This window comes from Carya illinoinensis, chromosome 10 (genome assembly GCF_018687715.1).
Source record: "Carya illinoinensis cultivar Pawnee chromosome 10, C.illinoinensisPawnee_v1, whole genome shotgun sequence".
In the NCBI taxonomy this organism is placed as follows: Eukaryota; Viridiplantae; Streptophyta; class Magnoliopsida; order Fagales; family Juglandaceae; genus Carya; species Carya illinoinensis.
Window position 1 is genome coordinate 3,438,819 of NC_056761.1, and position 72,089 is coordinate 3,510,907.

At 34.8% G+C, this 72,089-nt stretch overlaps 3 protein-coding genes, 2 long non-coding RNA genes and 1 other non-coding gene across 6 annotated transcripts in view; all 6 read left to right on the top strand.

Moving 5' to 3' along the window:
* Positions 1 to 3,189: 3,189 nt before the first annotated feature.
* Positions 3,190 to 3,297, top strand: LOC122280192. The gene has a single exon (XR_006229779.1). It is a non-coding gene; the product is annotated as a small nucleolar RNA R71 (small nucleolar RNA).
* A 17,739-nt stretch (positions 3,298 to 21,036) lies between these two features.
* On the top strand, positions 21,037 to 21,777 carry LOC122279516. Its single transcript, XM_043090203.1, has one exon. The coding sequence runs from the start codon at positions 21,037 to 21,039 to the stop codon at positions 21,775 to 21,777; it is 741 nt and encodes a 246-aa protein (XP_042946137.1).
* Positions 21,778 to 34,595: 12,818 nt separating this feature from the next.
* On the top strand, positions 34,596 to 36,323 carry LOC122280080 (zeatin O-glucosyltransferase-like). The gene has a single exon (XM_043091033.1). The coding sequence runs from the start codon at positions 34,691 to 34,693 to the stop codon at positions 36,125 to 36,127; it is 1,437 nt and encodes a 478-aa protein (XP_042946967.1). The 5' UTR covers positions 34,596 to 34,690; the 3' UTR covers positions 36,128 to 36,323.
* A 15,671-nt stretch (positions 36,324 to 51,994) lies between these two features.
* LOC122278329 lies at positions 51,995 to 53,807 on the top strand. Its single transcript, XR_006229332.1, has 2 exons — positions 51,995 to 52,119; positions 53,612 to 53,807. It is a non-coding gene; the product is annotated as an uncharacterized LOC122278329 (long non-coding RNA).
* Positions 53,808 to 56,145: 2,338 nt separating this feature from the next.
* On the top strand, positions 56,146 to 56,659 carry LOC122278041. The gene is made up of 2 exons (XR_006229277.1): positions 56,146 to 56,220; positions 56,386 to 56,659. It is a non-coding gene; the product is annotated as an uncharacterized LOC122278041 (long non-coding RNA).
* Positions 56,660 to 71,240: 14,581 nt separating this feature from the next.
* Positions 71,241 to 72,089, top strand: part of LOC122278253 (zeatin O-glucosyltransferase-like) — a 1,702-nt gene continuing 853 nt past the window's right edge. Inside the window, exon 1 of the mRNA XM_043088408.1 lies at positions 71,241 to 72,089. This exon is cut by the window's right edge and continues 853 nt beyond it. Within this exon, the coding sequence (XP_042944342.1) occupies positions 71,327 to 72,089 (763 nt within the window). The 5' untranslated portion in view covers positions 71,241 to 71,326.

Here is a 72,089-nt window from a genome sequence, read left to right on the forward strand (position 1 = left end):
TCACTCAATTGAACACTTTGCAACTTGTACTCTTCTCTTTTTTCTGTCGTCTTCTTCTTCTTCTTAATTGAAAATGATAAAATTAAAAAAAGAAAATACAAATTCCACACCTAGTATACACTTGGAAGTAAAAAAGGTAAGAAAATCTGTGTATACGTTATACTCCAATGTGGAGAGGCATGGATGATATGAGCATATGAAAAGAAAAAGCTACACGTGTTTGTTGGCTCAAAGTTGGCTACTAGGGGTCTATGATGGAAAGGATAGCTTGAAAGGCTCAAACGTTAATCCTAAGTTGAATTTCGTCATATCCCAAGTATATCCACCATTGTACCGCAAACCATGTAATGATATTCTCAAAAGAAGTGCCCAATTCAACATATCAATGAACGTTTATCACAATTTACTGCATTTGTATGCTCTCAATCCTCTCCAAACTCACATGAAAACTTAAGCAAAAGAGTTCTCTAGCTACATGTGTCAAACCACCATCTTACCACAAAACTTGGATAAGTGCATTAAGGATTCTGTGAATGTTTCAGCAAAAAATGATCTGGTGGGTTTGGTGAATTCACGAAGATGGCTATGAATGAGAATGAGTACACATGTGAAAATGATGCACGTGTGATGCAAATTAAAAAAAATTGACACATGAAAATATGCCACAGAGTTCCAACAAGTATTTTAAAAACTGAATTTGCACCACCACCCCCCAACTTAAATGAAACATTGTCCTCAATGTTTAAGAATCAAAATTGAATGGGGAGTAACTGAAAATGGTAGAATACACGTGATGAGTGACGTGGGTAGCTCCCTAAACACCAAAGATGGTAATCTGAAATGATGACATGAAACTATCATGCAATCAAAAACAAAGAAAACAACAGCAAACAAAAAGGAAAAGAAAGAAAATAAGAAAAAATAAAAATAAAACAAAGCAAAACAAAATAAATAAAGAAACACATACATTGGTGGTGTGGTCAAGGTTGATAGACTGGATCCACAAGTGGAATGTCTTCCACTTTCGGAACTTGCCTATCAATTAATATTTTAAGGCGTTGACCATTTACTTTAAAGATCCGACCATCGTTAGGATCTTCTATTTCTACCGCCCCATTTACAAAAATATTTTTTACTAGAAATGGGTCAGTCCACCTAAACCGAAGTTTTCCTTTGTGCTTGTGAGATCCAAAATCATATAAGCATATTCGGTCATTAGGTTTAAACCTCTTCCTAAGAATATTTTTATCATGAAACGCTTTCATTTTAACCTTATAGACTTTAGACTTAGGCAAAGATTTCAATTTAACTCTTGGTGCTTTCATACTTACAGGAATCTGTTTTCCACATTTCTTAGGCAACTTCTCAAATTTCTGTTGCCAAACCTGTGTGCCATAATCCTGAGTTTCATAAAAAATAACACAAATATCAATAACATCAGATGAATCACTAACAGATGTATTAAACTCAGAATTCACAAGAGAATATTCAAGGGGATCAAAATCATGAGTTGTGTGAACTCCCTTGTCTATGAGTGCATCAATCATATATGTTTGGTGGCACTCGTCATCTGTTGGTTGCTTCTCAATATGGAAAATGTTGACCTCCATGGTCATGTTTCCAAAAGATAATTTCATCAACCCATTCCTACAATTTATAAGTGCATTAGCCGTAGCAAAGAAAGGTCTACCTAATATGAGAGGAACTTTAGAGTTAGACTCAACAACTAATTGAGTGTCCAAAATTAAGAAATCAACAGGATAATAAAACTTGTCAATTTGGATCAAAACATCCTCAACTATCCCTCTCGGTTTCTTAATTGAACGATCAGCCAACTGAAGCACGACAGAAGTAGGCTTAATTTCACCCAAACCAAGCTGCAAATAAATGGAATAAGGCATCAAATTAACACTAGCTCCTAGATCTAGCAAGGCTTGCCCAAACTCATGATTCCCAATATTACATGCAATGGTTGGACAACCAGGATCCTTGTACTTAGGAGGAATTCGCTGCTCAATTAGAGCACTAACTTGCTCTGTCAGAAATGTTGTCTTCTTAACATGGTGCTTCCTCTTAACTGTATACAAATCTTTAAGAAATTTTGCATAAGTGGAAACTTGTTTAATAACATGCAAAAGAGGAAAGTTAATCTTTACCTGCCTGAGGTTCTCCAAGATTTCATTACTAGGATCCAAAGTTCGCATACCAGATTTTAAAGCTTGAGGAAATGGTACCTTAACTGGACTCTTGATTACCTCGGCATCCTTGGAGAACTCGGTGCTATCATTGCTTTGTTCCTCTTCAACATCCTCTTGCTTATCAGTTGTTGGAATGTGTAAGGACTTACCACTTCTTGTCATAATGGCATTGACTTCTTTTAAATTTTTTTGTGCCATATGCTGAACTTGGGGTACGGATTGAGCTTGAGAAGGAAACTTGCCACGCTCATTCACACTCAAGGAGCTCATTATCTTGGATATATGACTCTTTATCTCTTTGTTTTCTTCAACAACCTGCATAATCAAAGATTCAAATTTTTGATTAGTTTTATTCTGTGCCTCAATAAAAGCATGCAAAGTGTCTTCTAAAGGACTCCTAGAAGATGAAGGTGCATGATATGGTGCAGGATATGATCTAGGGGGTTGTGCAGGCGGCTGGTTTTCAGACTTCCAGCTAAAATTGGGGTGATTACGCCACCCAGGATTGTAGGTATCAGAGAAAGGTGCAACAGGCTTCATGTACATACCTAAGGCATAACATTGTTCCTCATACATCCCTCTCATCTCAGCAAATGTGGAACACTCTTGGGTGAGGTGATCTACCCCACCACACACAAAACATGGTCTAAAAGACTCTGCATGATTAGCCACGTGTGTTGGCTTTAAGTCTTTATTTTTCAACACCTCTAGCTCCCTAGTGAGCATCTCAACCTTAACCTTTAGGTTATCTTCTTCCCTGAGATGGTAAATTCCACCACCATTTAGCTTTCCTACAGGTCGTGACCTATTTGTGCTCTCAGTAGCACTAGGTCCAGTCCAAGTGTGAGCTTTTTCAGCAAGCTCATTGAGGTATTCTATGGCCTCATCTGGATCTTTCTGTAAGAACTCACCATTACACATCATCTCCACAAATTGACGCTCTCTAGGTGTAAGTCCCTCATAAAAATAGCTCACTAAGCGCCAATTCTCATACCCATGGTGAGGACACATACTCAATAGCTCCTTAAATCTCTCCCAAGATTGATACAAAGTCTCACTGTCCTTTTGTACAAAGGTGGAGATTTGCCTTTTTAAAGCATTGGTCTTATGTTGGGGAAAATATTTATTAAAGAAGACCTGAGTCATCTCATTCCATGACCCAATAGATTGTGGTCTCATTGAATATAGCCAACTCTTAGCTCTATCCTTCAAAAAGAAAGGAAAGAACTTAAGTCTCACAATGTCATCAGTTGCATTTTGACTATGAAAAGTCGCAACTACTTCCTCAAACTCCTTAATGTACACATATGGATTTTCATTTTCGAAGCCATAAAAAGTAAGGAGTAATTGTATCATCCCTGTTTTAAAATCCAATTGGCGAGTATTAGCTGGAAACATGATGCATGATGGTGTGGCTGTGCGTGTAGGGTGGAGGTAATCCTGAAGGGTCCTAGTGGGTTGATCTTCATGTTCACTCATTTTCTCAGAATTAGAAGAATTTTCAAACAAATGATCAGAAAAATTAAACTCAGACTCAAACACAGGTCTACAAGCAAACCGACCAAAGGCGTCTCTATACCTGTGCATGCAAGGTAGAGAAAAACGCAACACTAAAAGAAACTACAAAAAGAAAAAGAAAATAAAAAAAAGATGCAGCAAGCTAAAAGAGGGAACGAAGTTACCGCCTTTACAAACTGTTGAAAAGAAAACCTATCTCACAATTCTTCTACCGTCTCCCCGGCAACGGCGCCAAAATTTGATTACGCCCAAAGAATAACGTTGTAGTTGTAGCACAGCTTTGGGGTGTCGATTCCACAGGGAGACAAATTAAAAGAATAGCAAGAGGAACAAAGAAACTAAAGAAAAAATATTAAATAAGTAATAGAGAACAAAGATTAATTTTAAGTGTAAATTCAAGTGAAGCAAAGTGATTAACAGAAAAAGTACTCAAATTTGACAAACAGTAGAGCGTCGGGAATCCCTTGCACAAATCTGGTATTTTAATTATTCTTAATTCATTGGATAACTCAATTAGGAACTCAATTCCCGCAATTCCCAATCGGAAGGTATAGATTTATAAACCAGACTTAAATCAAATGTAACCCTTTGAAAAAACATTCACCACTTTTAAAAAACGTGAATTACTACCCCTATTGATAAAATCCAATGACAACAATATACTCAGGAAGCGATATTGCAGCAAAAAAAACTAAATCAATATAGATAAATAATTGATCCAAACATAATCAAAGAACTAATTCATTCAATAGAAAAAGCATGACTGAATCCATAAACACAATAGATTCTATGATTATTCGGAGAAGAAAACATCAACGATGAATTGAGAATGATAAAACAAAAAAGTTTTAGCAATTGAAAATCAAATACATGAATTAACAATAAATTAGAAATACCATCTAATATGCAAATTCATCCCTAACCCTACTTGAGAATTTAGTTACCCATAAATATAATGGACAACAAAAATCTCCAGAGAAAACTGAAGCGAACGGTGGCCATGGAAGTGATTTTCTCCTCTCTTCAGATCTGCCTCTTGTGCCTCTTCCTCTTCTCCATTTCGTGCTAATGATATGCTTATATAGGGTAAGAAAGAAATCCTAATATCCTCTTGATTTCCGCATAAAAAAATCGCCTAAGTTTTAGGACTTATCTTGGCAGCCATGTACAGCTTTCAGGAGTTCGAATTTGGAAATCCTTATTAGAGACAAAGTTATAGCCCTTTAAGATAGATTTCTAATGCATTAAGAATTGTATCAATCTGATATATGAGTAAAAAGATACAGGCAAAAGATTAAAATATGTCCAGACTATCTCCTAGCGAATTTCGGACTTGGACTTCTTGTGGTTTCATTTTGTGATTTTTTTTCTTTTTCTTTTCTTCCAAATTGCTCTCAAACCCCATGAATGTCCTCCTTTGAATTTGACTGGGCTTGACTTGCTCTTTTATAAACTCTGAAATTAGACATAAAAAAACTACTTAGGAGTATCCCAACGTAAATAGAAATTCAATTTAAGAATACACATTAATTCCTATGATTTCTATTCACATTTTAGCATTTTAGTCCAATAATAGGGTATATAGAGTGCACCTTCACACACTCATCACCAGGCCTACAGTTCAAGAGAGAAATGAACTCTAAAACCAATTTACTCATTGGGTCTCTCACTTTACCTTGCAGTAATATTGCCAAAGACAGTAGGTTAAGTAGCTTTATATGTTGACTTTCGCATGATAGTTCTCCCTTGAAACAAAATAGAAACAAAGTATTTGCACCAAAATCAGGATCATAGGAATTGTTCCATGTATTCTGAGATTTCCAGCTCCAAATATCTTTCCAGCTTGGAACAAATTATAAAGATTGATTGATGGCCATCTCTCCACGGCCTAAATGCAACATACTCGATAGACACTTTAAGATAGGATTTTTACATCGTTCCTACTCTTCACCAAGGGAGGTGATTTATAGCCTAAGCCTTGACTATTGGCTGGGCATTACGCTTAGCCTTTAAGAGCATTGGATTGGCAATTATTCAAATTAAGTGGATGGACCTAGATATGTTACTCAATCGAACTGGTGACCAACATAGGATAGTACCTGCTCGATTCTCCATCACACAAGGCTGTTTCTAAATTAATCGCCAACTGGAGCTGGATTGAGTTGGATCCTCATCAACGAATTAGTATCGACACTAGTGATATCAGAAATTTCGGGGCAAATTTCTCTATTTTCTCATTAATTATTATAATGTATTTCTCTATTTTCTCATTAATTATTATTTTCTCCTAGGATCAGTTTCTAAAGGTTATAACTTGCTCATACTCTGGCAGTATCATATATGGAAAAGGACCCCACGAGAATAAAGTAACATTAACAACATAGGTAATTTCTTTACCACTTGATAATGTGATTTCTCGTCTCTCCTCAATGTTTTAGCATGTTGTTAGAATAGTATTTGTACAAGTAGCAATCTGTGACTATACAAGTTTAGTAATCCAAGTCCATGATCTCAAGCTCTATATATGTACACATTTGCTTCCTAATACATCATACTCACACACTTGACTATGACCTGAAAGGGATATTCCAATAATAGTCTAATTTTACAACTTTTGTAGAACCTTATCTGTTATTTTAAAGGTCCTACCAGTTGTGACCTTGACATGGGCTCTCTCTCTACTTCATACGCAATCAGGAGGCTCTAAGGAAAGTCCAACAACAACTACACCTTCAGGTTGTAAAGGAAAGGCAAGTGTAGGATTTAGAAAAGCAAGAAGAGTTCAAATTTTATCAAACACGTTATGACAGTGATCAACATAATTGTGAGAGAGAGAGAGAGAGACAGAGACAGAGAGAGAGAAGAAAGAAGAGGAGATTCAAGAAAGGCATCATACAATATGTGAAAATTGTATTCAATTATTCAGCCAACCAAATTTTACAAAAAATTCAAAATTACCTCAATTAATAGGGGCCAAGAAGGTTATTTGGTAGGACCTTGTCCTATGACCTGTGGTGGTCCACAATTAAAGGCGACAAAGGGAAGGTTTGTGTGCACCAGATATTTTGTTGATAGAGTTCATGGCAGTTTTTCCCCTCAGCTTGGGGTGAATGCTTTTATACAGCATTTGAGATTTTACAACTAAGAAAAGCCGCACCAAATCGTACAGAGAAACCATGCGTGGTTACTGTGTGCACAGAGGTTAGATCACTCACCCTCAAGGCTGATTGAAACAGCCTTTACGGAAAGATTCCACTCTAATATAAAGAGGAGAAGGTGTCCTAGACATGAGTTTTCTGTATTGATATTCGCACGGCTTCAACATTGACGCCAATTAAGGATGTGAAAACCTACCATATTTTGGGTGTGTCAAATATTCGCCTGGCCATACTTAATTCCGAACAATGAAGGTACATACTACATATGAATTTGGGCATGTTTTGTAAAAATCAAATAACATAAAAATTACACAGGAAAATTTATGGTTTCGGTAAGCTCACCTTCAAGCAGTCGATGGTCTCAGTTTTTCCTCACCTTCAACCTCCATCCCATGCGTATGGAGTGGAAACTACCAAGGGCTGTGGTGTGACCAACAAATGCTGAGGAAGGTATTCTCGCTTGGGGATTTCTTCATTAGAAGCTGAAGGAGGTCGTTGTCAGTGAAAATGCTAGTAGGGTTTGCAGTGCGGTTTTTTGGTGTGACTGGGAAAGTTTACAGTGAAGTTTTTTGGGGTGACTAGGAAAGTCCCACAACGGTTAACCATCCTAAGCTCAAGGACAGTACTCATTTATGTAACTAGTGTTCCTGCCTGAAGGAAATCAATTCGGCTACAATACACTGGGTTATAAAATTTTAGCTTTGAGTTGTATCCGATCTCACCGTTTGGTAATATGGTTTTAGCTGAAATAAAAATTGAAATAAAAAATTCATATCTTATCTCAGTGGCCAAACGGTACCCTAGTCAGTAACTTTTCAATCTATCCGGGATCACTACGTTACAGGTTGTACGTACATAGGTGGTATATAAACTTTAAACTTTTGTATAATTTTGAGGCCCGATATTGTGATTTGATCACGTCAGCCATGAGATAAGAGTTCTTGAGTTGATATAAATGAGAAAGGCTTTTGTATATACTTTCAATGGGTCATGAATTGGTTCCCACCTCCTCCTCTTCCTTATCGACGACGGCCAGTAGTACTTCCCATCTTCCAGATTATCAGATATGGCAATTGTACTGTTAGCAGATCAGAGTTGTACTCCTCGTAAAGTTGATACAATTTTATACTTTTCTTTGCTCGAGTACTGTTACTTTCATAGTTCGGATTTATTAGGGTTCTTCTAGATATTTAGAATATATATAGATAATTTTAAAATAATTTAAATTAAATATTTTATTGAATTTTAAAAAATACGAGAGAAAAATTTGAATAGAAATATTATAAAATTAAGAAATTAGTCTAATATAATTTTTTAATATTATTTTTATTTTAAAATTTTAAAAAAATTGTGTAATTTTTTGTATTAAATTTATAAAAATTATAAAAATTAGATAATAATTAGATCAAACGACAAAGTTAAGATTTAAAATTAAAAATTATTTTGTATTTAAGTAATATTTGAGAAAAAAAAAATAGATAATGTTATAAACTATCTTGAATTGTATGACCACATTTATCTAGTCGTCAAATGCATAGTGCATAGTGCTAGCATAGTACTAGCATAGTGAGTTGGCCGACATATGCATAGTGCATAGTGCTAGCATAGTGAGCTAGCATAGTCCCCTTTGTACGCCTATATATATCGTTGAATTCTTTAAGAAATTCATAAGTTTGATAACAGATCAATAAGAGAATCTCCTCTCATTCGCTCTCAACCTCACATTCGCTCTCTCTCAATCTCTTGAAACTCTCTCATTTTCATTGAGTTTATAATACGTTATCAGCACGAACTCGAGCCACTAGCACGCTGCCTGCCAGTCCGTCTTCTTCAGAAATCAAATACCCACCATCAACGACGAAAAAGATCGTTCACGGTCTGATCTTGTTCCGGTTGAAACCATGAAGATCGACTCTGGGAGTTTCTTCTCTAGAATCCTCCACTGCTACACAATCTTCTTGGGCGTCTTAATCAATGGCCGATCCTCAGAAAATCCATCCAGTTCACGATGTTGAAGCACCAGTAAATGTATCAACAGCTTTATTGGTGCCACGGGGAACGCCCAAATCCAGATCGAAGGCCGCTCGTCGCCCAGCCAGAAGTTACTACGTGTGGGCCTCAACAAAACCACGAGCCGATGTTGATGGTGCTGCTGCTAATACCGATGGGAGAACTCTGTCCCGAAGAGCTCACGGATCTCATTTGCAAAGTAAAAGTAAAAGCAATACATCATCACGTTCCATGCCATTGCAGTTCCAGATCTACAAAGAGGGAGCTATTATAGCACGGAATTGATATCTAGCTTTTCGCTTTTAAAAACTTTTATTTGCACGCTTAGTGGGTTCCTCTCTATAACTCAAACTTGGTATATAGATGTTGAAGATGGAGTTTTCGAACACAGGAAAAATAGAGAAAGACGATGATAAACCCAGAGAGATTCCCCTTACTCAGAGCCTTCATGTTTCTCTTCCTGTTTATGTTTTCCCTCAAAACAGAAGTTGAGGAGGAGTCGGACCTCATTTCCTTCCATAATTCTACCTATTTCAGCGCCAGAAAACTTGCAGGCAACTGCAACGTTTTCCGTGATGGAAACCTTTCTCCTGTGACTTGCCCAGGTTTAATGGGTTAATTTTCTTGGAGAAATAGAGGGGGCAAAATCGGAGACTCTCTTTCTCTTATCCACTCGCATAAATATTTTTCGTTGTTTTTGGCCACTAAGTTTTCTTTCAGAAAGCTATTCACGAGAAACGAAACTTGAAGAGCCTGGTAATAATCCATCCATCACTTGCGATTGTAATTATGAAAATGGCTCAACTTGCCACATCACTCAAATTGAGGCAGCTTGGAATAAACTGAAAGAAGAGGAGGTTTTGACCAAGGAAAATATAGTGGAGCCCATGCGAGATATTAGAAGATTTCTTTTGAAAGCAGAGGGTGTTGGAAAAAGACAACAGTGTGTGCAAAATTGGCTTATTATCTCAAGAAACAGGAGAAGAGTTGCATGCTAGTTGCTGGAGATGACCCCACTTCACCAACCATTTTGTCCTTGTCCAGGGAAGTGGCTTTGGTGCTAGTGCTTAGTGCTATAGCACATCCTACCCGAACGAGATAAGTCCACATTTTATGATAAAACTTTATTTCAATTACCTTACTATCACATTTTGTATTTTATTTTGTAGGTCCATGCATGCAAGTTGGCATTGTGGTTGAGAGAGTGGGTGGGTGTTACTGTAAAGGTATTTGGTGGAAATTAATTGGTAGTTGAGCATGTGAACCAACATCTCTCTCATTTTTTTTGGTTGCTGAGCACATGACAAAAATAGAGCTGTGATCAGATTCAAAGCTTGCAGCTGACCAACTATCTTTATAATAAAATAAAATAAATAAAAATAGATTGGTGGATGCTTATGGGGGATGAATATGATTCACGAGATTTTAGGTTTAAGAAGTAATTACGACTATTATTGTAATAATAGTTGACTGATCTCTTCTTTATAAGAGATAGAGGTAAATTTTTTTTAATGATTAGTTTGACATGTTTGACTAATAATTTTAATTTTTCAGATAGAAGTTATGTATTGTGATCTTTTTCAATCTTACTAATTTTTACAGTGCACGAAAGTTCAGATGATACTGAAGATAGTAATCTTCTATTTCAAGTAAGTTTTTTTTAATATATCATTTGAAATCTTTAAAGTAAGTATTGGTGAATGAAAATTTTCATAATTTACATATCAATTATATCTGTGATTAATTTTACTCACATAGTTCAGATACAAGTTTTATTTATTCTTTTATACTTGTTATAAATTATTGATATGATTTATCTTAGAATGGAAATTGAACATCCTTGAAGGATCATGTACTAAAAGCTCATTATGATTTATGCGCCTGAAGTTGCATAATTGAAATTGTAGAAAGAATATATATTTGAATGAACGTCTCGAATGTGCTCCTGAAGTAGCAATATCGAGTATGCTCCTGAAGTAGAAATATGAAATGCAAACGTTCACAATATATTCTAAATTTATATATGGTCTTTCAATGACTGAGCAAAATAATGAGCTTTTGATAAGAATCATTAATCACTTCTTACTAGATCTACATCATTCCCTGAAGTGAATGATAATGAATTTATATCATTCTATTACCTGAAGTGAAAAGAATGATGCGTTTCATTCAAAGAAACTAAGAGACTGGACGTGATAATGAATATCTTTTCGGCCCAGAAGCTTGTATTGGAAAAGCTGTAAGCTTTCTCTTTGAGATGATATTATACAAATTATTGAATCAAATATTATGATGCATCAAAAGGTGATATGATTCAAAATATTTGTATCTTTTCATGGTTATCTTGATAATCCAAAATCAATTACGATAAGTCGAATGATTTTCATATGGACGTCCATAAAAGAACCAGAAAATTCTTTTACTATAAAGTCTTACCACTAGAAGTGGAAAGAAAAAAATTTGCCAGAAGCAAATGAGATGAAATAATTCGACGTTATCTTGATTATCATATGTGAACCAGAAATTCAGATGATAATTAAATTTTGGATGCAATAAGATAAAAATATCTCATATTCTAGTTGCTAAAATCCGAGCGAGGGTTGAAGTCCCTGTAGGACAATTAAGAAATTCAGCAGTCTAAAGACATGTTTAAAGGCATGTGAGACGTATTGATACAAAAGATAGAGCATCTCAAAAGAGAAAAGCACAAATAATTTGGTGCTCTTGAAGAGGCCATACTCACAGAACAAGCAATAAAGTCCATCCAAATTTTCTGTATAAAATTCTCCTATATAAACTCTTAAAGAGTATAAATCTCCTGAAGAGTGCCTCCTAAAGAGATTTTTCATGAAAATGTCTTCCCTTGAAGAGGGATAGGTACCTGAAAATAACGAGATCTCGTTACATTTCATGAATAATGGAGAAATTATGGATAGAAATAAAATCGTTGTCGACAACGTATTTCCATATGAGATGGCAATTGACATTACCAGAAGTAATGATGAAAGTGAATCAAGAACCGTCGAAGAATACGATGTAAAATATTGTCCAAAATTGAAAGAAACAATTCCTGTAGAATTGATTCACTAGTAAAATATGATGCATCCGGACTTATAGTCCAAACACCTAAAGAGGTGATGCTTGTTGAATATCAATGGGTATTTATAGAAAGGAAATAAAAATATGATATATAAATCACGAGTTAGTTTCTCAATTCCTGCAGAATTGATATCACTCAGTAAAACGTGATAAATATGGACTTGAAGTTCAAACACCTAAAGAGGTGATTTTTGTTAAATATCAGTGGATATTTATATACATGATATAAAAAGCCTGAAGCTTTTAATATGAAAATGTGATATAGAAATTACAAATTAGTTTCTTGAAGAAACAATATTGATATGATTTTAAAGTGGTTGAAATCATATTGAGATTTTTATTAGCTTGAAAGTTACCGAAAGTTTGGATATGCATGATTAACTGCATATTTATATGGATCATTGAATCATGATATATATATAAATCCCTGAAGGATAGAAAATGTCTGAAGCTTCTAATATGAATACATATGGAAATATGTATTCTATCAAGTTTCAAAGATCCTTATATGATTTAAAGCAATCCAAACGTAAATGGAAATAAGCTATTATTGCAGTTTATATATATGATTGAGGCTCCAGAAGAGCTCATGAAACTGCACATATTTGAAATATAAATCTGAAACCCTTGCAGCTTTAAGAGGAAGATGGATGATGTTATTAGTCGTGAAATACCATCTTTTAATACAACTAGTATTTCAGATTCATATTATGGGTTTGATATGAAGTGTGCATTATTAAAGAAGAAATAAAAGGGAGCACACAGAACATCTACCAAAAGATAGAACCACAAATATGAATATTTGTGAAATATTATTTTATTATCTTGAAGCAAGAATTACAGAAATTTGAGGCACTTTGCCTCATTTTTCAAATGCTCTTGTTTTTCAAAAATCTGCATGGCATCCCTATCTAAAGGGTTGAGCAATCGAAAAGAAGATTTAAGTAAGGATTTTAAATTCCTATTCTCTTTCTTTATTGATTCTATCTTCATGTTGGACTCCAGAAGAAGTCGCTGAAGTATAGCAATATTCTCGTGGAGATTGTCAACTTCACAAGTTCTGGATTGCAGTCGCTGAGAAAATGCGACAATGGATGATGAGTATCAGGTACCGAGACTCACAAGCTCATAGATAGCTTCATTATCTGACCTACGAGTCAGATCATTATATTGCATGATAGCACCTATGGTAGAAGCAGGAACAGCTGATGAACGAGGTGCAGAATACCTCATATATTGACCTTGAGAAGATTGCTGAGCCATTGCAGAGAGAGATTGCAGGATAAGAATGCAGAAAGAGATTGCAGAGTAAAAATGTAGTATGATTACAGAAAAATTGAAGAAGATGAGATGCGAATGAAGATGAGCTGAATATCTCTTTTATAGAGAAAATTATGATACAGCATCTCTCGTGAAGCAAGAGAAAAGAGATGAAATATAGCTTCATAGCTCTGCGACGCCTGACAGCACGCCTGACACCTACAGAGGAGTTGAAAATCCGCGGTGCTTGTCTGATCTTAAAAGGCTGGCCACCGTTTTTATTAAAAAATGAGGTTAGCGGTTTAATGTTGATGAATTCTCCACTAACTGTGTTATTTACAAGAACTCCAGAAGAGTACAACTCCAGAAGAGTAGTGATGAGCAGAAATATCCAGTTGTGATTATTTTATTAACATGGATCAAGTCCACAGTTAGTTGGATGTACAGATGCGAGTTATCTTTCATATACACACAAGAAGATCATTGCAATTCATGAGAAGAAAGTTGAAATTGATATCAAGAAGGTACAGTCAAGTAAAAATCTGGCAGATTTATTCACTAAAGCATTACCAACTGCAACATTTAAGAAGATTATACAGAACATTGGAATGTGGAGGTTTGAAGACCTGTTATCATGCACTACCAATTGCAACATTTAAGAAGATTATGCAGAACATTGGAATGCGGAGGTTTAAAGACCTGTTATTATACACTTTTCAGGGGAAGTAATGTCTTGAAGACTTGTGCTGATTTTACTCTTTTTCCTTCGCTAAGGTTTTATCCCACTGGGTTTTCCTTTGCAAGGTTTTAATGAGGCAATCCTAAAGCACTCGGCGATACACATGAATATATACTGTACTCTTTTTCCTTTGCCATTGGTTTTTTTTTTCCCACAGGGTTTTTCCTTGCCAAGGTTTTAACGAGGCATATTCTTTAAATATGGTCATCCAAAGGGGAAGTGTTATAAACTATCTTGAATTGTATGACCACATTTATCTAGTTGTCAAATGCATAGTGCATAGTGCTAGCATAGTACTAGCATAGTGAGTTGGCCGACATATGCATAGTGCATAGTACTAACATAGTGAGCTAGCATAGTCCCCTTTGTACGCCTATATATATCGTTGAATTCTTTAAGAAATTCATAAGTTTGATAACAGATCAATAAGAGAATCTCCTCTCATTCGCTCTCAACCTCACATTCGCTCTCTCTCAATCTCTTGAAACTCTCTCATTTTCATTGAGTTTATAACAGATAATACTTTATTACACAAACAATACATTAGGATATATCTCTTTCCTAATTTTACCTTATTTGTGATTAATCGTTATGAATGTATAGTTAATATATATATATTTTTGAAAAAAATGTCAATAATGAGTAGTGTGTGATAAATAACTAATTTAAAATGTATTACATAATTTGTATATAATATATATTTATAGGTGTGATGACAAGATATATCCTCTTTCAAGATATGTGTGAAGACTGGGTATAACCTCTTCCAAGATATATAGGTGTATTTAAATTTTTGTCGGCAGGTTCAAAATAGAATCCATGTCGGCCAACGTCCATTTCCGTCCTCTCGTTTGTTATTTCAAAGACATTGAGGTAATGCGCCTATGTTCAATATTGCATTCCTTGCATCAGTATCTTAACCACACGTCTCCATCTAAATATGATTATGTGATTTATTATTTTTATTCTTTTATTTAAATATAAATATTTAAACATTAGTCTAAATGAAAAAAATGACAAATTATGTATTGATTAAATGGAAATATGTGATGTAAATTTTGACAACTTTTTCAAAAGCGAAATTTCAAGTTGGTCTCAATTTCCTGTTTACCTTCTCTTTACAAGTAAAAAGTCCCGTGGATCTTGAAATGAGAATTTGCCAAAGAGCAAGATCCTTATATTTATTAAGAAGTCTAATGTAAAATGGTGGGATCAATTTAAGTTTCGCAGAGTAATTTTATAAGCTTAGAAAGAATTCCATCACCAAAACATCTCTCTCCAATTTTGTCTTTTTACAATTTGCTCTTAGTTATTGATATTTTCTCATTGTACCCTCATTGTTCATTGATTCTTCTAGTTGTGGATTTTTTTTTTTCCTTTTGTCAAATTATTTTCTTTTTTATTTAAATACCTGCAGATCAAAGTGTTATTAAGATTCATGTAACTGTCGTTTTGCTTTTTTTTTTTTTTTTTTTCTCATATTTTCTTTTGACTTGGCAAGACTAAAAGTTTCTTGTCTTATAAGTTATAACAATTATCTCTATCTAGAATCCAAAACTTATGTAAACTAGAGGATCTGGGCAAATCTGATCACGCAATGACATAATATTCATGAATATATAGTATTTTGTAGATTTTACTATTTTATGAATAGTATGAGTGACTTGATTTTTCTTCTACATTTTTATTCATTACCTTAACTTCCTTTATATTTAAAAATCTTCAGCTATATAAGAATATGAATTTTGTGCTTATATATATATATATATATATATATGGAAAAAGTTTTGTCAACTTTGGAGATATGTACTTTTAATTATAAGTTCATTGCAATGATTGTGTTTAAAGTCGTGTATGGTGCATGAATCGAACTTAGCATGCATGGAAAATTTTGGTGAAAAACATAATGGTTGATGATAATATTAAATCATATGCATTTTGTAGGATGGATATACACTACAAGAAAAAGGGGTGATATTTGCGATTGAAATTTAGCCGCAAAAAGACATTTTTACTGTAGCTGGTTTTTCTTTTGGGCAAAAGAGGGAAAACGCCAAAAATATATACTATTTTTGCAAATCACTCCGCCTGGTTAAATAAGATTGCATGCAAAAGGTTAAGTAGAGGTGGGTCATAATCGGTATGGATAATTCTAAATAAATGATCGGATTGAAGAGATGGGAATCAAACGTACATGATATAAATGTGACAAACACAAAGGTTGTCGCAACATGCAAAGCAACCTTGGCTACCAAAAGGTGAAGCTAATGTTGGTTCTTCAGAGCAGTTAGTAGGAGGAATTATAGGCAAGTAAGGGAGATGAAAATGCAAGATGGATCCTTTCTTACCACTCCAGAACATGTGCATAATGGAGTTGTGTCCCACTTTCAAAATTTTTTGGAGAATAGGCCGAGAAGTGTATTGCCGAATTTGGATGGCTTGGTTCAAAAGCTAGTGTCTGATAGTGATAATGAAGAGTTATGCCAACTGTAACAGCCTGCTAGAAATTTAACGGTGAAATTTCTATTGGCTTTAGGAATCTCATGAAGACCCGATAAGTTTTCACTAATCTATTACTCGTATAGTTGATGTTATTACTCACTATGGTATCAGAAATATGTTTTTGATTATTGGAGATAGTTAGAAAGTTTTAATAGGACACATGGAAAAATTTTAGCCACCTTAATCTTCCAAGTATAGTACTCTCCACTTTTGGAAAATAGCCTAAGCCGATTTTGTGGATATTATTGGATAAAAATAAAAATAAAAAGAAATATCTTGAGGTAATTTTCGTGAATATTATTGGGTAAAAATATTTTGAGTTAATTTTTATAGATATTATTAGATAAAAATATCTTAAGTTGATTTTTGTAGATATTATTGGATAGAATATTATGAGATAATCTTTTATAGATATTTTGGGTAGGAGAAAACTACACTCAACTCTCAACTCCAGCCTTATCATCTTCCTTATCTCGTCCATAAGTATCTCCAGCCATCACTTACAAATTTATCTTCATTTACACGTTCCTTTAAAAGAATATCAAATACTTTCTCTCGGACAGCTTTTAGGAGTTCTTTTGCACGCCCATTTCGAAGCTTTTGTAAGTGTTTTATCAAAAAGTCTCCTTCATATAAGTTGTTCCTTTTTTAGTCTAGTTTACATAGATATCTTATTTGTCCCATTTGAAGATCATTTGGTTAGTCAAATATTATATAAACTATAGAAAGGTCATTCTAGGAGATAAACTGGAGAATATGTTATAGTTTGGAGTTTTTGACCAAGCTAATAGATAGATATTGGTTCAAAATTTTTATGGAGTATTGTTAACATGTATATATGACTATTGGTTGAGGATTTTTGAATGATTAAAGGTTTTGATGAAAGATTTTTTTAAATTTAGAAACTTAGAAACTGGAAGAAGAAAAACAGTTTCTGTTTTGAGAAAGTTTAACTCTTTGGTGGTCTAAACCTATTCTAATGACTTTGATAATTTTATTGGAGAATCCTAAGCATCTTATATACATTTTATATTATTATTTTGAAGATATTTGATGTTAGTTTCAAAGATATGAAATTTTTATGCAAAGAGATATTCAGATAAGCTAAAGTGTGGATATTCTTGGCTAAATTTATGTTTTGGTTAATTTCTAACCATATGATCATGAATTAGAAGCTTATATATGTTTTAGGACATCTTTTTAAACCATGTGATGGTTTGGTTTGAAGATCATATATTTATAAGTCATAGATCAAGAGATTTATCAAAACTAGTTGAGGAAAAAGTTTCTGTTTTTGGACTAAGTGTAAAACAAAAAAAAAAACTCCAAATGTTATTTTGTGATTTTGGTGACTTTAGTTTGATGATTTAAAGCATGGTTGATGTTAGGATGATATTATGAATATGTTAGAAGTAAGATTTGATTTTTGAAATTCTCAGAGATGTTTTGATTTAAGGTCAAAACTTGTGATTCAAGTGCTTGGATCTTTTTACAAAAACGTTTGGTGTTGATTATTAGCTTTTTCTAAATGGATGTTTTAAGTATGGTTTTGAACTTAGGATTGGAAGATGTTTGTTGCAAAATTTTGGTTTAAGCATGAGTTTTGAAGTTGGAAGGAATTGCAACAAAAATCAAGAGAAATGACCTATGGATGTTTCGGCCATAGTGTGTTTTCCATAGTTGTGTTTTGTTTTAAATTTTTCTGAGTTGATATTTAAGTTTAGGACAAAATTTATATGAGAAATGTAAATTTTAGAAACTTTTGGAGTTAGTATGCAAAATCCTTAAGTTATGGGTAAAACGGTCATTTTTTCAAATGTAGAGAGTAAAATGAAAATTTTACTCTTTAAGTTAGTATTTTCCATATTTTAAATTATTAGTGATTTAGTTCTAACTTTTAGAATCACTAATTACAGTTCCTCGTGATTGCACTTGAAGTTTTATAAGAAACGCGGAGATCGAGGTAAGTTAGCTTTTAACTTACTAGCAGTCTACTGTGTATGTGTGCTAAGTAAAGGAACTACAGTGTATGTATGTGTGTTATCATATATGTCATGCCATGCTAAGTTATCACGTAATTGTCTATTATACAGAATTTATTCTGTCATCAATTTTTATCTGTTACATAATATATTCTGTCATGTATTACTGTACCTTATAAGTACGTCATCCTAAGTATGCCATCTATTACATGTATGTCAAGTCATGTAATATTCATTATACATTGCAAGTATGTCATATTAAATATGTTGTCTATTATATGTTATGCCATGTTACGAAATGTTTCTATCTCAAGTTGGTCATGTATTTCAAGTTATGTTCAAGTCACGTTATGTTACGTCAGGGTTTCAGTCATTTCGTATTCTAGTCACGTTTCATCTTGATTACTTATGTATGAGGTCACAATAATTGTGACGCATACACTACGTGAGACACAGCAATTGTGACACGTAGAATACATGGGGCCACAACAACTGTGGAGTATGTATTTTTCATGTTAAATCAAGTTTGTGTAGAATACATGGGGCCACAACAACTGTGGAGTATGTATTTACACGTAGAATACATGGAGCCACAACAACTGTGGAGTATGTATTTACACGTAGAATACATGGGGCCACAACATCTGTGGAGTATATATTTACACGTAGAATACATGGGGCCACAACAACTATGGAGTATATATTTTTCATGTTAAGTCAAGTTTCAGATCAAGTTCATGTCAAGTCAAGTTCAGTTCATGTTTCAATTTAAGTTATGTCAATTATTTTATGTTGTACGCCAAGTTATGCTTTAATTACTTATGAATTTGATTATGCATTTATGCTTTTACTGTCATCCATGCATCATTAGCTTGTGTGGAAGTTTTTTGTTAACTTACTAATCAAATCTCAGTTTGGTAGTCCCAACTACTATTTCCCTCGAATGGTAGATCTTCTTACATGACCTGAAGGAGAATCAGGAGCTGATTAACTAGACACAGTTGACTAAGCGACAGTGCGACGTCAATGTTAATATAGTAGTTAACGTAAATTACTACTTGTACAATGGAGTTGCATCTCTAGTACTTTTTGGATCATAACCATTTTGGACTAGTGTTGTGATCTGTTCAATGGGTCTTTATGTATGAAGTATGTTTTAAGCATTTGGGATATTTTCAATTTGGTGCATAGTATTGCTAAAGAAAAAAATTATCCGCTGCGAATATTGCATAATGTTAGATGCATGTTAGGAACATTGCATCTTATATGTCATGAACGGGGGCAGGAAACCTTGTGTTGCATGTCTCGACGCTTCAAATGTTCGTCCGATCCCAAACAAAATTTGGGGACGTCACACCAACTGCCTTCAGAGCAGGAAGTGAAAGATGCTATTTTCTCCATTCCAATAGATAGTAGTCTGGGTCTAGATGGGTTTGGTTCGGGCTTTTATCGGTCATGTTGGCATATTATCTCCAAGGAGGTTGTTGAAGCGATGGTTGATTTTTTCAGTGGTGCTATCCTTCCTAGATTTTATTCAGCCTCTTTCCTTGTGCTAATTCCGAAAGTTCTGAGCCCTGATAGCTTTGATAAATTCCGACCTATTAGCTTATGCTCGATTTTTTATAAGGTTTGTTCTAAGATTTTGGTTAATCGTATGTCTCCAATTTTAGCCAAAATTATTTCGCCAGAGCAAGGAGCCTTTATTCAGGGTCCTAGTATTTTTGAAAATATTAGTTTGACTCAAGAAATGATGCATGCTTTAAGCAAGACTTCTTGGGGGGGTAATGTTGTGATGAAGATTGATATGGCTAAAACATATGACAGTATTAACTGGGATTTTCTGTTACATGTATTATGTTCCCTGGGTTTCTCAGATCCAGTTTTCAATATTATTCGACAATGTATTTCTTCACCGTGGTACTCAGTGGTAATGAATGGAGTTCCTAAAGGCTTCTTTAAGGGTGGTAGAGGGTTGAGACAGGGTGATCTACTATCTTCTTATTTATTTATTCTTGTGGAGGAAATCCTTTCTAGGATGTTAAAGCAACAGGTTGAGTCAGGGAAAATTGCTCCTTTTTATCACCCAAGGGGGGCTCCTATTATATCTCACATTCTTTATGCAGATGATATAGTAATTTTTGCTAATGGTGGAAAAACCTCGATTAAGAATATCACTAAGGTTCTTAAGGTTTATGGAGAATGGTCGGGCTAAGAGGTGAATGAAAGCAAATCTTCGATCCTTTTTTCAAAAAAAAAAAAAATCTTTATCTCGGTGTAGAATATTTTGAGAATTACCGGATTTATTGAAGGAGGATTTCCGTTTAATTATTTGGGTGTTCCCATTGTTTCGGGAAGACTTTTGGTGGCACACTTTGAAGGCTTGATTAAAAAAGTAAGAGATTGCATAGAGGGTTGGAAGGCCCAATTACTTTCAAATGGCTCTCGGCTATTGCTTTTAAAGCATGTTTTGCAAAGCATTCCTATCCATAGCCTTTCTATTTTACATACTCCGAAAGTGTCATTGGATAAATTGAAGAGACTAATGTGTACTTTCTTTTGGGGTGTTAGAGATGGCAAGCCTAAGAAAAAAATGGAGGGCTTGGGATGAGCTGTGTAGACCAGTTTTAGAGGGGGGTATTGGGCTCAGAAATTTGCTTGAGGCGCAGAGATCCCTTCATATGAAATTTGTCTGGAATTTGTTTCAAGGAAAATCGGTTTGGTCGAAATTTTTGGTTGCTAAATATGTCGGTAATAATCATATCTCCTGTGTGGATTCATCTAAAGGATCAAAATCATGGAAGATGCTTTTAGATAACATGGCTGCTGTAAAAAAATTTTCCAAATGGAGGGTGAAAGAATGTAACATTTCCTTTTGGCAAGACAGATGGTTAAATGATGGTCCTCTTAGTGAGCAACATGAAGTTTGGGATTTTTCGAATCTTTCTATCGCTGAGTGTAAACTTGGAAATGGGTGGAATGTGGAACTGTTTGACCGATTAGTTGGCATGGAAAAGTTAGAACAAATCTTAGAAGAATTGGGTAGAGTGAAGCAGGGGAAGGACACTCTTATTTGGTTACCGAATGCCCATGGGAATTTTTCCCCTCATTCTGCATGGGAATGTATCAGGTCTAGAGGCCCAAAAGTGCCTTCGCATAAATGGTTGTGGCATCCTGCACTACCAAAAAAAATGTCTCTAATAATGTGGAAGACACATAATAATTGTTTGCCGGTGGATGATAGGGTTCGTAGAGCAGGGATTTCGTTGGTTTCTAAATGTGATTGCTGTGACAATGGGGGATATGAGGATTAGAGTCATGTACTGGCACTTGGGACTTTTGCCGAGCAGGCATGGAGCAAATGTTGCTTTACTCTTGCTATACCTCAGTTGGATGGCCGGAATTGGAAAGACAAAGTAGAAATATGGTTTAGATGTGCTAAATTTTCAACGCAACCAGGTCAATTAATTGGTCTTCTTCCTAGCATAATCACATGGAAGCTATAGACTCGACGGTGCTTGGCTAGAATGGAAGGAAAACATGAGTCCTTAATTTCAGTGTGGAATTCGATTAAATATTGGCTGGGTTTGTTTGGGGAAAATTTGAAGGCTTCTTCCAGCTTATCTAAGCAAGATGAGGAGATATTGTTTATGTTTAATATACCTGTTAAGCATAAACATATATCTTATTTGCCTTTGAAATGGGTGAAACCGAAGGAAGGTTGGCCAAGCTAAACGTGGATGGCTGTTTGTTGGGGAACCCAGGTTCATCGGGTGCAGGAGGTGTTATTAGAGATTGTAAAGGGAAGTTAATTTTAGGTTTTGCAATAGCTACTAGAAATAAATCAAATAATGTTGCTGAATTTTTTAGCTTGGTTTAGGGCATGAGGATTGTGAGATTTTTAGGCATTCAAAATATAGACATTGAGATGGACTCTACGATTGTGATTGAGTGGATGAAGAAAAAAAGATGTGGACTTTGGTATTTAGAAGATTATTAGGAAGAGTTGATGCAGCTATGTGAAGGCTTGAATTACAGAGTCGGGCATGTCTATAGGCAGTGTAACTCGTTGGCTGATGGTTTTGCAAGGTTGGGAGCTTCTGCAATGAATCAGACTTGGAATGAAAGCTCTGAGTTACCTGCTGGAATTAGAGGAATTCTTCACTTGGATAATAGTGGCTTGCCAAGTTTGCGCAAAATGGCTTGCGTTGTGCGTAGCTTCAAGAGGATTTCAATTTGACATAATTCTTCTTATGGAAGCTTGGTGACAGAACTTTTCGTATAGATGGGACGGTGGCTTTTTTTGCCTTATATGTATTTAATTTATTGATTGGGTTTGGTTATTCTTTGTATTGATCTTGTTAAAACAGACACAGAAAGTAGAAAACAGAAAAATTGAGATGAACAAGTGATGTGGAGAAACTCTTTTCTCATATATGATTTATGTTACATGGAACTTGATATATATATACACTGCTACAAGAACAGAAAGAAAAAAAAAAGAAAACTTCTAAAATACATCTTTTTACTCTACTACTAAATTACAGATTGTCAATCTCAGCTTTTTGGACAACATGGTGTATGCAGTGCTTTATGCATCGAGGTCCTGGCTTTTTCTGTGTAGTCATGTATTCTTTCAATTGATGTTTTGTGTTTCTGTGCCAATACTTTCTCCTTTCTGCTGCTTTCTTTTTTTTTTGTATTTTGCAGCACACTTTTATTTACTTTTTCAGCTGCATGCTTTCCTTGAGGGTTGCAGGTTGTTGCAGGTCTGTTTTGGTTGCTGCATGTACTACTTTGTGAGTTGTAGTCTTGATGTTTAGTGTCCTCATGCCCTTCTTGCTTGTTCTTGATTTCTTTGCATTTTACTTCATGATACTCCCCCTAAGATGGGCATAGATATTTAGGATTCCCATCTTGGACAATAGGAACTGAAGAGTGGAAGATGTGAGAGCCTTAGTGAAAATGTCAGCTAATTGGAACCTTGAGGCTATGTGGACTGGAGTGATGATTCTAGCTAGGACCTTCTCTCGAACAAAGTGACAATCTATCTCTATGTGCTTAGTTCTCTCATGGAAGATAGGATTCCTTGTAATGTGGATGGCTGCTTGATTGTCACAGAACAAGAGGGCAGATTGCTCATGCTTGATGTTGAAATCTTTTAGCAAACCAATGAGCCATATGATTTCACAACTTGTGGAGGCCAAAGCCCTATATTCTGCCTCAGCTGAGGACCTAGAAACAGTTGCTTGTTTCTTTGATTTCCAACTTATCAACGAGTCTCCAATAAACACATAAAAACCTGTGATAGATCTCCTAGTTCCGGGACAAGCAGCCCAATCAGAGTCACTATATGCTTTTAAGTGCAAAGATGATTTTGAGGACAAGAAAATTCCCTGGCCAATGGAGCCTTTAAGATATCTGAGAACCCTATAGGCTGAGTGCATGTGAGTCTGTGAGGGCTTATCCATGAATCGGCTCAGAACATTCACAGCATAGGTGATGTCTGGCCTTGTGATTGTCAAATAAATGAGCCTTCCAATAAACCTTCTGTAGGCTGTAGGGTCTTGTAAAGTCTCACTCGAGTTGTGACTTAGCTTGTGATTCAATTCAATAGGTGTAGAGACTGATTTAGTGCCAAGTAACCCTGCATCTTCCAAGACTTCAAGAGTATATTTCCTTTGACAGATGTTGATTCCAGAGGATGATCTGGCAACTTCTAAGCCTAGGAAATATTTAAGAGGTCCAAGGTCTTTGATTCTGAATTTGCTGTGAATGTGAGCTTTGATTGAGTCAATTTCATCTTGGGAGTTGCTTCCAACTATGATGTCATCAACATATATTAGGAGAGCAATAAATCCTTTTTGACTAACCTTAGTAAACAAAGAATAATCAGACTTGGATTGATGACAACCAATAGCGGTGAGGGAGTTAGAAAATTTGGAAAACCATTGCCTTGAAGCTTGTTTAAGTCCATAAAGAGACTTGTTCAGTTTACATACAAGTTTCTCCCCCTCAATCTGCTCTCTTGGAGTGTGATAACCTGGTGGCATTTCCATATAAATTTCCTCATCAAGATCCCCATGTAAAAAGGCATTATGGACATCCATTTGAGATAAGGACCAGTTATTAATAGATGCCAATGCAAGGAAGACACGGACTGTAGTGAGTTTAGCCACTGGACTGAATGTTTCTTGGAAGTCAAACCCTTCTCTTTGTGTGTATCCCTTGGCAACAAGCATGGCTTTGTGTCTCTCGAGAGAACCATCTGACTTAAGCTTGACTTTATAAACATACCTGCAACCAATGGCAGTTTTATTGGGAGGAAGTGAAGTAACAGTCCAAGTGTTATTTTCCTCTAAGGCACTAAGTTCATCATGCACGGCATCTTGCCAATGTTTGAATTTCACAGCTTCACTATAAGAATTAGGCTCAGAAGAGAGTGAGAGGGAGACTGAAAAAGATTGATGAGATGGGGAGAGATTTTTGTATGTGAGATGATGACTAAGTGGGTGAAATGTGGAAGGTGAGTAGGTTGCTCCCAAAGGCACAGTTTCTGCTACCTGACAATGATATTGATGGAGATAGGCAGGTTGGTGCCTATCTCTGGTGGATCTTCAAAGAGGCAAGGTGGTATGCATTTCATTAGCATCAGGTGAAGCAGGAGGTGTATCAGAGGATGTAGCAGCCAAGGGTGATTCAAGATCAGGTGGCTTAGATGGTAGTTCAGGTGGAAGGGATATATTAGACTGCAGAATAGGAGAATGTGAAAAAGAATCATCTTGTGGTGGTGGAGGTAAAACCAAATTCTGAGGGAAAGAAGCATGAAGGTCTGAAGAAGTTTGAGAAGTGGGAGTGGAAGTGGAGGAATGGAAGGGAAAGATGGATTCATGGAACACCACATTTCTAGAAATGAAAGTGGTGTGATTTTCCATATCATAGAGCTTGTAGCCTTTGATGTGTGCAGGGTATCCCAAAAAAAATGCATGGCTTGGCTCAAGGTTCAAACTTGGTTCTTTGGTGTTTAGAAGTGCTAGCATAGCTCAAGCAGCCAAAGACCCAAAGGTGATCATAGGAAGGAGGTGATCCAAAGAGCTTTTCATAGGGAGTTTTATTTGAAAGTAGAAGAGTGGGGATCCTATTGATGATATAGGCTGCAGTCAAGATGACATCTCCCCAAAAGGAAGTAGGAAATCCAGCTTGAAAAAGGAGTGATCTGGCAACATTCAAGAGGTGTTGGTGTTTTCTCTCAACTACACCATTCTGTTGAGGGGTATACACGCATGATTTTTGGTGAATGATGCCATTTTCTTTATAAAAATCCCTCATGTCGAATTCAAGGCCATTATCAGTTCTGATTTTCTTGACCTTGCTATTGAACTGAGTTTGAATTAATTGGAAGAATGATTGTAGAATAGATCTTGTATCTGACTTTAGTTTCATTAAGAAAATCCATGTGATTCTTGAATAATCATCCACAATAGTTAAAAAATAATGAAAACCCTGAATTGATGCTTGGGAATATGGGCCCCATATATCACAATGGATTAAGTCAAAAGGGAAAGAACTAGTGGATACACTTGAAGGAAAAGGAAGGTGTTTCTGGTTAGCCAAAGGGCAGATCTTACAACAAGGCAAGTCTTTGGACTTTACATTAGGAACAAGAGAATGAATTAAATTCATTCTTTGTGAGGACAAGTGTCCTAATCTAAAATGCCAAAGATCAAAATCCTGTTGCACAGCTGCTTGGTTGATTCGAGCTTGATTAGGGAAAGCTAAAGAGGGATTGTTGTTGCTGTCATGGGAAGGAGGCAGCAGATGATAGAGACCATATGGACCTTGGCAATTCCAATCATCAGCCATGTAGAGAGGACCTGAATGAAGCAAAGGTTATTTGAGAAGAACAGACAAATATCTGGTTTTTAAGTGAGTTTGCTGACTGAGATGAGATTGAATGTGAATGAGGGCACACAGAGGACCCCGGTTAGTATCAAGAAGTATGATAGCTTGACAGTTCCAATGTGTGTGACTTGAGCCTTTGTGCCATTTGGAAGTTGGACAAAGGTTTGTGTGCAAGGGGAAAGTTCATCAAGGTATGAAGTAGAGCACACCATGTGATCAGTGGCTCCTGTGTCCATGATCCATGGTGTTTCATAATTGCCAATGTATTCAGGAGGTGAGTTGTGTTTTAGAGTTAAAAGAGAGGAGAGACAGTGGTGGTTACCTGCAAGGTTTGAAAAAGAGATGGTCGATGAGCTTGGTTCAGAGGTTGCAGTAGGAGTAGGCAATACAGGTTTGTCTTGTCCCAAGTTTAATTGTGGAAATTGAGTGTTGACAAGACGCATGAGATGTTGTGCCTGTTCCTGAGAGAGTTTCAACTGAGAAATACTTGGAGTAGATGCTTCATGAGGTGAACTAGCAGCCTGAGCAGTGACTTGATTTGCAGAATAAGGTGCAGGAGAGGTTCCCTTTGTTTTGGTAAATTTGAAGTTTGGTGGAAATCCCGCCAATCTGTAGCACTTATCTTTCATGTGCCCAACCTTGCCACAGTGGTGACAAATCAGTTCTGACCGATCCTTTTTCTTTGGGAAGTTCTGGTAGGCAAGTAAGGCAGAAGGTTCTGAGGTAGGCAAGACTGTGTTTCTTGCTTGCCTCTGCCTTTCTTCTTGCAAAATGAGTGAAAATGTTTTATCTAGTGAAGGCCAGGGACTTAGGAGAATGATTTGTCCCCTTACAGCATCATAGCTGTCATTCAATCCCTTTAAAAATTTAAACACATAATCTCCTTGTTGGACTTCACCAACATTTTTCAATGCATCACAGGTACATTTACCACAAGAACAGCATGAAAGAGGCCTATAGCTATGTAATTCTTCCCAAATGGCATTAAGCTGAGTGAAATAATCACTTACAGAGAGGTGTCCTTGCACAATGCCACTGAGCTTATGTTGGAGGTGATAGATTCGAGCTTCATCAAGTTGTGCAAAGCATTCCTTGAGCTTGTCCCAAACCTGCTTAGCTGAAGTCATGAAAAAGACATTATGTGACGCCCCCAAATTCCGTTTGGGATTGGACGGACATTTGAAGCGTCGAGACATGTAACACAAGTTTACCTGCCCCCGTTCATGACATATAAGATGCAATGTTCCTAACATGCATCTAATATTATGCAATATTCGCAGCGGATAAATTATTTCTTTAGCAATACTATGCACCAAATTGAAAATATCTCAAATGCTTAAAACATACTTGATATATAAAGACTCATTGAATAACTAAGATCATAACACTAGTCCAAAATGATTATGATTCAAAAAGTACTGGAGATGCAACTCCATCGTACAAGTAGTAATTTACGTTAACTACTATATTAACATTGACGTCGCATCGTCGCTCAATCAACTGTGTCTAGTTGGTCAGCTCCTGATTCTCCTTCAAATCCTGTAACAAGATCTATCATTCGGGGGGAATGGTAGTTGGGACTTCCACAGTAAGATTTGATTACAAATCTTAGCAAGTTAACAAAAAAACTTCCACACAGGCTAATGATGCATGGATGACAGTAAAAGCATAAATGCATAATCAAATTCATAAGTAATTAAAGCATAACTTGGCATACAACATAGCATAATTGACATAACTTAAATTGAAACATGAACTGAACTTGACTTGACATGAACTTGATCTGAAACTTGACTTATCATGAACTTGTTTTGAAACTTGACTTAACATGAAAAATACATACTCCACAGTTGTTGTGGCCCCATGTATTCTACGTGTAAATACATACTCCACAGTTGTTGTGGCCCCATGTATTCTACACAAACTTGACTTAACATGAAAAATACATATTCCACAGTTGTTGTGACCCCATGTATTCTACGTATAAATACATACTCCACAGTTGTTGTGGCCCCATGTATTATACGGAAACTTATTCTTTAACTGCTTAAATACATACTCCACAGTTGTTGTGGCCCCATGTATTTTACGTGTCACAATTGCTGTGTCTCACGTAGTGTATGCGTCACAATTGCTGTGACCCCATACATACGTAATCAAGATAAAACGTGACTGGAATACGAAAGGACTGAAGCCCTGACGTAACATAACGTGACTTGAACATAACTTGAAATACATGACCAACTTGAGATAGAAACATTTCGTAACATGGCATAACATATAGTAGACAACATATTTAACATGACATACTTGCAATGTACAATGAATATTACATGACTTAACATACATGTAATAGATGACATACTTAGCATGACGTACTTGTAATGTATAGTAATACATAACATAATATATTATGTAACAGATAAAAATTGATGACAGAATAAATTCTGTATAATAGACAATTACGTGATAACTTGGCATGGCATGACATATATGATAACACACATACATACACTGTAATTCCTTTACTTAGCACACATACACAATAGACTGCTAGTAAGTTAAAAGCTAACTTACCTCGATCTCCGCGTTTCTTATAAAACCTTAAGTTCGATCATGAGGAACTGTAATTAGTGATTCTAAAAGTTAGCACTAAATCACTAATAAATTGAAATATGGAAAATACTAACTTAAAGAGTAAAATTTCTATTTTATTCTCTGTATGTAGGAAAATGACCATTTTACTCATAACTTAAGGATTTTGCATACTAACTCCAAAAGTCCCCAAAATTTACATGCCTCATGTAAATTTTATCCTCAATTCATATATCAATTTAGAAAAATTTAAAACTAATCACAACTATTAAAACTCCATAGGGCCGAAATTCTCATATGCTATTTCTATTGATTTTTTGTTTCCAACTTGTTTTGATCAACCTTTTGATCTATGACTTATAAATATGTGATCTTCAAACCAAACCATCACATGGTTTAAAAAGATGTCCTAAAACATATATAAACTTCTAATTCAAGATCACATGGTTAAAAATTAACCAAAACATAAATTTAGCCAAGAACATCCACACTTTGGCTTATTTGAATATCTCTTTACATAAAATTTCATATCTTTGAAACTAACATCAAATATATTCAAAATAATAATATAACATGTATATAAGATGCTTAGGATCCTCCAATAAAATTATCAAAGTCATTGGAATATGTTTAGACCACCAAAGAGTTAAACTTTCTCAAAACAGAAACTGTTTTTCCTCTTCCAGTTTCTAAGTTTCTAAATCTAAGAAAATCTTTCATCAAAACATTTAATCATGTGAAAATTCTCAACTCATAGTCATATAAAGATGTTAACAATACTCCATAAAAATTTCGGACCAATATCTATCCATTAGCTTGGTTAAAAACTCCAAACTATAACATATTCTCCAGTTTATCTTCTAGAATGACCTTTCTATAGTTTACATAATATTTGACTGACCAAATGATTTTCAAATATGACAAATAAGATATCCATGTAAACTAGACTCAAAAAAGAACAACTTATATGAAGAAAATTTTATGATAAAACACTTACAAAAACTTCGAAATGGGCGTGCAAATAAACTCCTAAAAGCTGTCTAAGAGAAAGTGTTTGATATTCTTTTAAAGGAACGTGTAAATGAAGATAAGTTCGTGGGTGATGGCTGGAGATGCTTATGGACGAGATAAGGAAGTTGATAAGGCTGGAGTTGAGAGTTGAGTGTAGTTTTCTCCTACCCAAAATATCTATAAAAGATTATCTCAAAATATTCTATCCAATAATATCTACAAAAATCAGTTTAAGATATTTTCCAAATGTGGAGTAGACTTGGAAGAGTAAGGTGGCTAAAATCTTTCCATGTGTATTTTAAATCTCTATTCTTAAGATATTTTCCAAATATGTATTTTGCTTAGGTGTCATGATCTCACACCTTGATTTCCTTCACAATTCCATCTAATGGTTTCTCTTTGTACCAAGTATCTAATACTATTTATTATGTGTGGTTAAGATCTTGCCAAGTGTCCAAATAAAATTTCGCTAATCTAATTTGGACATTTCACACTGTGATTTTGAAAACACTGCGCATAGTTGTTTACCGAGGTTACTATTCACTCCAAAAATAAACGTAATAAACTTAATACTGAAAAATCCTAAATATTCAATTAAGCCTACTGGTGTAGACTATAATGTATTTTGACACTTCTAGACACTTCTAACTATCTCAAATAATTAAAATCGCATTTCTGGCACCATAGTGAGTGATAACACTAACTATGTTGACAGGCTAAAATCTATGCGATTAGTGGATTCGTGAAAGCTTATAGAGTCTTCACGAGGTTCCTAAAATCAATAGAAATTCCACAATTGAATTTCTAGCGGGCTGTTACACATTAGATGCAATGTCTTTTGAAACAGAATTCAGGATCCATGCAAGTAGTATGTTATTGCATCTTAACCATGAAACATAGGAAGAATCTGTCAATTAAGGAGTAGTAATGGAGCCATCCAGAAATCCTGATTTGTTCTTGATAGAAATGGAGAGCATAAATGATCTACTCCAAGAAATATAGTTTGAACCAGTTAATGGTGGTGAAACAATGACAATATTGGCATTGTCACTGTGATGTAGGAAAAATGGACTATTTGGGTCCTCGAGGGAAGGAGGAGAAGAAGAAGAGGAGGATGTCATGACTTATGATTTCATATTCTGTTTGTAAGCTTTAAGGAAACAAAGCAGAATTGAAGACCCGCTCTGATACCATGTTAAAATAGAAAATAGAAAATAAAAAACAGAAAAATTGAGATGAACAAGTGATGTGGAGAAACTCTTTTCTCATATATGATTTATGTTACATGGAACTTGATATATATATACACTGCTACAAGAACAGAAAGACAAAAAGAAAACTTCTAAAATACATCTTTTTACTCTGCTACTAAATTACAGATTGTTAATATCAGCTTTTTGGACAGCATGGTGTATGCAGTGCTTTATGCATCGAGGTCCTGGCTTTTTCTGTGCAGTCATGTATTCTTTCAATTGATGTTTTGTGTTTCTATGCCAATACTTTCTCCTTTCTACCGCTTTCTTCTTTTTGTATTTTGCAGCACATTTTTATTTACTTTTTTAGCTGCATGCTTTCCTTGAGTGTTGCAGGTTGTTGCAGGTCTGTTTTGGTTGCTGCATATACTATTTTGTGAGTTGTAGTCTTGATGTTTAGTGTCCTCATGTCCTTCTTGCTTGTTCTTGATTTCTTTGCATTTTACTTCATGATAGATCTTGGAATTAATTAAGTGGTGTTTTTTTTTCTTGGACACTTGGGCTTTAGTTGTTTTTTTCTTCGTTTATTTGTAAGTCCTAAGTGTCAGGTTGTAGTTTCGATTTTTTTTCCGTCATAAGTAAAGTTTTTTTTTTTTTAAATAAATTTAGGGAAGAATTACTCTTGAATATGTGACTCTGACTCTTACAAAAAAAAAAAAAAAAAGGTGACAAACACAAACAACTCTTCAATAGATAGATAGACCATGTGGAACTGGAAGTATTATAAACTAAAGGATGGTGGTCAAGTGCCAATTACTAGCTCCGAATTACGTACGTACGTACGTGGAAGTACTATATATTTCAGTCAGCTAGGAGCGGTTGGTTTAGAACTCGTACACCATTAATATTGGTGAGTAGGGATCAAACTAAATGACAATCTTGCAAAGTAGTGTCCATTGATCAACGAGATCCTTTAAATTATATATAATAATATGATAAAATTAGTTGTCAGATTGAACTTTATGTAAATGCATGCATGCATATATGCTTAATTTGCATGTGGATGGTGTGACGTCGCCATCTTTAGTACTGATATTATATTTGATTACATTGTTTGCCTGTTCAGCTGGCCGGCGGCCATAAATAGCTAAGCTGAGAGTTTAAGATCAGTTCTACTCGATCACACGAAAGTAACTTTATTCAAAAACATAAATGTTTGGTTTATACAAAAATCTTACCAAATCAAACATACAAAATGATACGTCGAGGTTAAATAAATTTTATTATAAAGTATTGATATATATCACATCAAACTATATAGAAAAATCATGCGCGCAATTATGGTTTATTATAAGAGACCTCACCGATCGAGGCTATGCATGCATGAGCTGTTGTTGTTGACAAATTGATCAGTAAGCTGCTGCCGACTGATTAATTTGGTGCCCACAATATATATATATAAATATATATATATATATAAAATAAAGTTTTAAGCTGCTAGCTTTGCGTGACGGCGGCATTAATCTCTTTAATTTGGAAGCTGCCTAGCTAACAGAGATGGGTGTGCAACTTAATTTGGAAGCTTGCGGCAGACTATGCATGGGCCTACACTTTATCGCCCGGCCACCATCTTTGATGGACGACAGTACTGCTGCATGCGTGCAGTACTACTGCCACTAGTAATTTAAAAAATATTTTAAATATAAAATAATTATATAAAAATAATTTTATAAATTAATATAATTTGATATAGTATATTAAATTATAAAATTATTTATATTAATCCAATGCATCATGATCAGCTTAAAAAACTAGTAAATATTGCATGCGAGATTCGGCATTTAATTTATATCTAAAAGTGTTAAAAGCTATTAATTATAGAGTATTAATTTTGGATTGGAATGTTGTACCCATGTGGCAATGGGAGTCGGTGAGCTATAAATAATGCAGAGCGGCAGCTTTTGACTTTTTGTGAAACCTAGAAAGTTTCAACCATACATTAATTAACCACGTGGGAAATAATATTTAGAATTATGAATTGTGCAATTACGGTATATATTATTTTTTAAAAAAAATAAATATATAATTTATATTTAAAAATTAATTTTTTAATAATAAATTCTATTTTTTTAAAAAATATGCATAATATTTATACAATTATAACTATATCTAACATTACTCAATAATATATATATATATATATGTAAAATATAAATATTATGAGACCGATTATCTATATATATATAATAATAATATGATCTTGAAAGTTTGGAACTTAAAAGAGGTTCTAAATCAAGTCTGACATATATATATATATATATGTTATGATAAATCATACTTTCATGACATGTTTTCAAAGAGCAAATACAAACATTTATGGAAGGGAAACAATATGATTAATTATTTGAAGAATTTTGAGAAGGAGAGGCCAGCCCTTCACATTCCGAAAAGGAAAACAAATAATGCACAAGCAAGCGTAGCTAAAGTCTCTCTCTCTCTCTCTCTCTCTTTTTTTTTTTTTTTTAAATCAACAGATCAGTAAATACATGCACTTGTATATACATATATATGCATTAGTAAAGGCTGAATAATTAACCACCAAGGTGGTAGGCCAGTTGGTGTTTCATGATTTTGAGATGATGACATAAATTGAATCACTTTATATATTAGTAAATCCTGATATTTTGATTATAGGATGAGGTTTAGACCAATCAAATACTTTAGAAGGATTGTGAAGACGAAATCTCTCTTGAGACTGTAGATATGATTCAAGCTAAAATATTTCACAATAAAAAAAGACTCCTATAATCACATCTAAAAAAAAATTATTACGCTGTTTTCTTCCACCTTCCCATTTGTAAAGAGAAAAAATAAAAAAAAAACTGTACAGTTAATGTTCGAAAGGAGTTGATAAGAGGGTATTAATTATTTCAGGATATTTTAAGTTTTAGAGAGTATATATATTTTGAAAAAATATAGTTATAAGTATAATTATATATTAATTTATATATTAATATGATGTGGTTGGTTAAAAAATAAATTTTATTAAAAATAATATTAATTTAAATTTTAAATATTAATAAATTAATATTAATATATTAAATAATACATAATATATTTATATATAACAAAACTCATATATTTTTGACACGAGTCGAGAGATTCCCTTGCCTGCAATCTGACTTGATGCACGTGACTGCGCTCAATTTTGGCCTTCCCCTTGTTAATTATGCTTGTCATCTTCATGATCCGTTCAACCTTAGTGAAAGTCGAGCCTTTTCAGCACAACAATGTAATTACATCATTTATGTTGCAAGTAGTGGATGAACTTTCAAGCCCCTGAAGTTAACGACAAATTGTAAATTAATTCTTTAATGTTATGTTCGGTTATCCCGAAAGACCAGAGCCTTTTTTTGGAGCTTATAAAATAGCACACAACCAGCAGAAAGTTACACACCAAAACTCACCAAAGGGTAGACCCCAACAACATATAATCCTTTTACAAACCTTCCATCGATCGCCTCCTATGGCGAATTCCCAGCACCATGATCATGATGGCCTAAATGGCCTGAACAAAGCCGAGGTGGCGGTGGTTCTGGTGCCCTTTCCGGCACAAGGCCATCTCAACCAGCTCCTCCACCTTTGCCGTCTTCTCTTGCCTTACAATATCCCCGTCCACTATGCCGGCACCGCCATCCACAATAGCCAAGCCATGCTTCGTATCCATGGTTGGGACCCAAATTCTTCAGTTTCAAACAGCAGTATTCATTTTCATGACCTCACAATCCCAACTTTTCTCTCCCCTCCTCCTAACCCCAGTGCCGCAATCAAGTTCCCTGCACATCTCCAACCATTATTCGATGCCTCCTTGCACCTTCGTGAGCCCTTCGCCGCACTTTTACGTGAACTTTCATCCAAAGCAAGAAGGGTTATTGTCATCAATGACTCCATGATGGCATATGTGGTGCAGGACGTGATTAACATCCCAAACGCCGAGTCCTACACTTTCCACAGTGTTTCGGCTTTTACTTGTTTCTTGTTCTTGTGGGATTCGATGGCAAATATTCTTGATTCTGAAGTAAACGCCAAGATCCCTATAGGCAATCCATCTCTTGACGGTTGCTTCACGACTGAGTTCTTGGACTTCATTACTTCCCAACATGAATTCCAGAAGTGGAATTCTGGCTCCCTCTACAACACATGCAGGGTCGTGGAGGGGGCCTACGTGGATCTACTAGAAAAGATTGACGGAGGCAAGAAGCATTGGGCTATCGGGCCATTCAACCCGGTTAGGATACCCGAGAAGACGAGTAGTTCGAATATTGGACGGGATAAGTGCTTGGAGTGGCTGGACAAACAGGCACCAAACTCGGTAATATATGTGTCGTTTGGGACAACAACTGCCATGGAAGATGAGCAAATAGAGGAGCTAGCAATTGGGTTGGAGCAAAGTGAGCAGAAGTTCATCTGGGTCTTGAGGGATGCTGATAAAGGAGATGTTTTTAACGGAGATGTGAGAAAAGCTGGGCTCCCCAAAGGGTTTGAAGAGAGACTTAAAAAGAGGGGAATGGTGGTGAGAGAGTGGGCTCCACAATTGGAAATTCTAAGCCACCCATCAACGGGTGGGTTTTTGAGTCACTGCGGATGGAATTCTTGCATCGAGAGCATCACCATGGGGGTGCCAATTGCAGCTTGGCCAATAGCCTCGGACCAGCCGAGGAACACGGTCCTGATTACAGAATTGCTCGAAGTTGGAATTGTCGTGAAAGACTGGTCGCGCCGGGAACAGCTAGTGAAGTCAACCACTGTAGAAAAAGCTGTGAAACTGTTGATGGCATCGAAGGAAGGGCATGCGATACGGAAGAGGGCGGCGGATTTGGGCGGTGCTGTCAGGCGGTCCATGGATAAAGGTGGAGTTTCCCGCATGGAGTTGGATTCTTTCATTGCTCATATCTCCAGGTAGGTAAAGTACTACTGGATCAGACTTTGGGAGATTAAACGAGAAGAAAGACAAAGGTAATAAAAAAAAAAAAAAAAAAAAGTGAAAGATCTGATCACGAAGCCTGCAGGTAGTTAGCAGCTTGAATGTTATTAATATTATGATCAGCTAGAAATCCGAACTTGCAAAACTTGCTCAATAAAACAAGTACTTCACCGCAGATCAAATATATATATGTGCATACATATTAAAGCTAGCTAATTAAAATTATGAACGTTCAATATATATTCTGCACAGAGGCCGCAGTACTACGCTTGGAGGCCAGATGATGAATGCATATTAATGGCGCCTAGCAACCCTCCAAAAGTACTGTAGATCAAGTGTATCTTCGGAATAAAAAATAAATCTTGATTTGCAATATTATTGCCGATATCTTAGAATATAATACATTAGTGATGAAAAATGATATTTACTGTTGTAATTATGCAAGTATCGTACAGTTTTTTTTTAAAAAATGAATTAATACAAGACTCACGTGAAAAAAATAAATTTTTTTAATCGTAAATTCTACTCTTTTTTAAAGCGATTATGTAACGTTTGTATACTCTACGACTGTATGTAACATTATTTATTAGTGATTTGTAATATTAATATGCCTATCAATACTGATTCTTTTATATTCAGAATTTAAATTAGTATTATTTTCAATAAAATTTATTTTTAATCAATCATATTAAATTAATATACATATTAATATGTAATTGTAATTATAACTAGATTTTTCATATATATATATATACACAACCTATACATACATACATACATACATATATATATATATATTAATAATAAGTTCGATATTCGAGGATAAGCCACGGGCGCCACTTGGTTCTTTCACTCTAATTGATAAGTGAGATAAGTTCTGGCGTTGCATGCGGATATGATCACTTGGATGTATTGGGACACGTGTATATATGATTGTCATGTCCAACATCATTCAGAAATCTGAAAACTAATATTAATGAAGATCCGAAGATCAAAACAAAACCACGAGAAAACCTACCTAATTAAGAATTATAATATTGCCTAACTCGAGTTAGTTCGATCCTTCGACCCGTCGTTAATTCTGAATCTCAAAATTTTTCGTATTTTTTTTATTTAAATATCTTTAAAAAAAATAGACACAACATGTGAATTAAATTAAATGCATGTGAAAATATACTAGGGTTGCAGTAAAATATTTTAAAAAACTGAAATTATTAGTTTTAAGAGTTTTTTTAGCATTTATATATAAATAATTCAAAAAGAAAAGTACGTAACACATGCATGGTTAGCTGGCTTGGAAATGCACAATGAAACTTCGATCTTATCATCATGTCATAATCTTAGATATTCAATTGTACTAAACAATTAGGATCGATCCAATTAATGACATTTTTTTTTAGCATATAGTATTTGTAATATTAAATTGTAGGTAGCTAGGTAGCATACGGCCGATTCTTCAAATATATATATATAGATTAATCAATTAATTTATAAGATAATATATATGATCTACAATGCAAGTTGCTTCTGATCAATTGTTGCAAGAATATTCCATATTGATTAGGAGTGATCGAATTGATTAAGCATGCAGTAGTTAAAAAAATGCACAAGTTATCATGTCCAGATCATCAAATTTCACAATTAAACGTCTGCAGACAGACGATTACGTACGGCACAGTGCATTAGGTACAGTGCTTTTTTAGACATTTTCGAGTACTCCAAGTTAATTTCCAGCTTCAAAATACAGGTCTTAATTTATAATTTGTTATCTTTTCGAGTACGTAGCTAGCTTTGATCATTAATTAATGCTGAATTTTACAAAATCCCATACGCAGATCATCGGGCCGCAAGGTACGTATAACGTACTTAGCTGGGTACGTATTATTTATAGCTAGCTGCCTCGATGGTCCAAGGGAAGGAAACTGATCCATCAGTACCAGTACTACTCCGGCCATACTAATCTACTTGACATGAAATAAATCAGCAAAGGAAGGAAGGATTAATATTGCATGAATGCATGCAGGATGCCTACCTCCACGTACGTTGTACATACGTTGCCTAGCTAGCTGCTCTGAACCTGATCATGAGGGGCCGGAGTATTTCATTTTCTGATCATGATCTCCGTGGATTAATATTACTTCATGTCTATCAGTACTACTCCTGATCTCATCCTATCTAGCTACAACTATTTAAATGCTTTTTGACCAGATGCATCCATATGTAGATCGATGATCATCAATTCACAGATCGTTCGTAGATTAATTTGATCATGAATGCTTTTTGACCAGATCATCAGAGAAACAACTAGATCATGACGATATCATTATTGCGATCAGTAATGTTTAACGTACATATATGCAGTACATACGTACGTACGTACCTTTCATAGACCAAGAAATACGACCCATGCTGCATGCATGCCGCTCAATGATATATTCATGTAATTATTACCAGGTGTGGATATATAATAGACTTAAAAAAAAAAAAAAAAAAAAAAAAAAAAACTCCCCAAGAGCCACTAACCTTCACCCACCTCCCCACACACACACATCCTTTTAACGAAAGAAGTTACGTACCCCGGCCGGCCTTGGCATGCAGGCAAACTCTTCCATCTCAACATATAAATAACAAATTGATGCAATAAGACATGATAGAATTAATTAACGAACGTCGACATCATCATCATGAGTACTTAACGGATACTGCCTTGCTGAAATGATGACCACAATTTCGAAACATAATTAATAGTGAGGAAATTTTTTACAAGTTTCATACATTAACTTGACGCATTTGATCTAGTTTTTTTTTTTTTTTTTTCAATTTTAAATACTTATTTTTTCATATTTTTATATTATTGTGATATGTGGAGCATTTTTATTGGGAGCCTGAGATGTAGTTTACAAGCCACATGCCTGGAGTTTTGTTATTGGGTCTAAACACACACACACATGAAATATATATATAAGAAAATTCTATACATCATACTACCATTTCACTTTCATCCTATTATGTAAAATGTGACACATAATTTATAATCATTAATTAGATAATCTTTTATTGGATGATTGTTTATAATCATTGGATGAGAAACATGCCACATCTTATATAGTGGGATGAGAATAGGATGAGAGTACGAAGTATAACATTACTCCTATATATATAATGATCAATAATTCTACTTATTATCCTCACGTACACACCACACACCACACTTATTTTAATTTTTATTTTTATTTTTCCTATAACAAGCATGTGGTGTATAGATGACAAGTAAAACAACTCAATCAGTTTAATAAGAATAAAATAAAAATAATAAAAATAATTTTTTAATATATAAAATATTATGTGGTGTGGAATGATGAGCAACATCCTTATATATATATATATATATATATATATATATATATATATATATGTATGTATATATGTAACAAAATGTCAACCCAACCAAAGTTGAGAGCTAGTATACAAATTAAAAATACTCACTAATTTTGAATTAAATTAGTAACTATGCATGGAAATTAATGACTATGCATGGAAACACTCATTAATTTCCATGCATAATCACTAATTTGATATAAAAAAAATACTCATTTGATCTCTCTTAAGTTTTATCTTCTACCAAATAATTAAATAATAATAATAAATAAATAAATAAAACTTCTTATTTATTATTCAGTTTTTCTACTATATTTTTTATTACGTAAAGATCGACATGAGAAAATTAGTATATATTATATTCTCTCATATTTTGTATAAGAGAAAACTTTCACATCCAAAACAAAATTCAGAAACTAAATATAGTTTTGAATCTATTAATGCAGTCGATTGACTACGTACAATCGATCTCTATTCATAAATTTTCTGACCAAAATATTGATCGAATTAATGCAAGGGAGTCAAATTCAATTTCTAACTATTTCAAGTTAAATATTCTTCAAAATCAAACCATTTTTTTAAAACCATAATTGAAGTTACATTACCAAAATCTGTGAAATTGCTAAAAACAGAGGATGTGAAAGAGTGTTTGCTTCTTCTCATTAACCGAATGAATATTGACTTGCTAATTAATCTGTACAAAGTATCCTATTTATAGAACTTAAAATACATTCAAGTAGAGTATTCTGATGCTAACTAACTAACTAACTTGACTAACAAACTGGATTAGGAATTAATGAAGTCCCTTGTTTGGCTTCTCGGGATTTTCTTTCCAGTTCCTTGATATGGTTTTCTATATTCCAACACTCCCCCTCAAGATGAAAATGAATATTTATCATTCCCATCTTGCGAATGAAGTAATGAAAATTTAGAGATCTGAGGGGCTTAGTGAGGATATCTGCTATCTGATGCTTCGAAGGAATATGGATGATGTTGATGAGACCCTCTTGTAATTTCTCTTGAACAAGATGGCAATTGAGTTGAATGTGTTTTGTTCTTTCATGGTGGACAGGATTAGAAGCAATTGCAGCTGCTGGCTTACTGTCTGTATAAAGCAAAGCAGCTTGAGTATGCTGGATGTTTAGATCATTTAGAAAGTATACTAGCCACTAGAGCTCATATGTAGTAGAGGCTAAAGCTCTATATTCCGACTCAGCAGAAGACCTACTCACTGTAGGTTGTCTCTTTGACTTCCATGAGATGAGTGAATCACCAATGAACATTGTAAAACCTGTGATACTTCTCCTTGAGTCGAGACATCCCCCCCAATCATTGTCTGAGTATGCTTTCAAATGCAATAGTGATGCTGCATCCAAAAAAATACCTTGTCCAGGTGTGGCTTTAATGTACCTAAGTACTCTTTCAGCTGCTTGAAGATGTAATATACTAGGACTAGCCATGAATTGACTTAAAGCTTGGACTAAGTATGCCAAATCAGGCCTAGTAATGGTTAGATATAGGAGTCGACCTACAAGTCTTCTGTAGGAAGCAGCATCAGTTAAGGGTGGAGAAGAATCATTTGTGCTTAATTTGAGGTTGGATTCCATGGGAAATGCCACTGGTTTGGAAGCAGAAAATCCACTATCTTGTAGTACATCGAGAGCATACTTCCTTTGACACAATACAATACCTTTCTTTGATCTTGCTACTTCAATGCCCAAAAAATATTTTAATTCACCCAAATCTTTAATTGTGAATGAATCATGCAAATACTTTTTGACAATGGCAATCTGCTCAAGATCATTGGATGCTAAGATCACATCATCAACATAGATTAATAAAACCATGAAGCTATCTGAAGTCTGCATAGTGAAGAGTGAAGAATCTGATTTGCCTTGGATGAACCCAAATTGAATTAATGAGGCTGACAGTTTTGAGAACCACTGTCTTGAAGCCTGTTTTAAGCCATACAAACTCTTTTTAAGTTTACAAACTCATGGGTCATTAGGAGAAGCAAAACCAAGTGGTAATTGCATATAAACTTCCTCATTTAATTCTCCTTGTAAGAAAGCATTATTTACATCAAGTTGATGTAAATACCAACACTTTATTGTTGCCACAGCCAACAGCACTCTAACTGTTGTCATTTTAGCTACAGGAGAATAGGTATAAAAAAAATCCAGTCCCTCTTGTTGAGTATATCCCTTAGCTACTAATCTAGCTTTGTATCTTTCAACACTGCCATCAGCTTTGAACTTAACCCGGTAAACCCATTTGCATTCTATTGCAATTTTGTTTGGAGGTAAGATGGCAAGACCCAAGTTTTATTAATCTCAAGAGTTTTTATTTCTTCTACCATAGCATGTTTCCATTCAGGTTGAGAGATGGCTTGTTTGAAGGTTTTAGGTTCAGATATAGTGGAAACAGCACATACAAAGGCTTTATGTTTATGAGATAATTTGGAATCATAAAGAAAAGAAAGGATTGAGTAAGGCTTACCAGAAGAGCAACTAGGAGATGATTGTGCAGCTGAATAAGTCAAGTTGCCACAATAGTAATCCTGCAAATAAGTGGGAGGATGTCTAATTCTGTCATACCTTCTCAGGTTTGTTAAGTCAGTATGTGAAGCATTGGAATCGATTGGGGCAGAATTTATAACATCAGAATTGTGAGAAGAATTATTTGATAATGTATTTGGTGCTGTATGATCATATACTTGAGGAAAATTTGGAAAGACATAAGGGATATGAGCATGATCAGGAATAGATGGAAAAGCTAATTCATAGAAAGTAACATTTCTGGATACAAATGTTTTTAAAGTGTTTAAGTCTAGAACTTTGTATCCTTTAATGTTAGGTGGATAACCTAAAAAAATACATTTAACAGCTCTAGGATGGAATTTACCTCGATGATTGGTAAGAGTGTTTGCAAAACATAAGCAACCAAATACTTTGAAGTAATTGTAATTTGGTAAAGTATGAAACAGCAGAAAATATGGTGTTTGATTATTTGGAATTAATGATGGAGTTCTATTGATTATATGTGTGGCAGTTAACACACATTCAGACCAGTATGTTAAGGGTAATTTTGACTGAAATAAAAGAGCTCTTGCAACATTGAGTAGATGTTGATGCTTCCTTTCAACTCTACCATTCTATTGAGGAGTTTTTACACAAGATGATTGATGTATGATGCCATATTTTTTATAGAAATCTGGCATATTGAATTCTTGACCATTGTCAGTCCGAATGGTTTGAATCTCGAAGGCACTTGTGAAATAAAGAAGACTTCCATGAATTTCTTTGGAAATGGAATTCATTAGCCAAGACAAAACCAAATTGTTTGCCCTAAGCCAAGCAATTCGAAGTGTTTGATCTTGAGAGGATGGTTGAGATAGGTTGCCATCAATAAAAGCAATCTTGTTCTTCACTGTAAGTGCAATAGAGACAGAGCAACTCCATGCTATGTAATTCTCTCCAGTGAAGATTTCAGAAACTAATAAAACACCTGGATTATCAGATGGATGCAAGAAGTAGAAGCTTGAAGAATCATCAGAGGGATTGATTCTTGAAGAATTTGAGATAGGAGGATCAAAATTAGATTCTGCCATAGAAGCAGATAGAGAGATCAAGATTGCAGCGAAAAGTACTTGATACACGATGATACCATGTGAAATTGCTAAAAACAGAGGATGTGAAAGAGTGTTTGCTTCTTCTCATTAACCGAATGAATATTGACTTGCTAATTAATCTGTACAAAGTATCCTATTTATAGAACTTAAAATACATTCAAGTAGAGTATTCTGATACTAACTAACTAACTAACTTGACTAACAAACTGGATTAGGAATTAATGAAGTCCCTTGTTTGGCTTCTCGGGATTTTCTTTCCAGTTCCTTGATATGGTTTTCTATATTCCAACAAAATCATTGGTCGAGTTCACAACTGAGCGCGCAATACTCAATTGATCTTCACGAATATTCATATGTATGAGTTTGAAAATTATTACGAAACTATGCATGTTGTTTATTAAAATCATTTTAAGTATTAATATATAAGAGACATGATATTTTTAGCCATGAAGATGTAACATAAAAATAAATTTACAAAATGACATGATTTGATGTGGTACGTTAGATTATAAAGTTAGTTTTATCGTAACGTAAATCTAAATACTAATCATATGGAGTAGCGTCAATTTATGATTTTTTTTTTTTTGGTATAATTCATTTGTATATGTAGCACTTCTCACTATATAATCACGTGTTAGCTAGACATATATATAGATATATATTTATTTATACAAGTTTGCAAATTGAGTTTATCTTCCAGCTAGTCCGTCCAACATTCCTCAAATAATGGCCCTCAAATAATTGAGTGCCACATAGGCTTGATAACTAATTTCCATGTGACCACACATCAATCAATCCAAAATTCATCCCCCCCCCCCCCCCCCCTCCCTCTCACAAAAACAAGAAACCCCATCCCCTCTTCACCCTCTCGAGTCTTCCTTTTGTTTGATTCTTATGAAAACTTTGGTTAACCACTCAAAGTTTTTTCTTCTTCTTTTTTTTTTTTCCTGTAGAAAAATCTTACCCTTATGTGTTGTGTTTTGCTTTGTAGTCTCCAACAACTATTCATTCACTATAAATATTTGACCATAACCATTTGTTTGAATTTTCTTTTGGTTGTCAACAATGGTGGACTTGGCTAAAGTATGGCTGGTTCGTTGCTCAAAGTGAGAAAATCTTGTCCTGGAACTTGTTGTTTACTTTGTTTATCAGTGTGGTGGTTGTGGTGCTATTTTTCAAGGTACTTTTCCACCGATTGATCATTGAATGATATTTTGCAACTGTTTATTATTTTATGAGAAAATGAGCACAGAGAGAGGGAGGGAGGGAGGGATAGAGAGTGACATTTGGAACTATGTGCGTTTCAACTATGTATTCTCCATAGATTATTAGGAATCTTGTTAGTTGGCTGTTTGTATCAAGGAAAAGGACTAAGAGCTGCTGCGATGGAGAACACAGTGTGCATACAAGGTGTTTGCTAAAATGTAGAAGAGAAAATCACAAGGATTTTGGATGCTTGTATGTGTAATCTTTTCATTTTCAGATTTATCGATGATGAATGTATGTAGATGTTGAATTACTTTCATGTTTGAAATGTAAAACACTAGTTTGAAAAAGAAATAAAAAATATACTATTGAAAACTGGTAATCACTCGATCTTCCGTGTAGTTTGAGTTTGAGTATTTTTTGTGATAAGATAAATTAGGAGTACATAATTGCTTGCAAAAGACTAGGCTCTAGACTAGTAGATGAATTCGACAATGCCATAATCATTCATTTAGCTGGGAAAAAAATGACGGAGACATGGGTGATCAGAACGATGGAGAGATGAGTTAACTTTGTCCAAACCAGAGGCGGCGGAGAGATGGGCGACAGGATCGACGCGGCAGCAGCATTGAGGAGAAGATGGGTTTTGTGCTATATATTATTTGGGCTGAATGGTTTTGAAACGTCTCTTTTCTATTGTGTGTGGTTGAGACTATTAAAATTATTATGTAATTTCTGGTGTGGCAGTAGATGAAAGGAGGGCTGCTATTCTTCAAATAACAGCCCCTTAGAGCAGTCTCATAGGAATATCTTATGTAAAAATGTTGTACCTTTTTGCTATTATGACAATAAAATTATCCATATTGGATTAGGCAAAGGATAGCTACAGTAGCTTTTAGTTACATTAATTTTAAAATCAAAACCAAATTTGATAGTTATTGTACACACATCAAATACTTATTTTATTATTATTTTTATAATATTCTCTCTGTTCTCTCCATCTACATCCACAAACTTGCTTTAGTTTCTTTAAATTAAATAGTAAAACATGATAAAATAAAATAAATTACTAATTACTAATTAAAATAAGATAAAATAAAAAAAAATTAAAAAATTAAATTTTTTTTAAATTATTAATTACTCGTTACTATATAATAAATAAATAAATAATTCAATGTGGAGATGTGATGTGAACAGCCACAGTCAAATTTATCTTATATTATGTTATTGTTATATAATGAAAAAATAGTTATTTCAATGTGTAAATTTATGTAAATGGAATAGTCAAAATTTAAATTTATTTTATATTCATCAAAAGTATTCTTTAAATATGCATTATCCAATAACAATGTTCTCATAAGCGTTTTCCTTGCAAATTATTTAATTATAAATTTTTCTATGGAACAGTCACTGTAGCAGTGCACACATTGCACACACTACGTGGCTGCCTTTTCTTCTTAGGAATATTATTGGGAGCAGCCCCTGTTTGGGATCAGCCCATGCACACCATACGTGGCAGTGGCTTAATGACGAAAATCTCCTTAGCTTTTCGATTCCCTCCCTTTGGATTTTCACATTTGACTTTTAGATACAGAATTAGGGCTCGAGCTCGTCGCCTCCTCTCTACTAATCGTATCCCCCCTCTCTCCCGATCGTCGTTCAGTGCACTCTCCCCCTCTCCCCCTCGTCCTCGTCCTCGTCGTGCTTATCATCTCCAAACCATGAGGAAAGAGAGAGGTCGAAGAGAGAAAAATCTTGAGGAGAGAGAGAGGTCGCATAGAGAGAGAGGGATTTGCTGAGAGAGAAAGTTTGATGAGAGAGATCTTCAGGAGAGAGAGAGGTCGAAAAGAGAGAGCTTGAGGAGAGAGAGAGGTCGAAGAGAGAGAAAAAGCTTGAGGAGAGAGAGACGTAGATGAGAGAGAGGAGTCTAACAATTAAAAGAAATAAAAAATACAAAGTGTGTGTAGTGTGCATCCGCATAGTTGCGGATGCGTAGCAACTCTCCGTCGGCCTGCCTCTGCCCATCACTACCCATCCTGTTTTTTCCCACATACCATTTTGAACTGAAGGGAGGAGTTCACGGGAACCACTCGTCGCCTAGCACCCACGTCGCCTAGCACCCGCGTCGCCCTCCCTCCACCAGCGCCACCACGCGACGCAACCTCAACTCATCGCTTGCCTCTGCCCATCGCCGCCCATTCTGTTAAGGAGGTAGTTGGAGGAATTGAGGATACCTTATTTGTGACAAACCGTTGTTGTGCTGTGAGTTGTTCTGGGTGGGGGTAGTAGGAGGGAGGGAGAGAGAGAGAGAGAGAACGAAGCGAAGCTGCTGAGCCGCACGTTTGCCCTCACTGCTGACTGACTCGTATGATTTCTCCTCGTTCCTTTTTTCTTGCTCTGTTTTTTGTGTTTTTTTCCGAAGAAAATCGATGAAAGTAACAATGAAAGAGAGAGAAAGAGTAGAAATATGTGTTTTGGCTTGGTCAATATGTCCGAAAGCTTGGTGTTTTTACTTTCCTTCCCTGTTATTATCACCACTAAAATCTTGATGTTTTCTTTTTGTACTGAAGTATTTGTTGGTGAAATTTTTGGGGGTAGGGGTCATTGCTGCGACATTCATCTATCCTTTAGATGTTATAAAGACTAGGTTTCAGGTTCGTAGTCTGTCTCAGCTCGGCAATGCAACTACTAAAGATGTGCACTTCACATCGAGACATATTTGTTTCTCGTCAATGACAGAACCATAGCCTTTGAGGCTTCACTTGATTGATTGTTTTGGAATTACTCCACGTTCCTCCCTATTGAAGATAACCCGAGCAACAAATAGAGCAACGTATCTATTGAAGACAAACAGGGCAAGGTGCCCAACGGCTAGTCCATGTATATATGGAAAGATTACAAGCAACGACTACTACCATAACCATCTACCGCAAGCTCTCAACACTCCCAACGGCTATCTCAATCTCATTTAGGAAATCTTTTATTTGCTTTCCATAATAGAGAAAAATCTCTTTTTCTATGTAATATTTTCTCATGTATTCGGTGATGTATATAAGAAAGAGGACTCTCAATACACTCTCACGTTGAGTGAGAATTTTCTCCAAACACCTTAAGTGCAATCTTCTTTATGGTATCAAGAGCCTAAGTGAGAGTAAGAGAGTCTTCTCCACCGATGGCCTCCATCTCCCTTTCAGTAAACAATTTTGTTATACTGAAATTAACACAGGGGAACTACCCCTTATGGAAGGAACAGATTGTGGCCTTGGCTGAAAGCCAAGACCTCCTCTCCCATCTCACGGACGCCAACCCAACCCCTCCATCAGATGAGACTGAGACCCACGACAAAGAGGTGAGTGAGACTTACCTCCAATGGCAGAAATCTGATCGACTCCTTCGTGGGTGGATACTAGGCACTCTTTCTGAAGAATCTCTCAGCTTGGTGGTCGGCATGGACACGGCATATCAGGTATGGCAATCTCTTCAAGCCGCTTACGCCCAAAATTCCCAAGAACGGGAATTTCAACTAACCCAGCAGCTATCCTACATGCGGAAGGACTCTTCCACTCCACTGGTTGATCATCTTCGAATCTTCAAGGGAATTTGTGACAACCTTGCTGCAATTGGCCGACCGGTGAGTGACAAGATGAGGGTGTTTTCTCTTCTCAATAGTCTCGGCCCCAAGTATGAAACCTTTACAACCACCATGTTGAAACCCCCTATGCCGACATACGGTGAACTGGTGCCGCTCCTCCAAGGGTTCGAAATGAGGACGCAGCTGCACGAACAATTTTCTCCTCAGCCCGTTGCCTTCTATGGCCACAAAGGGTCTCAACCCTTCTCTAAAACACGGGAACGTGGGTTCCAGAAATCATTTAATTCCAAGGGCCGTGGGTTCCCACCAGCTAACCATGCCCCACGGTCCAATGGCCCTAAAACTCATCCTGGAGGATCAAATAATAATAATTCTTACAGAGGGACTGGACGTGATTCAACCCGTTCCGAGGTGTGTCAAATTTGCGGCAAACATGGTCATATCGCTTTAAAGTGTTGGAAACGATTCAACCATAGTTTGCAACCAGACGATATCCCGCAAGCTCTAGCTGCAATGACCCTCAATGATCCATCCAATGATGCTGAATGGACTGCCGATACAGGTGCTTCCGCTCATATGACAAGTAACTCAGGTATGCTTAATAATCTTCGTCGCTACCTTGGACATGATGCCGTCATTATTGGTGATGGTAGTCTTCATGAAATTACTCATATTGGTGATACTTTTATTGGCAATGGTGATTCTTGTATTATGCTCAAAGATGTTCTGCTTGTCCCGAATTTAGCAAAAAATCTTTTGTCTATTAGTCAATTAACATCTGATTATCCTTATTCTTGTGAATTTTATGGTCTTGGTTTTTCTATTAAGGAACGAGCAACCAACCGCACATTGTTGACGGGACATCGGAAGGGTAATCTCTACATCTTGACCCCACCTACTGAAGCACACTTCTCCACCCGTTTTCGATCGGTTCCCGAAGAAGTGTGGCATCAACGGCTGGGACATCCCCAAGCCGCTACTGTTCAATTTTTACGTACTAAAGGTTTTATTAATATTTTAGGTAAAAATAAAGGTACCTCTTTATGTGAGAGTTGCCAAATGGGAAAAATGAGTAAACTTCCTTTTTTACCTTCTGCTAGTACTACTCATGGTATTTTTGATAAACTTTATTGTGACTTATGGGGTCCTGCACCCGTTTTATCTATTGGTAAATTTCAGTTTTATGCTTGTATTGTTGATGCTTTTTCTAAATATATGTGGTTTATCCCTTTAAGAAAAAAATCTGATTTTTTTAATGCATTCTTACTCTTTGAAAAATTTGTTGATCGTCAATTTAATAAGAAAATTAAAATTTTTCAAACTGATGGTGGTGGTGAATTCGCCGGTAATGATTTTAACTTGCATCTTCAAAGACAAGGTATTCTTCATCATTACTCTTGCCCACATACACCTGAACAAAATGGTTCCGTTGAACGTCGTCATCGTACAATCCGTGAATTAGGTATGACTATGCTTTTTCATAGTGGTGTACCCAAACGTTTTTGGGTTGAAGCCTTTTCTACAGCTGTTTTCTTAATTAATCAACTCCCCTCTGCATCCATCAAATTTCAATCTCCCTTTTACTTACTTTATGGGAGTTATCCCGACTATACTTCATTACGTGTTTTTGGCTCAAAATGTTACTCTTACACTTGGGATTCAAAACAAAATAAATTTGATCCCAAAACCATTCCACGCATTTTTTTGGGTTATAGTGATAAACACCATGGTTATAAATGTTACCATCCAACCTCTCGCAAGACTTTCATTTCTCGCCATGTTGTTTTTGATGAAACAAGCTTTCCTTTTAAACAACCCAGTAATCTTCATTTACCTTTTTCTGATACTCAAGTTTTATCAACTTTTGTTGATTGGCGCTCACCTATGACTAATGCTGATGATATTCCTAGTGCAACTTCTATGCAGGTTCCTCCTATCCCCATCCCCTTAACACCTCATACGATTAGCTCCCTCCCTCCCCCCATGACCACCCCCACTAATGATGTGTCCCCCACCTTAGATGAATCACCTATCTCTTCCTCACCCACTCAACCACCTACACCTCTCTCCCCTCGGGCAACTACAACTCATCCCATGGTCACTCGTGCAAAAGACGGGATCCGGAAACCTAATCCTAAATATGCTAATATCCATACTCTTCTCAACCTACCCAAAGAACCAAAAACAATCCGCTCCGCTCTAAATCATGCCGGGTGGTCTAAGGCGATGCGTGATGAATTACACGCTCTTCATGCCAACAACACATGGACTCTTGTTCCTCGAACCCCTGATATGCAAGTAGTTGGATGCAAATGGGTCTTCAAGACCAAACTTACAGCAGAAGGCACTCTTGACCGTCTAAAAGCACGTCTTGTTGCTAAAGGTTTTCATCAAATCGATGGTGTCGACTACAATGAGACGTTCTCACCTGTTATCAAAGCTGGCACCATAAGAATTGTCATCAGCTTAGCCATTGTAAATCAATGGGATCTTCGCCAACTTGACGTCAAAAATGCATTCCTGCATGGTGATCTCAAGGAGTCAGTCTTTATGGAACAACCTCCATGTTTTATCGATCCCACTCTTTCTTCCTATGTTTGCAAATTAAATAAAGCTCTTTATGGTTTAAAACAAGCTTCTCGTGCATGGTTTGATAAATTTAGTACATTCCTTATTTCTTATGGATTTACGTGTAGTACAGCGAATCCCTCTCTTTTTATATGTAACTGCTCTCGTGGTATTCTTGTTTTACTATTATACGTTGATGATATTCTCTTAACTGGCTCTAATCATGACCTTTTACATGACTTTACATGCACTGTTGGTAGGCAATTTGCTATGAAAGATCTTGGTCCATTGCATTATTTTTTAGGCATACAGATTACCCGTACTTCTGCTGGGCTCACTCTTTCTCAAACAAAATATGCTCTTGAAATTCTCGAACGAGCACAAATGCAAGATAGCAAGCCCATGAGCACACCTATGATGGCCCACACTAAAGGCCTTACTAGTGATATCCCGTTTCCCGACCCTTCACATTACCGTAGTATTGTTGGTGCCCTTCAATATCTCACTCTTACACGACCTGACCTAGCCTATAGTGTTAATTTTGTCTCACAATTTATGCATGCACCAACCATTTCACACTATAAGATGGTAAAACGCATTCTTCGCTATTTACATGGCACTTTTGACCTTGGTCTTCATTTCAGTTCCCACTCTACACTTGATCTTTATGCTTTTTCAGATGCAGATTGGGCTGGTTGTTCTCACACCCGACGCTCTACAACTGGATATTGCATTTTCCTCGGCGGACACTGTATCTCCTGGTCTGCTAAGAAACAACATACTGTGTCTCGTTCTAGCACTGAAGCTGAGTATCGTGCCATGGCCTATACCACCGCCGAGCTTACATGGATTTCCTTTATTTTGCGGGATCTTGGTGTCCATCTCCCTTCTCCACCACTTTTATTTTGTGACAATCTCAGTGCTCTTTACATGACCGTCAATCCCGTTTTTCATGCTCGTAATAAACATATTGAGATTGACTATCATTATGTACGTGAACGTGTTGCTCTTAGACTACTTCAGACTCGACACATTCCTGCCGCTTTACAACTAGCTGATGTTTTCACCAAGCCTCTTGGACGACCTGCTCTTCACTTGTTGCGATCCAAACTTGGCCTTCTCTCTCGGCAAAGTTTGCGGGGGCATATTGAAGATAACCCGAGCAACAAACAGAGCAACGTATCTATTGAAGACAAACAGGGCAAGGTGCCCAACGGCTAGTCCATGTATATATGGAAAGATTACAAGCAACGACTACTACCATAACCATCTACCGCAAGCTCTCAACACTCCCAACGGCTATCTCAATCTCATTTAGGAAATCTTTTATTTGCTTTCCATAATAGAGAAAAATCTCTTTTTCTATGTAATATTTTCTCATGTATTCGGTGATGTATATAAGAAAGAGGACTCTCAATACACTCTCACGTTGAGTGAGAATTTTCTCCAAACACCTTAAGTGCAATCTTCTTTACTCCCTCCACTGCAAATTAGCTGATCTCTTTCACAACCCACCTCCTAAGCGTCAGATCCTGAAGATCGGCTGCATTCCTCCACGGCCCCGCCACTCACGTGAACTTCTCGACGTCATCTTTGGTAGATGCTTTCATTTCCCCGACTGAGTTTGTTCTTGTATGGTTTTAAGCTAGCTATATTCATAGATCTGGTTGAGATTAGACGTAATTTGCTTTTTCATTTCCCCAGATTACTTATGCATTATCTCTTGATATAATTTTTATGATGGTTTTTCTCTTCTGATAATTGCTGTTAACATGTTTTTTAGTTTTTCTTTGTTGTCGTTAGTCATTTTATCGTTGTCTTGGTTTGTGGAGGTTGTACATTGTGGGTGTTGAGCGAAATGTAAAAGGGGGCGTGAGGTGAGAGGGGAAGGTATTTTTTCTGGAATCCTGATTGTCATTTGAAATTTTTTGAAGGATTGGGTACCTGGAATACCCTCTATATTCAGCTGGTTGATTGAGCTTCTTGTTTGGAAATCTATTTTCAGACTCAAATATCATCCTGTGACTAATTATGAGTAGTTGAGTCGAATCAATATATAATTCAACCTTCTTCCGATCCTAGTCTCCCTCTACTCATCACGCGGGTCAACACGTTTCACTTTGACCACTAAAAAAATTCATTATAATCTCATATATATATTTGGTAATTAGACTAATCATGAGACATTATCAAATCGAGAAATTCCTTTATTTAGTCCATAAAAAATTAGGAGATCATGCCAAAAAATTTATGGAAAAATTAATCTCTTACTAATTATGTGATAGCAATCCATCAAAATTAATTCATTTTCTTGCCATTCTGAGAAGTCCTTGATATTTACTTCTTGAAGTCCTTCAATTGCCTCACGCGCAACAGATATATAAAGATTGCATAGGTGAAGGAAATATCATAGCAAAGAAACAATTTAGATCCCACTAGATTGTCACCACTCTCTGTGAATATATATTTTCGTACAATACCTTCCTTCACATGCAGGGTACATATATACTAAAGCTATTTGAGAAGAACAAAGTGTTATTATTTCTTTCAGTTCAAAAGAGATTACTGTTGGCTTGAATGTGCTTGGGTTGACATTTTTTATAATGCTATTGGGGAACCCACCCAGATTTTCCAAATCATAATTTTCTTGGTGGATGTGTTGAGAGAGAGAGAGAGAGAGAGAGAGGGAGATACTTTTTATACAAAGATCTAAAAGCAAGAGATTATTAAACTGGAGGTTAGTACATATTACATACCTCTCAATAAAGAAAAGTTTTGAGTTGTTGAGATATTACATACCCTTGCGTTTCTTGTAAGAGGTCTCATGGCGTTTGATTTGCTTATTTCATCCTTTAAATTGATCTACTTTTCTTTTCTTTCTTTTTTTCCTTTTTTTTATAATATATATCTATTGTTTGCTGCCCCAAAACACTACCGAAGTGTTGGACTTTAGTGGAACCCAGTTTGGCTTTATAGAGATTAAGACTCAAGAAAGTGTAATGGTTTTTGTTTAATTTCGTCACTTTCTCTAAACTAATTGATTTTGTTACATGTGGATGAGTTTTTGACTATTATATTATGTTCCCAGATGCAACTTGGGATGGATGGAACCCAACTGAATAGCTTGTCTGGGACACAACCGTGGCTATAAGTCAATATGCTTGGAGAAAATTTGGTTGAGGAATATTGTACTGATGTACTGAAGTTAGATCGAGGAATATTGTACTGATGTTAAATACTTTTTTATGTTATTAAATTATAATTTACGTATCGACTTTTTTGCATGAGATCGTATATAGCTAGAGACATAATTAATTAGTGAAGAAATTTGGTGATCTATCTGTTTCTGCCATTTTCAAACCTGGTCTTAAACTTTGGTAAACATTCCACCCAGCAGTTTGGTAATGGCTTTGTGGTTCAAACTCCGGATTGACTAAAATTGCCAAGATTGGAAGCGAAGTTGTTGATTTGCATAATTGCATATTTACTATTTAGTTTATGTACCTTTAGCACTCTATGTGGTTGCTAAGCATGCACTAATCTCCGTGTATATTGAGAGAGAGAGAAGACCATGATTTTCTATTATGTAGATGAATATTGTAAGATTATTCCACGTGAAAATGATGAGGGAATTTGGCAACTTTTTGGTGATATTTGTCTCCATATGGTTGTTTCCTTCATGGCCATCAAGACGGAAAATCTATACATGTAGTTCTGGTGCTTAATCTTCATGGCCAGATTTTTGTGGTACTAATTAATTTACATAGGGATGAAAAGGCTCAATTTGCTTTGCATCCTTGCTTTATTGTCTAAGACATGTTTTAGTATACAATGGCAGGTCTGAATATTCAGTGCCCTTTAAGTTTGAACCAATGGCATTGTTAAGCTTTCTCTGGAAGTTCTCACCTTTCAGAACTCAAGACTTTGTATTGTTGTTAATTTTAATGCTGCATCTAATATGGTGCCTGTTGTGTTATTAAGAACTTCACGTATAAAATCAGTTGCATGAAGATCCACAACAGCCATGTAGATTAAGATCCAGAACTCCACCACCAAGTTTGTAGATCAAATATAAATTATATTTTGAATGGCTTCAAATTTCAAGAGATAAAACCATGTGCACAAGCTGTTTGGTAAACTCAACTTTTCATTACACAAGTTAATTTAAAGAACCTACAGATACCCCTTTTGTACATAATAACCAAAACATAGAGGAAGTATAATTACATTGATCCATTTAAAAACGACCACTTAGACAATTCCCAAAGTTCATTATTCATGATCTCGAACCAACTGTAATGTCTTAAACCAAATAACCACCCTTTAGATTGAGCCACAATCGTTGTTGCCACAAAACTTAGTTACAGCGTTACGATGGCCATGCATCATAAGCCATTAGCCAATAAACGATATCAAAGTCTCTTCCTCCAAAAAGTCTTCACTACATTCAGATCAACAGCTGATTAAACCAAACATGCACATATCAACATAGCGGAATACCACCACCAGAATGCTCAACCTCCTGAAAATCAGACAAAAAAATGTCAAACAGAACTCCCTAGAGGGTATACAATAAAGTTTGTAAAGCATTCTAGTCAATACACAAAAGACCATGTTCCTTCAACCGAACAGCTAGGATACGGTACCAAAAATAATAATTACCGTTAAGAAATGCTTCAAAGCGAAATATCTACCTAGTTCCAAGTAAACTTATGGCATAACTTGAAATATGATGCCTTTTGGTTCAGACGGGCACACAACAAGTAAACTGAAGCAGTTTGAGGGAAAGGGACATAAAATATGCGGCTCTTCCTGTTCCTTCCCTAGATAGCTTTAGATATTTTTAAATTGCACTTTTTATTTACTTATTTAAAGAAAAAAATTATAACATAACATAATGAAAAAGGAGGGGGCATGATTTCAACTCAAGAACATGAACCATAGATGCGATCTCAATCCTATATGGGATAGGAACTCAACAAAAATTGAGAGTCTTTGAGCCACCCAAATGGCAACAAACAGCTAGATTATTTAAGCTGCTGATCAAGCCAAACCATATCATCAAGACCAAGATGTACTCAAAATTGCAGCCAGCCACGACTTTCGGATCTGTCATAGGATAAAGTATGCCTTGAGAAGTATAAACTTGTCAACGCCAGTCTAAAACACACAGATCTGCACTTGTCCAGTGAGAACATTGTAACTGCAAGTTTGTAACCAAGCATGGTAAAAAAAGAGGTAATGTTGATCCTTTCCCACTTCGAGAATTTGACACAAAGGCAACAGGTCTCTCTCACTTTATAATATCTTGCAAAGACAACAGTATTATCTATATGACCAAGTAAATCTACCTACTCAGGCAATATGTAGGCGTAATTGGTTAAAACATGAAAGTTCCAAGTTTGGGCATGTCGGCAAATGATAAAGTTTCTTGCTTTCGTCCACAATCAACTTTGGACATGTCGGGGGTTGGACGAGGATGCTGTTTATGAGGTGTAATATTATGTATATTTTTCACACATGGCTGTCGTCATCAGCATGACGCTCAATGTATCTATTGTGTTTGTTGATATTATTTTGTTTACTATTTGCTTATATCAACTGTTCTCTTTCCTGAATCTCAGGATGAGCCCTATATTGCAGCAGCAGTCATTTACATTATCACCCAGCTTTCAGATGATAAGAAACCTCTTAAAGGTTTATACATTGCACTTTGTTTGCTAAGGTTTATACAATGTGCTGATATTGTAGGGTTGAACAAGATGATCCAACTTAGTTGATACATGCACAAGAATATATATAAGATGTGCTCCTGTTGACATTTCATTATTCTAGGTGCTAATTTAAACCATTTGAATGCAGATATCTCAGTTGCTACTGGAGTTGCAGAAGGGACAATAAGGAATTCCTACAAGGATCTTTATCCCCGTGTATCAAAGATAATTCCAGGCTGGTATGCCAAGGAGGAGGATCTCAAGAACCTTTGCAGCCCTTGAAATGTAGAGCAAACAACAACGGGAAAGTTAGCATTGCCAAGTTGGTTTTGCCGTTTTGAGGGGTGTTCGATCTCTCTGATGTATTTAACTCTTTTACACAATTCGATTCCCCTAATAGCATTGCGATATATTTATTTATACACAACTTTTAGTGCTACAGCAATATGTTGAGGACTGTATTAATGCAAGATGGAATTTCGAGGCCGGAGGCCCGGATGTGATTCCCCTATTAGTTTTTGGACTTGAGCTAATAGATAAATGCGTACTAAGTTCTTGGAAAATGGGCTTTTAAATGTCCCCCCTCAACAAGACGTCACTACTTCCCATCAACCCAAAAAAGGGTCCTTGGGCTATCAAAACCTACGATTCTCAAAATGGGGCATGGCTGAGCTTTCCTCTATCACAACCCAAAAGATTAAGGCCTACTGTTCCCAAATATGACACGAGTTATATTCATGTACTCCACTAAATTCTCACTCATGTTGCAATTTTCCAAGCCCTACCAAGATTATGCTATGATTTTCCCATTTAATTACCTCTGTTTTGAAAGTCACCTTTCATTTAAGAGCTAATCAGTAAAATAATGCCTAATCACATATTCTTTTCGTTATCTTAACGAGATCAAGTACTAGATTGCAAATTATGTTTCCAATTAATTGGAGATTCAAGTGATAACTTTGACGTACGAAAAGAGTAGTTTGATGGTACAAAGTTATATTTGTTTAAAAAAAAAAAAAAATCCCCTTGTGGTGGTGATTTTATCCAAAATCGTGGCCGGATCCAAAATGGACCTTACTTTTTCTTTTATTTTATTTTTTTATGCATTTGGGAAAGGAAGATTTCGAACTCCAAACCTCCATGTTGGGGTTGTGGGTTATATCAATTAGGCTAGTGGCGTTTGGCAATTGGACCTTATATAACCAAAATTTGTTTGGCCTTCCCTGAATCCTTAGTAATTGCAAAGATTGCAGAGTTTCCTCGAGGCCAGATCAGTCTATATAAAAATAAGACGAGTGTAAATTGATTAAAGCAACTAACAAGAGTACTCTTTCTTGTCATGAACAGAGTATTTACTTTCAGGTTAAAGCGGCAAACCCCATATTGCAGTATTTATATATCCCAATACTTGTGCTCAATATGCATATATATGATGTGTATAATATTGTTAAATAATCTTGGTGCTAAATTCATATTATCAACCACTGCATTATAGTTCCTCTCCCTCTGCTATCATTGCAGCATCATGATCACGCCCAGTGAATCCTTTGCATGTCTTGTTTTGGGCTCCAGACACCATACCCCAAAAAGGAAGAAACGTACAGAAATCCTGGCCGAAAAGTATCCTTGATTTTGCACAGCTGACAAAACCCAACGCCCCCCCCCCCCCAAAAAAAAAGGAGAAAGAAAAAGGAAGAAGGGGAATGGCATTAAAGAGTGACGTACGTGGGTGCTTATTTTACCAAATGACACTACATGCACACGGCTAGCTGGCCAAATGCAGGCGAGCTAGCTAGCTACCTTAATTCCTGTGGCTCCTGTTATTGGAGATATATACTTGTCCTTTTTGTTCATGACATGGGACGTGGGTCAGTTATCCATGTGAGCAATTTACTGGCATGTACATGCATGATGAATCGATCGCTTCATCATGCACTATTTTCCCAGCTTAAAAGAACCAAGCAAAACAAAAGTGAAGGCAGCTGGCCGGCAGGTTGTACGTACTCTTGAGTATGTATGATGATCAGTCGAACCTTCTGGTTGTGGCTTTGCAGAAATGGAAAAATTAGGCTTAGAGGATATTCGTTTGATTAACTTTAGTTTAGAATTTTGAGACCGATATTGTGATTTAATCACGTCAGTCAAGAGAGAGTTCTTCTTGAGTTGATATAAACGACAAAGGCTTGTATCTACTTTCAGTGGTTCATGAACTGGCTCCCACTTTTTTTTCCCATTCCTGATCGACGGCCAGTACTTCCCATCTTCCAGTTTATCAGATATGGGCAATTGTACTGTTAGCAGAGTAGTACTTCTAATAAAGTTGATACAATTTTATACTTTTCTCTGCTCGAGTATTACTTTCATAGTTGAGATTTATCAGGGCTTGTTTGGACATTTAGATCCGGCTTGGTTACTAAGCTTGTGAGATCAATTGAATTTAATCTAATTTTAAAATGAGTCTAATATTTAAATATAAAATTCTCAAATTTCTAAACTCATATCAACTAAAAATCTTTTTATATATAGGATCCATAACATTTTTCAACTCAACACATCTTTATATATAGGACCCACAATCTTTTTTATTTTTTAATAAATATCTCTAAACTGATATCTTAACATTTAAATATATCTAAACTCATTTTAGATGGTTCTACATAATTCATTCCACCAACTCAATTCACTATTATTTATAAATAACTCAGCTCAGTTCAACATCCAAATGCAGTCTTAGAATATATATGGATAGTAGTGAAATTATTTAAATTAAAATATTTTATTAAATTTAGAATGTATATGTATGCCATCGATGACCACCAAGCAATTACACCGAGTACAATGGTGAAGCCATAAATAAAATGAGACCACCGTGGGCCTCTCTCCCATGCTCATCCTCTTCAAGTTGCCCAGTTCCACCTTGTGTGGTTGTTGCCTTGCACCATGGCGGCACAAGCCCCTTCCTCTTTCTCGACGTAAATGCTCTCTCTTTCTACGTGATCCTCTCTCTCTCTCTGAACTCCACCACGCGCCACGGAGGAGGCTGCTGTGATTTCATCTTGGCCAACCCAGCCCCCTGCTTTGTCATGTGTCCCCTGCCCTCTCAGTGAGGATGGAACTCCTGCATGTTGCACGACCATTTTCTTCCACAAGTGAAGTTGATGTTTATTCTTCTGTTAGTATATTCACATGGAATGCTCATTTACATTATTACCCTTGGTGTTTAGGTTTTGGCAGCAGCCATTTTGGTCTTCTTTTCACGTGCAACATGTTTAAGTTTGGCTTAATTTTTAACTAGGGCTTACTAGATGTGGGTTTGATTTGGAAATCAATGAAATTATAATAAAATACTTAAAGAGTTTAACTAATATTACTAAGTATTAGTTTAAAAACTAAAAGTTTTGTAGCAAATAATAAAAGTAAAGTTTATTCTTAACACTTTAATTATGAATAAGTCTATTTTATAAAATGAATTTGGTATTTGCTTAGTTAAAGAGTCATGCATGGTTGGAAATTGATGCAAGTTACGTGCTTATTTATGGGTAACGATTGATATTTGCTTGGCATTGTGGCGAGAAAATTCAAAGAAATTAAAAAGTCTAAGTAAGCAAAATTCCTATGCTACATTTTGTATAAAAGAAAATGAACCGAGATTGATTTTATGAAAAATGTGCATGATATGTTTTGAAAAGAAATATGAAAATAATCTTTATTATGTGTTTTGCAATACTCATGAAATCTATATAAAAGAGAAAGTGTTTTTAGATATGACTGGTGTAGACATGATCAATATTTTGACATGCTTCTGAAATGTGCAAAATAGCTAATATGAAATTTATGGATTTCGCACATGTTATATGAAGATGCTATGAATTCGTTTTGATTATGTGAAAATGATATGAAAAGGTTAAGTACTCTATTTGATATGATATGGTATCTGAAAAACTTTTAGCATGACTTTCTGATTCTGTATCTAATTATGATTTTGGTTTTGATAAGATGACTTTGATTATGTTATATGGTTGGTACCATCATCTTTGATATGAATACACCCACTTTGAAAACAAAGTGGTTTTATCTGCATGTTCTTTTTTGTGTGCACATTTGGGATTCGGAGAATGAACAAAGGAAAGATTCACATTTTGATATTGCCTGGTTTAGCCACCGAGGAAAGCACAACTCTACCTCGAGAGTTAAACATGGTAAATAATAATATGATATAAAATAATATGGCAACATAAAGATGTTCACTAGTCATGTTATGCTAAATGGATTTTGAATATGAACAGTTGATTTTTTTTAATATGAATAGTTTAAAATATTGTTGTGATTTTCTAATAATACGTTTTGAGATCTGCATATTAAAAGTGAAATATTTTATTTCTACATTCTGAACTCTCTAAAAAGACTCATATTTGCATATTAACATATATGTTCTCTACTTATTGAATTTTTGATAGTCCACTCCTTATTTATATAATATTTTTCAGATAATTTGAATATTTTAACTGAGGATCAAGATTAGAGAGTGTAGGTGAAATGATTTAAGTACGATGGATTAAACATAAAAAATTGATATGATTATTAGAAAATTTTATTCAATAATTTTGCCGTATTTGGATGACTTGGCATTTTGAAAGGTTGAGGTTTATTTGACATTTTGTGATATTTTAGATTAATTATTTAGAATAATTGATTTAAAACATTGAGTACTACATAAAATTGAGAATTTGGTGCTTATATGATCTCTAACGTAAGATATGATTTTAAGTGATAGTGAGTAACTTTTCAATCCATCCGGGATCAGGACGTTACAGGTTGTACGTACGTAGGTGGTATATAAACTTTAAACTTTAGTATAGTTTTGAGGCCCGATATTGTGATTTGATCACGTCAGCCATGAGATAGAGTTCTTGAGTTGATATAAAAGACGAAGGCTTGTATCTACTTTCAGTGGGTCTTGAACTGGTGTTCACTTATTTTTTTTAAGTTTTGTTATATATAAATAAATTTATGTATTAATCTTATATTAATATTAATTTTTTTATATTTAAAATTTAAATTAATATTATTTTTAATCAAATCAATTTTTTAACTAATTATATTCAATTAATACACATATTAATATATAATTATATTTATAACTAAATTTTTCTTTTTTTCTTTTTTCTTTCTTTCCTTCCCGACCGACGGCCAGTACTTCCCATCTTCCAGTTTATCAGATATGGCAATTGTACTGTTGGCAGAGAGTAGTACTTCTAATAAAGTTTATACAATTTTATACTTTTCTTTGCTCGAGTACTATTACTTTCATGGTTCAGATTTATTAGGCTTCTTTTGGACATTTGGAATATATATACACATAGTAATAAAATTATTTGAATTAAAATATTTGATTAGATTTTAAAAAATAGAGAGAAAATTTTAAATAAAAATATTATAAAATTAAGAAATTAGTCTAATATAATTTTTTAATATAATTTTTATTTTAAAATTTAAAAAAAGTTGTATAGTTTTTTGTATTATATTTGTAAAAATTATAATAATTAGATAATGATTAGATGATAAAATTAAGATTTAAAATTAAAAATTATTTTGTATTTGAGTAATATTTAAAAAAAAATATTAGATAATACTTTATTATACAAACAATACATTAGCATATATCTCTTTCCTAATTTTACTTTATTTGTGATTAATCGTTATGACTCATGCATAGTTGATATATTTTTTTAAAAAAAATATGTCAATGATGAGTAGTATGTGATAAATAACTAATTTTAAATGGAGAAATACTTTTTACAGTCGGCAGATGCAGTCGGCGTACAGTCGGCTGTAAAAAAAAAATTAATACAGGACCTACATGAAAAAAAAAATTATTTTTATAACTTTTTATAATTCATGTAGGTCCCCTTGAATATAAAAAAAAATTTTTATAATTTTTTTTATTTATTCTGTACAGCCGACTACACGTCAACTGCATCTGACGATTGTATGTAACAAAGTCCTTTTAAATGTATTACGTAATTTGTGTATAATATATATTTATAGGTGTGATGACAAGATAGGTGTATTTAAATTTTTGTCGGCAGGTTCAAAATAAAATCCATGTCGGCCGACGTCCATTTCTGTCCTCTCGTGTGTTATTTCAAAGACATATTTTTGTCGGCAGTTTCAAAATAGAATCCATGTCGGCCAACGCCCATTTCTGTCCTCTCGTGTGTTATTTCAAAGACATTGGGGTAATGCGCCAAAGTGCAATATTGCATTCTTTGCATCGTGTTTGGGTCTTCAGAATATTTTAATATTTTTTAATATATTTTATTATTATTATTTATATATATTTTATTATTATTTATTATTTATTATTATTTATATTTAATATTTTATTATTACTTTTCACTATCATGTTTAATATATTTCAATATTTTTCAATATTCAAATTCAACTAATTTTTAGTATCTTAACCACACATCTCCATCTAAACATTATGTGATTTATTATTTTTATTCTTCTATTTAAATACACACATATTTAAACATTAATCTAAAAAAAAAAATGACAAATTATATATTAATTAAATGGAGATGTATGATGTAATATTTTTTTATACATAGCATTTCTTAAAGAATTACTTGAAGTCATCGGACGGTTTTCAACTGTCTTCCAAGTTAATAAACATGATTCTCAATTTCATGTTTTCCTTCTTTTTACAAGTAAAAAGTATCGTTGATCTTGAAACGAGAATTTGCCAAAGATTAATATCCTTATATTTATTAAGAAATCTAATGTAAAATGGTGGGATCAATTCAAGTTTCGCAGAGTAATTTTATAAGCTCAGAAAGAATTCTATCACCAAAACATCTCTCTCCAATTTTGTCTTTTTACTATTTGCTCTTAGTTATTGGTATTTTCTCATTGTACCCTCGTTGTTCATTGATTCTTGTAGTTGTGGTGGTTTTTTTTTTTTTTTGTCAGATTATTTTCTTTTTTATTTAACAACATGCAGATCAGAGTGTTATGAAGATTCATGTAGCTGTCATTTTGCTTTTTTCTCATATTTTCTTTTGACTTGGCAAGACTAAAAGTTTCTTGTATTATAACAGTTATCTCTATCTAGAATCCAAAACTCATGTAAACTAGAGGCAAATCTGAACACGCAATGACATAATATTCATAAATAGTATTTTGTCGGATTTTACTATTTTATGAATAGTATGAGTGACTTGATTTTTCTGCTATATTTTTATTCATGACCTTTTCTTCCTTTATATTTAAAAATCGTTACCTATATAAGAATATGAATTTTGTGCTTATATATATGGAAAAAGTTTGGTTAACTTGTGAGATATGTACTTTTAATTATAAGTTCATTGCAATGATTGTGTTTAAAGTCGTGTATGGTGCATGAATCGAACTTAGCATGGAAAGTTTTGGTGAAAAACGTAACTGTTGAAGATAATATTAAATCAGATGCATTTTGTAGGATGGATACACTACAAGAAAAAGGGTAATATTTGCAGCTAAAGTTATTTTCTGCTTTTGAAATTTAGACATTTTTACTGTAGCCGGTTTTTCTTCTCGGCAAAAGAGGGAAAACGCCAAAAATATATACTATTTTTACTAATCACTCCGCCTGGTTAGATAAGGTTGAATGCAAAAGGTTAAGTAGAGGTGGGTCATAATCGTTATCGATAATTCTAAATAAATGATCGGATCGAAGAGATGGAGATGAGATGGGAATCAAACACGGTATAAACATGACAAACACAAACAACTCTTCGATAGATAGATAGATCATGTGGAACTGGAAGTATTATAAACTAAAGGATGGTGGTCAAGTGCCAATTACTAGCTCCGAATTACGTACGTACGTACGTGGAAGTACTATATATTTCAGTCAGCTAGGAGCGGTTGGTTTAGAACTCGCACGCCATTAATATTGGTGAGTAGGGATCAAACCAAATGACAATCTTGCAAAGTAGTGTCCATTGATCAACGAGATCCTTTAAATTATATATAATAATATGATAAAATTAGTTGTCAGATTGAACTTTATGTAAATGCATGCATGCATATATGCTTAATTTGCATGTGGATGGTGTGACGTCGCCATCTTTACTGATATTATATTTGATTACATTGTTTGCCTGTTCAGCTGGCCGGCGGCCATAAATAGCTAAGCTGAGAGTTTAAGATCAGTACTACTCGATCACACGAAAGTAACTTTATTCAAAAACATAAATGTTTGGTTTATACAAAAATCTTACCAAATCAAACATATAAAATGATACGTCGACGTTAAATGAATTTTATTATAAATTAAGTATGATCAGAATCTGATAGATATATATATCTATATGGGTAGTGATAGCCTATCACTATCCATTTACTACTTATAAGGTATTAAGATTTGTTTTTTTTTTTTTTATCATTTTTTAAGTATTTTTTTAACATCCTTAGTCATTAAGAAAAAATTAAAAAAATATATAATTTTACTAATAGTCACTTCCTTAATTATTAAGTAAAATAAAAAATTAAAAAAAATCAAATACAAAATGAGTAGTAAATAGGTAGTAAAATAATAGTAATCTTATCATTTTCCATATGTATATATATCACATCAAACCATATAGAAAAATCATGCGTGCAATTATGGTTTATTATAAGAGACCTCACCGATCGAGGCTATGCATGCATGAGCTGTTGTTGTTGACAAATTGATCAGTAAGCAAGTAATACTACATACAGTCACTTTTGCGTACTCCCTGAGCACTCCACTGATATGATTGGCTGGATTATTTTTTTTAATACACAATCAATCATATCACTAAAGTGCACAAATGAGTCCACAAAAATAACTGCACATAGAATTTTTGTATGATATATAGCTTACAGAAGACTATGCATGGGTCTACACTTTATCGGCCACCATCTTTGATGATCAATGGTACTACTACCACTAGTATTTTGGAAAATACTTTAGATATAAAGAGATTATGTACACAGAAAAAAAAAAATATTTATAAACTGATGTAGTTTGATGTAATACGTCAGATTATAAAGTTATTTTTATTATGAAGTAGATCTAACGAATCTCATGAAATCACATTAGCTTGTAAACTTTTTTTGTGTAATATTAAATCTCTTTGTATATGTGACAGTTCTTTTTTCTTGCTTTCTTTCTTTTTGAGTAATGATCATGATCAAGCCGTGCAATGTGCATGCCATATATAGTATATATATTATGATGCGTTTCTTATATCAAACTATATTATATATTAAGATCCGAACGATCATCTATTTTATTAATTAATTTGCATGAATAATCCACAATACTGTGTAATATTTGAGTACTTTTGAAGTTGCATGTACAAATTACAGTGCAATGTGTCTATTTTGATATTTTCAGCATGCGATGCATGCACTGAAGAGAATTCGGCCTCCTTATGTCCCTTAGAGTACTCTCAAAGTCCAAATTACTCATAGGCTAGGTGGGTTGAAGTTGGCGATTGCATTTATCCTTCATGTAGATTGATGACATGATTTTTTTGATGTGGGTTTAGTTCCAATTCTGGGAACATCTCTTTTTGGATTTTGATATGCTGGAGAAGTACTAGTGAAAAGTCGTCTTAGCTGCAGTAGTACATGAAAAGTCTAAAAAGAATTGATCTTAAGTTACAATTACTAGCTAGCTAGCTAGCGAGGACCTATATCAGACATAGTAACCTCATTTAGAGATGTCTTTGATGATTCAGGTTTAGCTTTAGTGTATAATTGAGATGATGCTGTAGGATCATTTTTAATCAATCCTAATTCTGGATTTTCGAAAGTAGTTGCAAAAACATGTAGGTTGTGAAGGTGCTGGGAAGCTGTTTGCAACTTTAGTATACCTGCAGGAGCTTCTTGAACACATAGTAAACCAATGTGAATGCATTTCAAAACTTTATGTCTTGTCCACTGATCACTCAAGGTTGGATCAATCAACTCCAAACCTGTTCCATTGGCCCAATGTTGTCATGCTTGTGTAAATTAGATGAATCATAAAATTAGTATACTTAATCTTCCATGGATTGATCCTTGTAAATTAGATGAATCATAAAATTAGTGTACTCAATCTGATAGATTTCAATAATTTTGCTCACATTTTATTTGAGTGAGTAGTTACCATAAGTTTTTGGTTATTTGTGTCTTCTCTAATAATATTTTAATTATATTTACTCTTCTTTATTATGAGTTGAGACTCATGTTACTAGTTATTTCTATTTCTATCTTCAAGCCATGGTGGGAAAAGCCATTTGAGTTTTTTGCCACCAACAAAACCGATGTTAAAACAAATGGTTGCAATCATATAAGGAAGCAAGAAATGATAGTTTCCCACCAATACATATAATGGAAACGACTAATTTCCACTCCAGCTCGTCATCAATATAATGCCTATTGTCATCACCTTAAGGGGCCGGTATGCCTATTTTTTTTTTTTTTTGTCACAAACACAACATATGAATAAATGATTTTGGCTACGATTAAGTCAGTAGGGAAATACATATTGCCAAGTATACAAGCTGGTGGGCAACAAGATTTTGCAACAAATGTTATGGCGAATAAAATATATTTGTCAAAAAAATTAATCACCACAAAACCAACCCTTGTCAAGATGCAGTTACTGGAAACAAACTATATGCCACTAAAATTGTGAAGAAACTATTCATGGATAATAAGTTTTGCCGACTATGGTTTCACAAATAATGGCCCATTTGTCACTGTAATGGAATGGTTGGCAACATAATTTACCACAACCAAAAACATTTATTGCCATAATAGAATCTCGTGATAATAAGATAGCTTTTTCTATAAAATAAATTGTTAATAGATAAATTATTATTCATCAAGAATTGTATATCATGAATGTGCCACCATAGAAATTGGTTTTTTTTCCACTTAACTTACATTTGTTTCTATCACTGTCCCTCCTGGAAAAAACTGGAATTTGTTGTAGTGGGCCATCTTTACTGATATTATATTTATTTGATTATTGTTTTCCTGTTCAGCAGGCCGGCGGCCGTAGCCAAGCTAAGAGTTTAAGATCTTAAACTCACAGTACTGATCTAGATCAGTACTACTCGACCACGAAAGTAACTTTATTAAAAAGCAGAATGTTTGGTTTATACAAAAATCTTACCAAATCAAACATATATATAGAAGATATATATATATATATATATATATATCACATCAAACTAAAATCATGCAATTATGGTTTATTATAAGAGACCTCACCGATCGAGGCTATGCATGAGCCGTTGTTGTGGACAGTAAGCTGCTGCCGACTGATTAATTTGGTGCCCACAATATATATATATTTATATATATATATATATATAAAGTTTTAAGCTGCTACCTTTGCATGCGTGACGGCGGCATTAATCTCTTTAATTTGGAAGCTGCCTAACTAACAGAGGTGGGCGTGCATCTTAATTTGAAAAGAGATATCTCACGAATGACAAAAGAAAGAATATGATATATAGCTTGCGGTAGACTATGCATGGGCCTACACTTTATCGCCCGGCCACCATCTTTGATGATCGTAGGTACTACTGCAGTGCCACTACCACCAGTATTTTGAAAAATATTTTAAATATAAAGAAATTAATAAAAATAAACTTATAAATTTATGTAGTTTGATGTATTACATCAGATTATAAAGTTATTTTTATTATAAAGTAGATATAATAAATCCTATAAAACCATATCAGTTTATAGATTTATTTTTGTGTAATATTAGATCTCTTTGTATATATTACAGTTCTTTTTTTTCTTTCTTTCTTTCTTTCTTTTTGAATAATGAACATGATCCAGCCGTGCAGTGTGCATGCCATATATAGTATATATATTATATATGATGCGTTTCTTATATCAAACTATATTAATATATATTAAGATCCGAACGATCATCTGTTTTATTAATTAATTTGCATGAATGATCCACGATACTGTGCAATATTTGAGTACTTTTGAAGGTGCATGTACAAATTACAGTGCAATGTGTCTATTTTGATATTTATAGCTAGCATGTGATGCACTCAAGAGAATTCGGCCTCCTTATCATGTCCCCTAGAGTACTACTCAAAGTCCAAATTACTCATAGGTGGGTTGAAGTTGGCGATTGTATATGTCCTTCATGTAGATTGATGACATGATTTTTCCGGCTCTGATCATTAAAGCCGATGTAGAAGGATTGAGTTCCTATACTTGATGCATGCATCCAACCCTCCTTAATTGTAAACAAACAAACAAAAAAAGTTTGATGAAGATCATGAAGTCCACTTATTATAACCAAGATCAACCAATATTGATGACACGAGTATTTTTTATTTTATTTTTATACATGAAGGAGTGGGGAATTTTGAACCTAGATTTTTCATTTAAAAAACTGGATAATATGCCATCAAGCTGATCTTGGCGATGACACGAGTATCAAATGATGAAAAATGTATTAATTGTCATTCCTATCACGGCTAATTATTAGGTATATATAGACTTCGTCCCAGCTTATATGGTTTGGGGGAGTATAATCTTAATTGGCCAATAATTTATATATCGATGAAATTAAATTGCTAGCAGATACAAAGATGCCGATGGAATAGCAAATTAAATTAACTATAAGCTAACATCATCAGCTGGTTTCTTCTCTTAAAAATTAATTCGGACAAAAACTTTAGGAAATGTCGATTAGTTCATATTTTTTTCATACGTCTTGATCCATGCATGACGCTGATATAATTTCAAACTAAAATGAACATACATCATGTGCAATATCACGACAATTATTCAAGCATGAAATTAATTAATATAATCTTGAAGTATATGTTAAACGACATTAATCTCTCCTTTCTACATTCCAAAGTGAGACAATACTAGAGTCGAGGTTAGGTACGTAACTGGTAGAGTAATTGATGTTCGAATTACAGAAGATGAATAATAATATAAAATCATTTTAAAAAAGAGTGAAGTTTAATATTATTAAAAAAATATTTTTTTATGTAAATTTTGTATTTATTTTTTTTAAAAATAATTATATTATATTTATACACTTATGACGGCAAGTATAATTTCTCTTGTAGATATGCAGCTAGTTAGTATGAGAATTTTTTTCCGAGTTAGAGAGATAAACCCGTTTTATTTTTAACTTCCTGGCCTAAGCCATTTATATTATACAGATGTTAACTGAGAATTGTAATTAGAGGCGTTCCAATGCATCATGATCAGCTTAAAAAACTAGTAAATATTGCGTGTGGTGCGAGAGATTCGGCATTTAATAGCTTCAAAAGTGTTAGAAGCTATTAATTATTGAGTAGTAATTTTTGGATTGGAAAGACGTACCCATATGGCAATTGGAGTAGGCGAGTTATAAATAATGCAGAGAGGCAGTTTTGACTTTTTGTGAAAGCTAGAAAGTTTCAACCATATATAAATTAACCACGTAAGAAATAATATTTAGAATTATGAATCGCGCAAGTACGGCATATATATATATATATATATATTTAAAAAAAAGTAAATATATGATTTATATTTAAAAATTAATTTTTTATTTGTGAATTTCTTTTAAAAAAGAATGCGCCGAGAGTTCACACAACTATAATTATATCTAGCATTACTCGATAGCACGTATTTATATATATATGTGAAATATAAATATTATGAAACCGATTATCTATATGTATATAATAATATGATTTATAGGTCTTGAAAGTTTGAAACTTGAAAGAGGTTCTAAATTAAGTCTAACATACATATATATTATATATAATATATATATGATAGATCATAATTTCATGACATGTTTTCAAAGAGAAAATAAAAACATTTATGAAAGGGAAACAATATGATTAATTATTTGAAGAATTTTGAGGAGAGGCCAGCACTTCACATTCCGGAAAGGAAAAAAAATAATGCACAAGCAAGCGTAGCTAGAGTATTGTTTTTTTTTTTTCAATCAACAGAGTAAATACATGCACTTGGATTTAATAATTTCATTTCATGCAAAAATTAAAAAAAGAGAAAGAATGATGTGTGTGTGTATATATGTATATGTATGCATTACTAAAAGCTCTACAATTAACTACCAAGGTGATAGCTCAGTTGGTATTTCATATTTTCGAAGTTATGACATAAATTGAACCACTTATAATAGTAAATCTTGATATTTAGATTATAGGATGTACTTTAAATCAGCTGAATGCTTTGGGGGTATTGTAGAGACGAGATCGTCTTTGAGACAATAGATATGGTTCAAATCAAATATTTCACAATAAAAAATAACTCATATGATCACATCTAAAAAGAATTGTTACGCTGTTTTTCTCCACCTCCCATATTGTAAAGAGAAAAAAATAAAAAAGTTGTACAGTCCAGTTTGGATAGTAGGTTGAGTTGAAATGAATTGAGATGAAAGTTTAAAATATTATTTTTTTAATATTATTATTATTTTAAAATTTTAAAATATTGAATTAAAATTTAAAAAAATTAAATTATTTATTATATTTTGTGTTAAAAATTAAAAAAAATTATAACAATTAAATGAGATAAATTGAGTCGAACTGCGTTAAAGTTTGTAACCAAACGCTGCCTTAATGTTTGAAAGAAATTGATTAGAGGGTATTAATTATTTCAGGATATTCTCCGTTTCAGAGAGTATATATATTTTTGACACGAGTCGAGAGATTCCCTTGCCTGCAATCTGACTTGATGCACGTGACTTCGCTCAATTTTGGCCTTCCCCTTGTTAATTATGTTTGTCGTCTTTGTGATCCGTACAACCTTAGTGCATGTCGTGCCTTTTTTAGCACAACAATGTAATTACATCATTTATGTTGTAAGTACTGGATGAACTCTTAAGCTCCTGAAGTTAACGACAAATTGTAAATTAATTATTTAATGTTATGTTCGGTTATCCCGAAAGACCAGAACCTTTTTTTGGAGCTTATAAAATCCCACACAACCAGCAGAAAGTTACACACAAAAACTCACCAAAGAGTACACCCCAACAACATATAATCCTTCTACAAACTTTCCATCGATCGCCTCCTATGGCCAATTCCCAGCACCATGATCATGATGGCCTAAATGACCTGAACAAAGCCGAGGTGGCGGTGGTTCTGGTGCCCTTTCCGGCACAAGGCCATCTCAACCAGCTCCTCCACCTTTCCCGTCTTCTCTTGCCTTACAATATCCCCGTCCACTTTACCGGCACCGCCATCCATAACCGCCAAGCCATGCTTCGTATCCATGGTTGGGACCCAAATTCTTCAGTTTCAAACAGAAATATTCATTTTCATGACCTCACAATCCCAACTTTTCTCACCCCTCCTCCTAACCCCAGTGCCGCAATCAAGTTCCCTGCACATCTCCAACCATTATTCGATGCTTCCTTGCACCTTCGTGAGCCCTTCGCCGCACTTTTACGTGAACTTTCATCCAAAGCAAGAAGGGTCATTGTCATCAATGACTCCATGATGGCATATGTGGTGCAGGACGTGATTAACATCCCAAACGCCGAGTCCTACACTTTCCACAGTGTTTCGGCTTTTACTTGTTTCTTGTACTTGTGGGATTCGATGGCAAATATTCCTGATTCTGAAGTAAACGCCAAGATCCCTATAGACAATCCATCTCTTGACGGTTGCTTCACGACCGAGTTCTTGGACTTCATTACTTCCCAATATGAATTCCGGAAGTGGAATTCTGGCTCCCTCCACAACACATGCAGGGTCGTGGAGGGTGCCTATTTGGATCTAATAGAAAAGATTGACGGAGGCAAGAAGCATTGGGCTATCGGGCCATTCAACCCGG

Coding starts and splice junctions, on each gene's coding strand:
- LOC122279516 (XM_043090203.1), top strand. CDS start 21,037: ATGGCAAGCCTAAGAAAAAAATGGAGGGCTTGGGATGAGCTGTGTAGA.
- LOC122280080 (XM_043091033.1), top strand. CDS start 34,691: ATGGCGAATTCCCAGCACCATGATCATGATGGCCTAAATGGCCTGAAC.